Raw genomic sequence first — 72,089 nt, forward strand, 5'->3', positions numbered from 1 at the left:
ATGTTTTATGTGCACAGGTGGGGTACATCGCAGGTGGGTGGGATACATCACAGGTGGGTGGGATACATCACAGGTGGGATACATCACAGGTGGGGTACAGGTGGGTGGGATACATCACAGGTGGGGTACTGGTGGGTGGGATACATCACAGGTGGGATACATCACAGGTGGGGTACAGGTGGGTGGGATACATCACAGGTGGGGTACAGGTGGGTGGGATACATCACAGGTGGGATACATCACAGGTGGGGTAGAGGTGGGTGGGATACATCACAGGTGGGGTACAGGTGGGTGGGATACATCACAGGTGGGGTACAGGTGGGTGGGATACATCACAGGTGGGGTACAGGTGGGTGGGATACATCACAGGTGGGTGGGATACATCACAGGTGGGATACATCACAGGTGGGGTACAGGTGGGTGGGATACATCACAGGTGGGGTACTGGTGGGTGGGATACATCACAGGTGGGATACATCACAGGTGGGGTACAGGTGGGTGTGATACATCACAGGTGGGTGGGATACAGCACAGGTGGGGTACAGGTGGGTGGGATACATCACAGGTGGGATACATCACAGGTGGGGTAGAGGTGGGTGGGATACATCACAGGTGGGGTAGAGGTGGGTGGGATACATCACAGGTGGGGTACTGGTGGGTGGGATACATCACAGGTGGGATACATCACAGGTGGGGTACAGGTGGGTGTGATACATCACAGGTGGGTGGGATACAGCACAGGTGGGGTACAGGTGGGTGGGATACATCACAGGTGGGATACATCACAGGTGGGGTAGAGGTGGGTGGGATACATCACAGGTGGGGTAGAGGTGGGTGGGATACATCACAGGTGGGGTAGAGGTGGGTGGGATACATCACAGGTGGGGTAGAGGTGGGTGGGATACATCACAGGTGGGGTACAGGTGGGTGGGATACATCACAGGTGGGGTACAGGTGGGTGGGATACATCACAGGTGGGGTACAGGTGGGTGGGATACATCACAGGTGGGTGGGATACATCACAGGTGGGATACATCACAGGTGGGGTACAGGTGGGTGGGATACATCACAGGTGGGGTACTGGTGGGTGTTATACATCACAGGTGGGATACATCACAGGTGGGGTACAGGTGGGTGTGATACATCACAGGTGGGTGGGATACAGCACAGGTGGGGTACAGGTGGGTGGGATACATCACAGGTGGGATACATCACAGGTGGGGTACAGGTGGGTGGGATACATCACAGGTGGGGTACAGGTGGGTGGGATACATCACAGGTGGGGTACAGGTGGGTGGGATACATCACAGGTGGGTGGGATACAGCACAGGTGGGGTACATCACAGGTGGGGTACAGGTGGGTGGGATACATCACAGGTGGGGTACAGGTGGGTGGGGAACAGGTGGGTGGGCCACGGGTGGGTGGGCAACACGTGGGTGACACAAATCCATAGCAAAAGTGGAATACATCACAAGCTTAAACCACAAGCCCCCCCCCCAAAAACTTCTAGTCAACATACCCTCTGTGCCTTGCTGTCTCTTGCTCAAGTTCTCAAAGTCCTCCACATACAGCTTGGCAATTTTTTTCCACAGGCCTCTGCATTTTTTGATGTTGCTGTGGTCCGCATCCCCCTTGTCCCACAGGGCTGGTACCTGCTGCACCTGTAGGATGAGGTCTTCTGATGTGTAGGGCCTCACCCCCTCGCTATCAGACAGATCCTGCTCCATATTGCTGCCAAAGAGCTCCAGCATGAAGTCACTGCTGCTCCACTCTGTGAACGCTGGTGCCATGTGGTCCCCATCCAAAATGGCCACCATACCATAGAGTCAGCATAGGAAGTGTGGTACAACATCCGGTTTTTATAGCCAGTGTGTTGTGCGCTCTCCGGTTCTCATTGGTTTCCATTGGCCGGATGCAACATTCCGGCTCCGGTCCGGATACGTCAGCCGGACCAGCCGGACCAAAAAATAGCGCATGTTGGAACGGACGCCGGAGTCCGGATCCGGTCCGGCTCCGGTCCGGACGAAACGGACGCATGTGAACGGTCGCATAGACTTTCATTGCTATGCCGTGCGTCCGTTTCGTCCGGTCCGCATGCGGTCCGGCTCCGGCACGGCTCCGGCACGGCGATTCCGGATAGCAGCCGCTAATGTGAACCGGGCCTCACAGTTGATATCAAATTACCATTTTAATGGACCACTATAGTGAAAAAGTAAGCAGTTAAAATCTTTCAGAACTAACTAGTCGAGTTCCTCAAAGGGTTTTCTTTGTTTTTTAAAATAATTTCCTAAATGGCAGTTGCTAAGTCTAACTGCCAAAATAGCACCAGCCAGCGTCCCTACTCGCTTGCACACTATTTTGGCAGTCAGACTTAATAATGGCCGTTCAGCAAATGCTTTTGAAAACAAAGGGAAACCCTGAGACTCCATCGGGAGGAGATGGACTAGTCCAAAACCTTTTGGTTCTGTCAGCTTTTGAAGCTGACCTAAACTGAGAGCTTCCTCTCAGAGATAAGCAACAGCATCATAACTTAAAAAAAAACATTTCTCTGTTACAACTTACAGAAATCTTACAAAAACCCTGCAGTGTTTACTTTCTGGTGTCCTAGGAACACAAAAGGGTTAACCTCCTGTGTTTACATATTAGCCCAAACTATGACATAGGCCTAGTGCACACCAGAGCGGTTCGGCTGCAGTTTGCGATCCGCTTGCGGGTGCGGATCTGCTAGGGTAATGTATTTCAATGGGCTGGTGCACACCAGAGCGGGAGGCCTCAATGTTAAGTATAGGAAAAACGCAAACCGCTCTGAAAAACGGCACTTCAGAGCGGTTTGCCAGGCGTTTTTGTTACAGTAGCTGTTCAGTAACAGCTTTACTGTGACAATACATGAAATCTACTACACCAAAAACGCTACACAAAACCGCAAAACGCTAGCTGAAACGCTGCAGAAAAATAAGAAAAAGCGTTTCAAAATCTGCTAGCATTTTGCGGATCTGCTAGCGGTTTTTGGTGTGCACTAGGCCATAGAGTGGCACACCTGACAGCCCTAATTTACACTTGCTGTTTACTTGTTGATAAGGCCTAATTAGACAGGCTAATCTCACTAGACCAGGGCTTTGCATCTGTGGTACGCTTGCCACCGGTGGTATTTGGCTGTTGGCCAGGTGGTACACACCAGGTTTGCCTGCCACTTTTTTGTCCCCCTGTCACTTGTCCTGGTCCTGTCCTGCCTCCATAAAGTTTGGCTCCCCCTCCCTCGCTCCTTACTGTGCTTCTCTGCAGCATACTTCAGACCTCAGATCAGTGTGGAGGAGACAGCCAGGCCAAAGGTGCACAGTGATGGCGCAGATACAGAAAGTGACATCACTGCTCATTTGAAGTATGCACGCCGTCACCATGCACTGCTTGCCTGGCTGTCTCTTCTCTGCGGCTGGCTTACCAATGATCTGAGGTGTGAACTATTCTGCAGGGCAGCACAGCAAGGAGTGAGCAAGGGGGGAGGCAAACTTTGTGGTAAGTCACTGCCAGCTCTTAGCTCTAAGGTGGTGGGGCCAGGCTACCTATAATTAAGCGTGTGGCGGGTGGGGGAGGGGAACTTGTATGGGTAGCACGGTGGCGTAGTGGTTAGCGCTCTCGCCTTGCAACGCTGGCTCCCTGGTTCGAATCCCAGCCAAGGCACTATCTGCAAAGAGTTTGTATGTTCTCTCCGTGTCTGCGTGGGTTTCCTCCGGGCACTTCGGTTTCCTCCCACATTCCAAAAACATACGGATACGTTAATTGGCTCCCCCTAAAAAATTGGCCCTAGACTACAGTACTTACACTACATAATATAGACATATGGCAATGGTAGGGATTAGATTGTGAGCTCCTTTGAGGGACAGTTAGTGACAAGATATATATATATATATATACACTGTACAGCGCTGTGTAATATGTCGGCGCTATATAAATACTAAATAATAATAATAATAATGGCTATCTATATTGGCAATCTACCTCTAGATTGCCAATACTGACAATCTGTAGGCTAGCAATCTAACTGTAGTTTTTTTCCCCACCAATGCCTCCTACTTTTCCCCTCCCAAATGCCTTTTTTTCTTAAAGTGTACCTTGTAAGAAACAGTGCCCCGGGGGTACTTACCTCAGGGAAGGGGAGGCCTTTGTATCCTAAAGAGGTTTCCTCTTTCCTCCTCAGTAGATGGGATCCAGTGCTGGGAGCCCCATAGTTCTCCTCATCGGTGTGTGAGCATGCGCAGTAGCTGTTCTCCATTCAGGCTCTAGCAGAAACAGCCAAGCCCGATTGCATACAATCTACTGTGCAGGCACACTGGTGGTACTTGAAAGTTTTCAAGCGAAAAAAGTGGTACAATTAGTGAAAAGGTTGAAAAGCCCTGATCTTTTAGAACTCAGTATTCACTACTGACACATACTGTATAATGCAAAACACTATAAAGTCACTGCTAGTCTAGTTGAGGGGAACGGGAAACCTCCTAATGCCAGCATTCTGCTGGCAGCAAATTGGTTGATTCCACTAATTTAGAAGAAATAGGCAACCAAGGGGGAAACACTAATGCTAAAATTGCACACTAGGGCCGTGCCCCTTTGGGTACACCGCTCACTTCAGCTACCGTTTCGGCTCACAAAACTTTACTAAACCTAATTTGGTTGGTGGGGTGGATAATGTTTCCTTCTGTGTCCCCTATTTCTTTCAAAATAGCAGGAAGAAGCCATAGGTCTACTCAACTAGACGAGTGCTCAAAAATCTTGCACTCTTATATACATATAAATCATTTCGATTTCTTTTGCAGGGTTGCAACATCCGCCAACCGTGTTCAAAGATCAACAAGCTATGGTGCCAATTCTGCTAAGAATATGCTTCTAGAGTGGTGTCGAGCAAAGACACGAGGCTGCGAGGTATAACTGGCAAGAAACTTGTTTTGTATTTCATTGAGAAACATCAAAAGGTGTTGTCTTCATCATCTGTTTTTTTTTTTAAATGTACCCACTGCATTAACATAAATACATATGCTACATTATTTCAAAGTAAGAATCCAACTGACTAGGAGACTCAGCTTCTTCAGAAGCATTTTACCTGCAGAAATTCTTGCTGGTATAATCTGGTAGTTTAGACCCTCACTACCCCACTAATTTAAAGCCCTAGCTCACCCTCCTGGATTTTTAATTGTAAATAAGGCTGAAAGGGGACTATGCCATTATCCACACATATTTAATATTTGATGCTACAAAGCTACTCTTGTCCAGTGGTCCTCAGCTCAGCGAGGGAAGGGGCAGAGTTAAAGGTGGAGAAGCAGGGCCGGCATTCATTTTTATTGTCCCTACTGAGTCTTAGAGGTGGGGCAAGTCAAATTTACTTTGTTACTATAGGCCCTGCGAGCAGCAGAGGGGGGGGGGGGGGGGTGTTATAGGTAGAGGATGGCAGCAACTTAAAATTCATGTTAGGAGGACAGATTGGGTACACGGCTCGAGCGCAGTGGCAGGCAAAGGATGAGTGTCACAGTGTAAACTACAGGCTCCAGCGGTGCCTGTGGCAGCCATTGCGCTCCAGGTGAAGGCCTGTAGTGCCTTTGGCAATAAACTTTTCTGCTTGACACTAAGCCCATGTGGGGATTAGAAGCCTTAGACAAATATTCACATCACAAAGACTATAGGGAGGTCTTCAGGCATATGAATATACTATAGTAAGTTGATGAGTAGTTAAAGCTTAAAGTGTAACTGTCGGGCATAAAATCAAAAATCAATTCTTTATTTTTATCTGGTAAACAAGTAATAAAAATGCTAACCAGGCAATCCAAAAGTTAAAATCACTATTGTTTTTCTTGTTTATAAATGATCATTCCCCAGTTTACCTCACTCTTATTTGGAACGTTGCCGCACAAAGGAAGTTAAAGGGCATGCTGGGTTGTCTTTTGTTGCTTCTTTATTTCCCCTCAGACTTAACTAATGTACAGAAGCAAAAATGGACAACCCAGCATGCCCTGCAACTTCATTTTTGCGGCAACGTACCAAATAAGAGTCAGGTAAACTGAGGAATGATCATTTATAAACAAAAGTAATACAGATTTTAACTTTTGGATTGCCTGATTAGCATCCCTATTACTTGTTTACCAGATAAAAATAAAGAATTGATTTTTGATTTTATGCCCGACAGTTACACTTTAACTCTAGGTATGAACTTTTTTTTAGTCCTGTGTAGAAATTAAGTGTACCAGCGTCTTGATTAGCTAATGCCTAATGTATTAAAGTGCTTGATCACAGGTCCCTTCCTCAGCCCTTACTATGGTCCTAGGCACACATTCAAAATACATGCTTGGATGCTGCCATAGGTGTCCATGATGACAGCCATAACCAGCGGGGCCAGCTGCCATGCCTTCTCCTTTCCTCCAGAACCCTTGTCCAATCCATACACATGGGCCTCTTCCCCAGCTCCGGTGCCCAGGAGGAGGTGGTGGCGTCGATGCGTTATGGTGGAATATGGGGGTCCCCTTGTGATACCCCTTTCCAAGGGGAAATGAGTATAGGGGTAATGATGTATCCCTTACTCCTTTCCACAAAAAATTAAAAAAAAAGAAACGAAAAACCCAAAGACAAATAAAGTCCTTTATTGTTCTAAATTAACTATTAATACTTACCTTTTGATAATCCCACACCAGTAGCCTCAGAAGTGATTGAACACCAGTATCCTCCAGGAAGCCGCACCACCGCCGATACCAAAGAACTCCCGGCGCTGGATACCCATAGACAGGCCATCTGTTTTGCAGAGACTGGGAATGGAATACGAAAACTGGCTTCTCAAATATGCATTTTTGGCAAATAGTGACATCAACAAGATGGCCGCTGGGAAATCCCTGGTCCCTGGAGGCCACACAATAGTGGCAGAATGAACAGTTTTTCACATGCTGGGGCACTTATATTTGGCTAACCTATACTGGGACACCTATACCTAGCTAACCTATACTGGCGCACCTATACCTGGCTACCTATTACTGGGGCGCCTATACCTGGCTAACCTATAGTGGGGCACCTATACCTGGCTAACTATACTGAGGCACCTATACCTAGCTAACCTATACTGGGGCACGTATTCCTAGCTAAGCTATACTGGGGCACCTATACCTGGCTAACCTATACTGGGGAACCTATACCTGGCTGAACTATACTGGAAGACCTATACCAGGCTACCTACAACGGGGGGCTAAGTACCACATCATAATTAACATTCTCACAATTTTTACACCCTCGCCCGGGAACAATTTAGCCTAAAAACTGCTCTGGAAACCAGTCACTCTGAACAAAGCAATTTCCAATTTTTGTGGTTTTATTGGAATGGCAAAATTCCGATGTGGAAATTGGAATACCCTTGAGACACTGGGGTAGGGGTCTTGCTACACTACTTTTTTGCAGCGTGGTTCTCCTTCATCTGCTGCATTTCCCATTATTGAATGTATGCATCTGCACAGCGTGATAAGGCAGGGCTAAGCAGCAGAAATTCTGTCTAAAGAGCCTGTTGTCAATTCATTCAGCAATTTGGCTGCAGGTCATTTTTTAAGCAGTATTTTTAGCTACAGCAGCATAGAGGTAAAATATGGGAATTCTGAATACTAACTTGTAAGCCTGGAGCTGAGCTTTGAAGTGGGCTAAAACTCTACAAAAAAAAAAATGTGTTTTCATACTTTTTATTACCCATAAAGTTATCATATTTGCTTTTGTGCACAAGTAATATTGTCGGTCTACAAATTACAAATTCCCAAAGTACAGTTTATCTGCTCTGAAAGCTGCCATTGCATTTTACTGCATAGCTGTTATATTTATATATTATAATGTATCCAGTGATCCCTTCTCAGCTCTGTCTGGTTCTACAATCTGAGCAGGTCAGTGTCAGCACTCTGCTGGTTGGATACTAATTGTAGAAAACAAACGAATGTAAACAAAACATAATGTTATCACCTCTTCAGATGTGGCCAAAAGCTTAAAGTACCCCTGAGCTGCAAGGGGTGATTTGTAAACATTTTGTTTGCAGTGCTGTAACATATGTCACACCACCATTCTCATGTTCCAGCGCCCCCAGGGGTCTCTGCAGAACTCAGTCGAAGTCTTCCACTGGTACTGAACGTCGAATATGAGCAGGGAGGAAGTGGCAGTTATCCTTTTTCTTCCTGTCAACTCTTCCTTTCCATGGCAGTGTCCACTTGTAAGCCTTGAAATCTTCATAGCGATGGTGCTGACCTGGAAGTATGGACACAGAAGTAGTTCCGGGTAGTGTTGGGCGAACAGTGTTCGCCACTGTTCGGGTTCTGCAGAACATCACCCTGTTCGGGTGATGTTCGGGTTCGGCCGAACACCTGATGGTGTTCGGCCAAACTGTTCGGCCATATGGCCGAACTAAGAGCGCATGGCCGAACGTTACCCGAACGTTCGGCTAGCGCTGTGATTGGCCGAACGGGTCACGTGTAGTGTTGGGCGAACATCTAGATGTTCGGGTTCGGGCCGAACATGGCCGAACTCCGAACATAATGGAAGTCAATGGGGACCCGAACTTTCGTGCTTTGTAAAGCCTCCTTATATGCTACATAACCCAAATTTACAGGGTATGTGCACCTTGGGAGTGGGTAAAAGTGGAAAAAAATTTTTGCAAAAAGAGCTTATAGTTTTTGAGAAAATCGATTTTAAAGTTTCAAAGGGAAAACTGTCTTTTAAATGCGGGAAATGTCTGTTTTCTTTGCACAGGTAACATGCTTTTTGTCGGCATGCAGTCCTAAATGTAATACATATAAGAGGTTCCAGGAAAAGGGACCGGTAACGCTAACCCAGCAGCAGCACACGTGATGGAACAGGAGGAGGGTGGCGCAGGAGGAGAAGGCCACGCTTTGAGACACAACAACCCAGGCCTTGCATGAGGACAAGAAGCGTGCGGATAGCAATTTGCATTTTGTCGCCATGCAGTCATAAATGTAATACAGATGAGAGGTTCAATAAACAGGGACAGGAAACGCTAACCCATCACAAATGTTCATTGTTCATGTTACTTGGTTGGGGTCCGGGAGTGTTGCGTAGTCGTTTCCAATCCAGGATTGATTCATTTTAATTTGAGTCAGACAGTCTGCATTTTCTGTGGAGAGGCGGATACGTCGCCGATCTGTGACGATGCCTCCGGCAGCACTGAAACAGCGTTCCGACATAACGCTGGCTGCCGGGCAAGCCAGCACCTCTATTGCGTACATTGCCAGTTTGCGCCAGGTGTCTAGCTTCGATACCCAATAGTTGAAGGGTGCAGATGGATTGTTCAACACAGCTACGCCATCTGACATGTAGTCCTTGACCATCTTCTCCAGGCGATCGGTGTTGGAGGTGGATCTGCACGCTTGCTGTTCTGTGTGCTGCTGCATGGGTGTCAGAAAATTTTCCCACTCCAAGGACACTGCCGATACCATTCCCTTTTGGGCACTAGCTGCGGCTTGTGTTGTTTGCTGCCCTCCTGGTCGTCCTGGGTTTGCGGAAGTCAGTCTGTCGGCGTACAACTGGCTAGAGGAGGGGGAGGATGTCAATCTCCTCTCTAAAGTCTCCACAAGGGCCTGCTGGTATTCTTCCATTTTGACCTGTCTGGCTCTTTCTTCAAGCAGTTTTGGAACATTGTGTTTGTACCGTGGATCCAGAAGGGTATAAACCCAGTAATTGGTGTTGTCCAGAATGCGCACAATGCGTGGGTCGCGTTCAATGCAGTCCTAGGCCGAAGAGGTCATAGCCTAGGGTCACAAAACCTGTTTATTTGGGCAATTTCAATGGTGGCGAGTCTGACGTACATAAATCGCAGCAATGGCCGTTAGCAACGTCTGAATCTCACGAAATGTCTCATGCAGGTAGAAGACATATTGTTAGACTTGGGCTCCAAAGATGGGCTCCCTACATCTCTGCAAACCAGAGTTACAGGGCTCCAAATTTGGTAAAATCCCCCATAGGCTTTCATTGGGCCTCCTATTTACAGTTCCAAAATCTCACATCTTTTCAAAGGGGAATTACTCAGCAGTGGCAAATTTTCTAGCATTGTAGGGACCCTTAGGGGGAACATGACTGGTGAGTTTCGGGCCCCTAGGCCAAAGAGGTCATAGCCTAGGGTCACAAAAACCTGTTTATTTGGGCTATTTCAATGGTAGTGATGGTGACGTACATAAATCGCAGCAATGGCCGTTAGCAAAGTCTGAATCTCACGAAATGTCTCATGCAGGTAGAAGACATATTGTTAGACTTGGATTCCAAAGATGGGGTCCCTACATCTCTGCAAACCAGAGTTACAGGGGTCCAAAATTGGTAAAATCCCCCATAGGATTTCATTGCCTCCCTATTTCACTTTCCAAAATCTCACATCTTTTCAAAGGGCAATGGCTCAGCAGTACCAAATTTTCTAGCATTGTAGGGACCCTTAGGGGGATCATGACTGGTGAGTTTTGCCACTGCTGAGCCATTGCCCTTTGAAATGGTGTAAGATTTTGGAACGGTAAATAGGAGGCCCAATGAAAGCCTATGGGGGATTTTACCAATTTTGGACCCCTGTAACTCTGGTTTGCAGAGATGTAGGGACCCCATCTTAGGAATCCAAGTCTAACAATATGTCTTCTACCTGCATGAGACATTTCGTGAGATTCAGACGTTGCTAACGGCCATGGCTGAGATTTATGTACGCCACCATCACTACCATTGAAATAGCCCAAATAAACAGGTTTTTGTGACCCTAGGCTATGACCTCTTTGGCCTAGGGGCCAGAAACTCACCAGTCATGTTCCCCCTAAGGGTCCCTACAATGCTAAAAAATTTGGTACTGCTGAGCCATTGCCCTTTGAAAAGATGTGAGATTTTGGAAAGTGAAATAGGGAGGCAATGAAATCCTATGGGGGATTTTACCAATTTTGGACCCTTGTAACTCTGGTTTGCAGAGATGTAGGGACCCCATCTTTGGAATCCAAGTCTAACAATATGTCTTCTACCAGCATGAGACATTTCGTGAGATTCAGACGTTGCTAACGGCCATGGCTGAGATTTATGTACGCCACCATCACTACCATTGAAATAGCCCAAATAAACAGGTTTTTGTGACCCTAGGCTATGACCTCTTCGGCCTAGGGGCCCGAAACTCACCAGTCATGTTCCCCCTAAGGGTCCCTACAATGCTAGAAAATTTGGTACTGCTGAGCCATTGCCCTTTGAAAAGATGTGAGATTTTGGAAAGTGAAATAGGGAGGCAATGAAATCCTATGGGGGATTTTACCAATTTTGGACCCCTGTAACTCTGGTTTGCAGAGATGTAGGGACCCCATCTTTGGAATCCAAGTCTAACAATATGTCTTCTACCTGCATGAGACATTTTGTGAGATTCAAACTTTGCTAACGGCCATTGCTGCGATTTATGTACGTCACCATCACTACCATTGAAATAGCCCAAATAAACAGGTTTTTGTGACCCTAGGCTATGACCTCTTTGGCCTAGGGGCCCGAAACTCACCAGTCATGTTCCCCCTAAGGGTCCCTACAATGCTAGAAAATTTGCCACTGCTGAGTAATTGCAAAAAAGACTTGCAGAGAGTGTCTTCAAAACAGTATCAAAATTTATTGAAAATCTTAAACAACCCCCATAAATGTACCCTTATCCCCCCTTAAAAACACGGCCGTGTTTCTACTGGTCAGCTGACTTCACACACTCACAAACACAGCACTCATCAGATATCACAGAACTGAGCTATTTTTCCCATAACACATAGGACTTCAGATCAGAGTTCTTAAATACTACTAGGTGCTGATCAGTGGCTACAAGGAGCACACTTCTATCACTGTTGGTAAAAAGTCACCCGCTTGTGTAGGAGAGACAGGCAAAAAAGATAAAAAATGGACGAAAAGTTGGAGAACTTGTAGCAGCAGCTTATGAGGTTGGGAGTTGGTTTGATTAATGTTCGTCTCCTGCATATACAAATACAGATAATGCAGCAGTCTTTCACCAGCATCCAGCTAGGAGACTTATTGAGGTTTCAGATTCAACCAATCACATAACTTCAATGATGCCTGCATGTATCTTATGTACTGAGATCCACCATGAAATCAAAGTCCTGGAAGCCAGGCAATAGCACAGCTAATGCAGGTGGTATCAACCACCACAACTTCAAGCCACTATACAGTCCATAGCCACATTATTCATGCCATGCAAAAGCGGACATACAGCGCAGGATATTGCCCAGCGGGCTCTCACCACCGCTTCAGGACAGTCGCCGTCTGCCTCGTTTGTCCTTATGTATTTGCACATCCAATTTCCGCCGTCCCACACTCCTCAAAGCCGGGGCGCCCCACTGCAGTCACTCGAGGTGGTGTGTCGAGATACGCCAATGCCGGCGTTCCGGTCAGCTGATCGTGACGGCCGTGTCACGTGACTAGTTTCGCTTGGCCGTCTCCAAGCTTTTTCAAACGCTGGTCAGGGTTGGTTACTGCTCCATTCAATATATAGTCACGTGCTCTGTGTTAAGCCAATTAGAAAAATAGACCTAATCTACCTGGTAACAACTGATGCCTATCTTGAGCCAACCTATCATTCTTCATTCTGGCTTGTCTGAAGGCAATTTCTCAATGGAGCTACACCATAAAGGGTAGTGATGAATCACCTCACATATCACACAGCCTGCACAACATACAAGGCTCATTTGCTATCACTGGAGTTAAGGACCCAGTGGATGCATGCTACTTAAACCAAAATATCACATTTAATTTTTAAGGGGATTTTCATGCCAGTCCAGGGTAAGGAGCACACACACCGTGAACCTGACTATTAAATCGCCTAAGGCTCACAAGTGTGTATATCCCACCCGTAGCCAGCAATCCCACACTCACCACTTCAAGACTGATTAAATAGCAATCCCATTTATAAAGCAAAGGGGCTCCCACTGCGAACCGGGGTCTGTCAGGCCCTGTTATATCACACCATGGCAGTCCCCAGATCACAGGGCCCCCCCAAAAAAAAACACAACTGCTGAGTAATTGCCCTTTGAAAAGATGTGAGATTTTGGAACTGTAAATAGGAGGCCCAATGAAAGCCTATGGGGGATTTTACCAAATTTGGAGCCCTGTAACTCTGGTTTGCAGAGATGTAGGGAACCCATCTTTGGAATCCAAGTCTAACAATATGTCTTCTACCTGCATGAGACATTTCGTGAGATTCAGACGTTGCTAACGGCCATGGCTGAGATTTATGTACGCCACCATCACTACCATTGAAATTGCCCAAATAAACAGGTTTTTGTGACCCTAGGCTATGACCTCTTCAGCCTAGGGGCCCGAAACTCACCAGTCATGTTCCCCCTAAGGGTCCCTACAATGCTAGAAAATTTGGTACTGCTGAGCCATTGCCCTTTGAAAAGATGTGAGATTTTGGAAAGTGAAATAGGGAGGCAATGAAATCCTATGGGGGATTTTACCAATTTTGGACCCCTGTAACTCTGGTTTGCAGAGATGTAGGGACCCCATCTTTGGAATCCAAGTCTAACAATATGTCTTCTACCTGCATGAGACATTTCGTGAGATTCAGACTTTGCTAACGGCCATTGCTGCGATTTATGTACGTCACCATCACTACCATTGAAATAGCCCAAATAAACAGGTTTTTGTGACCCTAGGCTATGACTTCTTTGGCCTAGGGGCCCGAAACTCACCAGTCATGTTCCCCCTAAGGGTCCCTACAATGCTAGAAAATTTGCCACTGCTGAGTAATTCCCCTTTGAAAAGATGTGAGATTTTGGAACTGTAAATAGGAGGCCCAATGAAAGCCTATGGGGGATTTTACCAAATTTGGAGCCCTGTAACTCTGGTTTGCAGAGATGTAGGGAGCCCATCTTTGGAGCCCAAGTCTAACAATATGTCTTCTACCTGCATGAGACATTTCGTGAGATTCAGACGTTGCTAACGGCCATTGCTGCGATTTATGTACGTCAGACTCGCCACCATTGAAATTGCCCAAATAAACAGGTTTTGTGACCCTAGGCTATGACCTCTTCGGCCTAGGACTGCATTGAACGCGACCCACGCATTGTGCACATTCTGGACAACACCAATTACTGGGTTTATACCCTTCTGGATCCACGGTACAAACACAATGTTCCAAAACTGCTTGAAGAAAGAGCCAGACAGGTCAAAATGGAAGAATACCAGCAGGCCCTTGTGGAGACTTTAGAGAGGAGATTGACATCCTCCCCCTCCTCTAGCCAGTTGTACGCCGACAGACTGACTTCCGCAAACCCAGGACGACCAGGAGGGCAGCAAACAACACAAGCCGCAGCTAGTGCCCAAAAGGGAATGGTATCGGCTGTGTCCTTGGAGTGGGAAAATTTTCTGACAACCACGCAGCAGCACACAGAACAGCAAGCATGCAGATCCACCTCCAACACCGATCGCCTGGAGAAGATGGTCAAGGACTACATGTCAGATGGCGTAGCTGTGTTGAACAATCCATCTGCACCCTTCAACTATTGGGTATCGAAGCTAGACACCTGGCACAAACTGGCAATGTACGCAATAGAGGTGCTGGCTTGCGCTGTTTCAGTGCTGCCGGAGGCATCGTCACAGATCGGCGGCGTATCCGCCTCTCCACAGAAAATGCAGACCGTCTGACTCAAATTAAAATGAATCAATCCTGGATTGGAAACGACTATGCAACACTCCCGGACCCCAACCAAGTAACATGAACAATGAACATCTGTGATGGGTTAGCGTTTCCGGTCCCTGTTTATTGAACCTCTCATCTGTATTACATTTATGACTGCATGGCGACAAAATGCAAATTGCTATCCGCACGCTTCTTGTCCTCATGCAAGGCCTGGGTTGTTGTGTCTCAAAGCGTGGCCTTCTCCTCCTGCGCCACCCTCCTCCTGTTCCATCACGTGTGCTGCTGCTGGGTTAGCGTTACCGGTCCCTTTTCCTGGAACCTCTTATATGTATTACATTTATGACTGCATGCCGACAAAAAGCATGTTACCTGTGCAAAGAAAACAGACATTTCCCGCATTTAAAAGACAGTTTTCCCTTTGAAACTTTAAAATCGATTTTCTCAAAAACTATAAGCTCTTTTTGCTAATTTTTTTTTCCTCTTGTACCCACTCCCAAGGTGCACATACCCTGTAAATTTGGGGTATGTAGCATGTAAGGAGGCTTTACAAAGCACAAAAGTTCGGGTCCCCATTGACTTCCATTATGTTCGGAGTTCGGGTCGAACACCCGAACATCGCGGCCATGTTCGGCCTGTTCGGCCCGAACCCGAACATCTAGATGTTCGCCCAACACTAGTTCCGGGTTAGCGCACTGCTGTGAAAATGCCGGGGCTTATGAGAGGACACTGCGGCGGAACGCTAGAGCTGATAGGACAAAAAAGACAGCGAGTGGAACATGGAGTAGGTGAGGTATGATCCGGGACTTTTTTTTTTTTACACAGGTAGGTTTGGGAGTACTTTGAGGAGCTTTCCATTGAAAAACTAAGTGCTGTGTTGAACTCTTTGAATGCATTTTTGCTACTTTTTTTGTGGTAGTAGTTTTTATGCTGTAAATAATATTTTAGAACAAAGAGGAAATACTGTTTTAGACCACTTTAAAGGCTTTTATTTGTTTAGTTTATTTACAAAATGGATTCATATTATACACGTTTATTAATCTCCTTTCACACAACAAAACAAAAGAGGCACATTTAGCATTGTTTATATTATTTCAGTGCAGTTAGGTTCATTAGTCTCTCACCCTAGCATTCAGTATAGAATATACAGTAGTATATGGCACTGTAAGGCCCGGTTCACACTTGCGGTTTTGCAAAAACCGCACCGGATGTCCGGACCGCACCGGAGCCGGATCGGACCTGAACCGTACGGTTCCTGTCCGGATCCGGTCCGGTTGCATACGGTTTCCGTGCGGTATGAACACGGTTGCGGTCCGGATCCGGATTCTTAAAGAGATAACAACCTGTATAAAAACAAAAAAAAATGTTGGGGTCTGGGAGGTCAGCAGAAGGGGGACCTGTGGAATCAGGCCCTCCGCTGTTTAGCACTCACCTCCACCTCCAACATGCTGCCAACATCTCCAGCTCGTGCTGCTCCACTCCAAAATGGTTGCCCATGTGTCCCCGATACAATATCGCCGCAACAATCCTCATAGGAAGTGGGGTAGAACATCCGGATTTTTTGCCAGTGTGTTGTGCGCTCTCCGGTTCTCATTGGTTTCCATTGGCCGGATGGTGCAGTCCGGCTCCGCCCCGGATACGGCTGCCGGAGGAGCCGGACCAAAAAATAGCGCATGTTGGAACGGACACCGGAGTCCGGATCCGGTCCGGCTCCGGTCCGGACGAAACGGACACATGTGAACCCTGGCATAGACTTACATTGCTATGCCGTGCGTCCGTTTCGTCCGGCCAGCATGCGGTGCGGCTCCGGCACGGCTATTCCGGATAGCCACCGCTAATGTGAACCGGGCCTAAAAGTGGTCTTATATTTGCATGCAGTTTGCTTAAATCCCTGTCAAAGTTAAGAATGCTTTGGATGCAATCGGTGCCAAAGTCCACAAAGCTGTTATAGTAAACTATGGCATTTGGCATTGAATATCTGTCACAAATCACTTGATATATAAATAGTATCTAATCCGTAACTGCACACGAGATTCTTGAATAGCATGTAAGTTAATGTACGATTTTCAGCACTTCAAACTGAACTTTATACTTATGACTCCATTGTAACTTTTTAACATCTCACAATACTGTTTATTTTTTTTTTCGTCAGGGTGTAGATGTCCAGAATTTTTCCAGCAGTTGGAGCAATGGCCTTGCGTTCTGTGCTCTTATAGCTACCTACTTTCCTGATGCATTTGATTACAGCAGTCTTGACCCCAAGAACAGAAGACATAACTTTCAACTGGCGTTCAGCACAGCAGAGTAAGAAACAAACTGAGTAGAATTAAGTACTAACAGTAACCAGGATGGGAACCTAAGGGATAATAAATTAATAATACATTTGCTGAAAAGACAAATTACCTGACATGGATGAAGCAGATCCAAACATTACATAAAATACTTTTTTTTTTATAACATTTTAAAGGACTCAAGGCCAGAAAAAAATGTGTTTTTCTTATTTTGGGTCTTTTTCCAGCCCCTAGAAGACATTTGTCTGTGCAGGTGCAGTACTCTCCCGGTGATATGGGTGCGTACATGCGCAGGCACTAGTCCATCCATGTGCAAAAGGCTGCCAGCGGGACCCCAAAGAAGGCCGGAGCTGCGCCAAGGGACCCAAATTACTTCTAGTGGCTGGAAGAAGCCCCAGGTAAGTAAAACTACATTTCTTTTCTGGCCTCGTAAGTCCTTTAAGCTAACTTATATAATAAAATGACAATATGTGGACATCCTCATACATCTATGGGCAGGGCTGTGGAGTTAGAGTTGAGGAGTCGGATTTGGAGCAATTTTGGGTACCTGGAGTCAGAATTGGAGTCGGAGTCGGTGGTTTCATAAACTGAGGAGTTGGAGACAGATGATTTTTGTACTAAAGCCACTGCCCTGGTAAGTATTAGACTAAGGAGTTGGAGTCGAGGAGTCGGAGCCATTTTGGGTACCTGGAGTCAAAGGTTTCATAAACTGAGGAGTCGGAGTTGGAGTCAGAATTGGAGTCGGTGGTTTCATAAACTGAGGAGTCGGAGTTGGAGTCTGATGATTTTTGTATCGAATCCACAGCCCTGTCTATGGGATCAATATACAAGCACAGTTAGCTTCCAGTAAAGTGAAGGCAATCTCACTAGAAATTCCAGATCAATGGTATTCAAAAAGCAAGTGCTTTACTACGTCTGTTGTTTTAATCTGATGAGTATTTATTTCTTTAGCTTCCTTTTTATTTATTAGACATTCTTCACCCAAAATTATATCACAAAAGTGATGTAAAAGGAAGCATCAGGTTGCTAAAGCCTTCAACAGACCGTGCAAAATTTAAGTAAAAGCACCTAGAGTATGTAATGCCATAACTCCCAACTTTATGAGATAAGAAAGAGGGACACTTTACGACACGCCCCTGCCAAACCCCTAATCATGCCCATGCCACACCCTTAGTCACTGACAATAGAAAAAAATTAGAAGCAAAAAAGCAGTTTTATCATTTAGACCACAGTGGTCCTCTCTATCGTCATTGGTTCTCCTTCATTTTAACATTTGAAAATAAGAAATGTATCAATTTAAATGATTAAAAATAATGTTTATAGTCTATTGAACACAATTTTTAAGTAGAAAGATACATATGTTTACATAGATCTACACATCACATCAGTCCTGAAAGAGGGACACATGAGAAAGAAAGAGGGACAGAGGAATTTAGTTACCAAAGAGGTCCCTCTGAACAAAAAGGACCATTGGGAGGCATATGTAATTCAATTCAAGGTTAAAAGCATGTTCCTCCAAAATCCAAAAGAATGTTTTGATCATACCAAAAAGACAAAAAGAGCCCCAAAGATTAATGGCTAGATCTAAAATCCACTTTACTTGGTTGTTGTTATAATATTCCATATGAATTCCTTGTATTATAACATTCCAAGAGCAATATAGGTGTGATTAGAGAAATAAAATTAAAGCTATACAATAGCATTTCCTAAGATTACAGGTCCTTCTCAAAAAATTAGCATATTGTGATAAAGTTCATTATTTTCTGCAATGTACTGATAAACTTAAGACTTTCATATATTTTAGATTCATTACACACAACTAAAGTAGTTCAAAGCCTTTTATTGTTTTAATATTGATGATTTTGGCATACAGCTCATGAAAACCCAAAATTCATATCTCAAAAAATTAGCATATCATGAAAAGGTTCTCTAAACGAGCTATTAACCTAATCATCTGAATCAACTAATTAACTCTAAACACCTGCAAAAGATTCCTGAGGCTTTTAAAAACTCCCAGCCTGGTTCATTACTCAAAACCGCAATCATGGGTAAGACTGCCGACCTGACTGCTGTCCAGAAGGCCATCATTGACACCATCAAGCAAGAGGGTAAGACACAGAAAGAAATTTCTGAACGAATAGGCTGTTCCCAGAGTGCTGTATCAAGGCACCTCAGTGGGAAGTCTGTGGGAAGGAAAAAGTGTGGCAGAAAATGCTGCACAACGAGAAGAGGTGCCCGGACCCTGAGGAAGATTGTGGAGAAGGACCGATTCCAGACCTTGGGGGACCTGTGGAAGCAGTGGACTGAGTCTGGAGTAGAAACATCCAGAGCCACCGTGTACAGGCGTGTACAGGAAATGGGCTACAGGTGCCGCATTCCCCAGGTCAAGCCACTTTTGAACCAGAAACAGCGGCAGAAGCGCCTGAGCTGTACTTGACACTGGACTTCAGGCATTTTGGCATTTCCCTCTCCCCAGTCTTCCTCCAGACTCTCGCACCTTGATTTCCGAATGATATGCAAAAGTTGCTTTCATCCGAAAAAAGTACTTTGGACCACTGGGCAACAGTCCAGTGCTGCTTCTCTGTAGCCCAAGTCAGGCGCTTCTGCCGCTGTTTCTGGTTCAAAAGTGGCTTGACCTGGGGAATGCGGCACCTGTAGCCCATTTCCTGCACACGCCTGTACACGGTGGCTCTGGATGTTTCTACTCCAGACTCAGTCCACTGCTTCCGCAGGTCCCCCAAGGTCTGGAATTGGTCCTTCTCCACAATCTTCCTCAGGGTCTGGTCACCTCTTATCGTTGTGCAGCGTTTTCTGCCACACTTTTTCCTTCCCACAGACTTCCCACTTAGGTGCCTTGATACAGCACTCTGGGAACAGCCTATTCGTTCAGAAATGTCTTTCTGTGTCTTACCCTCTTGCTTGAGGGTGTCAATGAGGGAGCCAGGCAGCCAATAGGTAGAGCCACGCAGCCTGCTTCTTCACTCTGATTTGACGCGATGGGGTATTGGGTGGGTCTTTCACTGTAACAAAGCAGAGGAAGTTGACAATTCTGAGGGCTTTCCTGCATCCCTTCCCTTTAGATATGTAAATCTGTATTCAATCTTCATACAGAAGAGCTTCCTCTGGTGGCTGAAGCACATCCAAAGGGATGACAGGCTGCATTGCACAGAAAACCTCCAAGGTACAGACAGAGCTCCCTGCCAGCCCGCTGACCTGCTCCACGGTAGTAAGTGACACTTACCAAGCAGGGCTTAGTGAATTGAGGCATGTTTGTTCAGTAAATTACCGAACTTCTGCCTCATGCCGGAAAACTTTAGTGAATTTGGAAAAAAACGTGTAAAATATCGCATGAGGTATTTTACCGACCAAAAAGATTTTACCAAACTGTCAATTGTGAATAGAGTCCTTAGACTCTGTTGTTTGTTTTATGATTCACTGGATCAGTGGGGTCAATTGGATAGTGTACTGGCTGTTACATTTGATGAAGGGTTTGGGCCTTAGACCAGGGTCTGAATCCAAGCTCAAGCCAGTACATAAAACAGTAAGGAGTCTTTGGGCAAGGCTCCCTAATGATCGTGGTCACCTGTGGAGCGCGCCTTAAGTGGCTGCAGACCTGAAGCATTTTCAGTCTGCCAGGAGAAAAGTACGATATTAATGTTATGTGTCTTGCCACCCTCCAAAAATAACACTTTTGGGAAAACTACTCTTCAGAAGGTGTGGTGGTTCTATTGCATAGATCAAGATTTGCGATATATACAGTGGCTTGCAAAAGTATTCGGCCCCCTTGAAGTTTTCCACATTTTGTCACATTACTGTCACAAACATGAATCAATTTTATTGGAATTCCGCGTGAAAGACCAATACAAAGTGGTGTACACGTGCGAAGTGGAACGAAAATCATACATGATTCCAAACATTTTTTACAAATCAATAACTGCAAAGTGGGGTGTGCATAATTATTCGGCCCCCTTTGGTCTGAGTGCAGTCAGTTGCCCATAGACATTACCTGATGAGTGGTAATGACTAAATAGAGTGCACCTGTGTGTAATCTAATGTCAGTACAAATACAGCTGCTCTGTGACGGCCTCAGGGGTTGTCTAAGAGAATCTTGGGAGCAACAACACCATGAAGTCCAAAGAACACACCAGACAGGTCAGGGATAAAGTTATTGAGAAATTTCAAGCAGGCTTAGGCTACAAAAAGATTTCTATAGCCATGAACATCCCACGGAGCACTGTTCAAGCGATCATTCAGAAATGGAAGGAGTATGGCACAACTGTAAACCTACCAAGACAAGGCAGTCCACCTAAACTCACAGGCTGAACAAGGAGAGCGCTGATCAGAAGTGCAGTCAAGAGGCCCATGGTGACTCTGGATGAGCTTCAGAGATCTACAGCTCAGGTGGGGGAATCTGTCCATAGGACAACTATTAGTCATGCACTGCACAAAGTTGGCCTTTATGGAAGAGTGGCAAGAAGAAAGCCATTGTTAACAGAAAAGCATAAGAATTTCCGTTTGCAGTTTGCCACAAGCCATGTGGGTGACACAGCAAACATGTGGCCAAAATGCCAAACGCTATGTGTGGCAGAAAACTAACACTGCACATCACTCTTAACACACCATACCGACTGTCAAATATGGTGGTGGCAGCATCATGCTTTGGGGGTGCTTCTCTTCAGCAGGGACAGGGAAGCTGGTCAGAGTTGATAGTAAGATGGATGGAGGCAAATACAGGGCAATCTTGGAAGAAAACCTCTTGGAGTCTGCAAAAGACTTGAGACTGGGGTGGAGGTTAACCTTCCAGCAGGACAACGACCCTAAACATAAAGCCAGGGCAACAATGGAATGGTTTAAAACAAAACATATCCATGTGTTAGAATGGCCCAGTCAAAGTCCAGATCTGAATCCAATCGAGAATCTGTGTCAAGATCTGAAAACTGCTGATCACAAACGCTGTCCATCTAATCTGACTGAGCTGGAGCTGTTTTGCAAAGAAGAATGGGCAAGGATTTCAGTTTCTAGATGTGCAAGGCTGGTAGAGACATACCCTAAAAGACTGTCAGCTGTAATTGCAGCAAAAGGTGGTTCTACAAAGTATTGACTCAGGGGGCTGAATAATTACGCACACCCCACTTTGCAGTTATTGATTTGTAAAAAATGTTTGGAATAATGTATGATTTTCGTTCCACTTCTCACGTGTACACCACTTTGTATTGGTCTTTCACGTGGAATTCCAATAATATTGATGCAGGTTTGTGGCAGTAATGTGACAAATGTGGAAAACTTCAAGGGGGCCGAATACTTTTGCAAGCCACTGTATATATATATATATATATATATGTATGTATATATATATATATATATATATATATATATATATATATATATATATATATATATGCTGTTTAGACCCTATAATCTATGTCTGTCTCACTCTGGTAAGATCCCTCTGTTTATTCCTGGTGGTGGAATTGGTGAATCAATCTAGAGATTTCGCTGGAGGATATTGATTGTCTGATTTTGTCAGTTTTCAGGCTGGTGCACACCATGAGCACTTCTGAGATCTTTTAAAATCACTAGCACTTCGAAAAGCCAGGTATAGGTGCCTCCAGTGTAGGCAGCCAGGTATAGGTGCCTCCAGTCAGAGCCGGGAGAAGGTCCTCCAGCACCCAATGCTAAGACATCAAAGTGTGCCCCTCCATTTCTCCCACCCCAGCCATCACACACTGATTGCTATTAGATTAAGGGGCAACCCAGGGCCCCCAACACCTTAATCTCTAGTTATCTTGCTTGCAGTCACTGCCATCTGTCCCCTTTTCTTATTTCTCTCTGCTTCAAACACAATAGGGGAATGATAGCTGAGTGAGTTATGCACCCCTTCCTACACTGCACCCTGAGGCTGGAGCCTCTCTTGCCTCGGCCTGGCCCTGCCTCTAGTATAGGTAGCCAAGTAAAGCTGCCCCCAGAATAGGTAACCAGGTATAGGTGTCCCCAATAGAGGTAGCCAGGCAGAGGTGCCCCCAGTATAGGTAGCCAGGTATAGGTAGCCAGGTGGGGGTACATGCAGAGCTGGTAATCATGATACTCATGTTGCCTGGATCCACAAGCTGCATGTACTTACTTCCTGGTCCTGTATTCCATCTGACAGTAACAGCTCCCACTGAGTAAGTACATGCAGTGCGTGGATTCCCGCAACGTATCCTGATTACCCGCTCTGCAGCCCACTCCCCATCCCCACGCAGCTGCACCCCAGGCAATATTCCACCTCGCCCGCCCATAGAAACAGGCCTGCCCTAAGCTATACTAAATCACATGGTCCATGATGTGGGGGAGCCTCTGGAAGAGAGGGACGGCAATACCTTACCTTCTCTCCCAAAGCCCTTTTCTATACCGTGGACAAGGGGCTTTTCCCCTCCTGTTCCCTGTATAAAACAAGTATACAGAACTTGGAACTCGGTATATATTAATGTGTTTCGCAGCAAAATGTAATTTTACTGAGTTTAACCACTTTACCCCCCGTGGTACGGATTTCTCCGTCCCTTTTTTCCCCCCTAAAAAACCAAGGGACGGAGAAATCCGTACCTTCCTCGCTACTGCCGCTCGTGCGCGCGCTCCCGCCGCTCGTGCACGCCGCCGCCCGCTCGCCCGGAGATCAATGAATGGGAAAATCCATTCCCGTTCGTTGATCTAAGCCCCCGCAATGATCTGCTGCTTCTTTGAGAAACAGCGCAATCATTGTGATTTTCCCAGCCTCGTAGTGCTTCCTGTAAGCGTCCTTCCGGACGCTTACAGGTCGCATGTAAACAAACTCACTGTGGCCATCTTGTGGCCAAATAGTAAAACTACACCCTAAAGCATTTTACATATACAAATACATTAGTTTTACACAATAAATTAACTAATTACCTCCCACACTCCCCAATTTTATTTTATTTTTTGTAATTAAAAAAAAAAATACAGTAAAAAAAAACATAAATAGTTACCTTAGGGACTGAACTTTTTAAATATTTATGTCAAGAGGGTATAACACTGTTACTTTATAAACTACGGGCTTGTAATTAGGGATGGATGCGAAACTGAAAAAAATGCACCTTTATTTCCAAATAAAATATTGGCACCAAACATTGTGATAGGGACATAATTTAAAACGGTTTTATAACCGGGACAAATGGGCAAATACATTTCATGGGTTTTAATTACAGTAGCATGCATTATTTAAAAACTATAATGGCCAAAAACTGAAAAATAATATTTTTTTCCCACATTTTTTCCTATTTTCCCATTAAAACACATTTAGAATAAAATAATTCTTGGCATAATGTCCCACCTAAAGAAAGCCTAATTGGTGGCAAAAAAAACAAGATATAGTTCATTTAATTGCGAATTTGCGATAAGTAATAATAAAGTTATAGATGAATGAATGGAAGGAGCGCTGAAAGGTGAAAATTGCTCTGGTGTTCAAGAGGTAAAACCCCTCAGTGGTGAAGTGGTTATAAAAAAAAAAATATTTGCATGTTTTAAAATCAAATCGATTTTTTCAAAAATTACAAGGTCATCTTCAATTTTTTTTAACTTGCTAGCACTATTCCCTCTAACCATTCTGCGCAAATGTTTTTTTTATTTGCAATTTACATGAAAAATAGTTTATGACTGCTGTGTTTATAATTTTGCATAACGTGTGAAATTTACGAACGTATTACTCAAAATCAATTCAATTTGAAATCATAATTACGTATAGTTGTACTTGTGAAATTGTGCAAAAAAATTTGTTAAGTGTTTGCAAACCCTGCCCAGTTTTACCAGAGGTCTACACCTATGCTTCATTTTCAGTCCCTTAGTGCCACTGCCAATGATTGAAGAACTGTTCAAAAGAATAGCTATGGACCTTGTGGGACTGCTACCCAAGTCTGCCTGGGGCCATCAGCATATTCTAGTGATTCTGAATTATGATACCCATTATCCTGAGGCCCTTCCTCTATGCAATACATCTGCTAAACATATGAAATAGCTCCAAGTGTTTAGCAGAGTTGGTATCCCTAAGGAAATTCTTGGAGATCATAGGACACCATTTATGTATCGAGTAACCAGAGAGCAATGTATGGTAAATTATTTTAGATGATTCATCTGCAAATTTCTGTATACCACCCTCAAACCAGTGGCTTAGTGGACCAGTTTAATAAAACCTAAAAAAGGGAATTGATGAGGATGGGAAAAACTGGGAATGTCTACTTCCATACCTGATGTTTTGCATTAGGCAAGCTCCTCAGTCCTCCACAGGTTATTCCCCTTTTGAACTGTTGTATGGGAGACACCTTAGGAGACTACTGGACATAGCAAAAGAGACCTGGGAAGTGGAAAAGACACTTTACAGGAGTGTTATTGAACACATTTCACAAATGCAAGATGGAATCACAACAGTAATGCCACTTGTGAAAAATTATTTAGTGCAGGCCCAGGAAGCCCAAAGTTAGGGGCGTAGCAATAGGGGTTGCAGAGGTTGCGACCGCATCGGGGCCCTTGGGCCAGAGGGACCTCGAAGGGTCCTCCCTCAACTACAGTATTAGCTCTCTATTGGTCCTGTGCTCATAATAATCACTTCTATAGATACTTTGAATAGTGGTAATCATTAACAAACTGTTCCCCATCCCCTTCTTGCACCTCTGACACTGTAGTTGCCATTGGCAGGGTTTGGTGCCCCATATCAATTGTTATGTATAAAGTGCTTGTGGGGTCCCCATTGTAAAACTTGCATTGGGGCCCACAGCTCCTTAGCTACACCACTGCCCAAAACAGAATCTCAACTGAAGTGCTCATATACGCACATCCTCACCTGGCGACAGGGTACTGGTGTTAGTCCCTACTGCAGAGAGCAAGTTCCTTGCTAAGTGGCAGGGGCCCTTTGAAGTACTGTAATTGAAAAAGTTGGGGAGGTAAATTACATAATTTATCAACCTGGGAAGAGAAAATCCCATAGCTAGCTACCAAAGTCTGATCCTCAGTTAAGAAAATGCTTGAGCTAGGAGTAATTAAGGAATCCAGTAGTGACTGGTGCAATCCCATCATGTTAGTTCCAAACCAGAAAACTTAATTCTATAACATAATTTGATACTTATCTCATGGCTTGAGTGGATGAGCTCATTGACAGACTGAGAAAAGCTTGTTATCTGATGCCTCTAGCCTTGGCTAAAAAATATTAGCAGATACAGCTGACCAAAAATGGCACGGAAAAAACAGCTTTGATACTGTAACTCCTTAGGGGTCATTTCAATACAAATACATGCCATTTGGGCTACAAAATGCCCCAGCTTCCTTCCAGAGAGCCATGGACAGAATCTTAAGACCCCACCAACAGTATTCTGCAGCATACTTGGATGATGAAGTCATACATAGCACTGACTGGAAGTTACACCTTCTCCATGTCCAGGCCATACTGATGGCTATCTGTAAAGCAGGCCTCACCGCCAATCCCAAAAAAATGTGCCATTGGGTTAGAGCACAGGTGTCGAACTCCAGTCCTCGAGGACTAATTGATGAGATTTAATCAGGAAAGGTGTGGTCCATCAGGTAGAACACATTTCTTTATTTCTCAGTCCTTCCTAATTAATGGCATGATTTTGGCCCTTGAGGGCTGAGTTCTACACCTGTGGGTTAGAGGAAGCCAAATATCCAAGGTACGCTATTGGCAGTGTGGGATAATAAAACCACACTTTGAGAAAACAGTCGCCATCCAAGAATGGCCATGCCCTACAAACAAAAAACAGGTCAGAGCTCTTCGCAGTTCAAACAGATGCATCTGACGTTGGCCTGGGAGAAGTGTTGTCACAAGTACAGGATAAGATAGGACACTCCGTGTTTACTTAAGTAGAAATTTGAATGAGAGAAAAAAAATGCAGTGATAGAAAAATGTTTAGCTTTAAAGTGGACACTAAAGGCTTTGAGATATTATTTGTTGGGGCGTTATAATGATTAGTAACTAACCATGCTTCTTTTAAAAGTATGGCCCATAAGAAAGAGGACATTTAAGGGTAAATCACTGGATTCTTGCTTCAAAGTACTACAGTTTTACAATAAAACATAGACCAGGAGCAGTGCCCTCAGTGTAGGTAGTATAGTTGCCCCAGTATAGCTAGTATAGTTGTCCCCAGTATAGCTAGTATAGTTGCCCCCAGTAAAGGTAGTATAGTTGCCCCCAGTGTAGCTAGTATAGTTGCCCCAGTATAGATAGTACAGTTGCCCCCAGTGTAGGTAGTACACTTGCCCACAGTGTAGGTAGTACAGTTGCCCCCATTGATGGTAGTATAGTTGCCCCCAGTGATAGTAGTATAGTTGCCCCCAGTGTAGCTAGTATAGTTGTCCCAGGAGGGGGGGAAGCAGCGCAAGAAGGAGGGGCAGCAGGGACAGCGGCAGGGAGGGGGGCCAGAAACCCCTCCCCGCTGCTGGGGGGGGGGGGGTAGCAGGAAGGCTAATGGAGAGCCTGGTAAAGTTCTGCCTGTTGCATGTACTGTATATCACCCAGACTTCTCTCATTTACATTCCAGGTGCTGTGATCAACTCCAGGAATCCACCTGTCTCTGTTGGTAATTGACATCCAGGTGTATTCCTTTAACCACTTCAGCCTTCAGTCGTTTTCACTTTATGCATCCGAGCAATGTTCACCTCCCATTCATTAGCCTATAACTTTATCACTACTTATCACAATGAACTGATCTATATCTTGTTTTTTCCACCACCAATTAGGCTTTCTTTGGGTGGTACATTTTGCTAAGAGCCACTTTGCTGTAAATGCATTTTAACAGGAAGAATAAGAAAAAAATGGAAAAAAATGGTTATTTCTCAGTTTTCAGCCAGTATAGTTTTAAAATAATACATGCCTCCGTAATTAAAACTCACGTATTGTATTTGCCCATATGTCCTGGTTATTACACCATTAAAATGATGCCCCTATCACAATTTATGGCGACAATATTTTATTTGGAAATAAAGGTGAATTTTTTTCATTTTCAATCTATCACTATTTACAAGTTTAAAATAAAAAAAAGTATAGAAATATTTCATCTTTACATTGATATTTAAAACGTTTAGACCCTTAGGTAAATATTTACATTTTTTTTATTGTAATGTTTTTGTGTTTTTTTTATATTAAACATTTTATTTGGGTATTTTTGGGAGGGTGGGATGTAAACAGTAGTTTTATAATGTAAATGTGTGTTGAGTTTTATTTTTTTTTACTTTTAGTTGTAGTTTTACTTTTTGGCCACAAGATGGCGGCCATGAGTTTGTTTGCATGACGTCACTCTAAGCGTAACATACGCTTAGAGAGACGCATGGGGGACGCAACAGCCAGAAAAAGCTAAGCTTCCGAGAGAAGCTGTCGCTTTTTCTGCGGAGGAGAGGAATCAGTGATCGGGCACCATAGCCCGACTCACTGATTGCCTGGCTAACGCGCACATGGCCTCCTGGGCATAGTTAGTACATCCGGGAGGCCGAAGTTGTTAAATAACATTTAGGTCCCCCTCGGGCAAGGCTCCAGGCCCTGATGGCTTTTGCCTAGAATAATATAAGCAGTTTATGGGAATCCTTCACCCTTCCCTATTAAAAGCTCTTAATTCTGTAGCTGTTAAGCTTGGAGGTGTATTCTCCACAGTCAGCATGCAACACATAAGCTGACGTGAAGGAGGTACACACACTAGCACAAGGAATCAGGATATCCCCAGTTTAGTGGAGGAGAGGACTGACTCCAATAGGAGATTGTGGCGCACAGAGCCGGTGCAGATCTGACAGCCACAAACAATGCTTTCGTTATAACGTCTCAGCGCAAAGTAGCGCTGAGCGCATAAACCAGAACTGAGGAGATCAGGACAGGTAGACAGAATGAACGCTTGCTAGCTAGCGGCTACTTAGCGACAGCAAGCGTCCAAAACCAGACAGACTGGAATGAGGCAGCCAATGCGTTGCGGCGATGGCGTGCCTCACAAAGACAGGACAGGATAGTCAGGAAATAGCAGGATCAAGATAGATGAACGTAACACAGATAAATATACAATAAGTATGTTTTCCTAGCGTATTACAATTACAGCTATCAATGAAACTATTTGTAACGTCTGACTAACATATGTATATATCGGCAATGAACCGATATATGACATAAGCAGGAACGCTGACTAGGACTGGAGTAATACAGGGAACAGGACTCAGAAGGATTCGCTATCTCTTCGCAGAGATGAACGCAATCCACAAACGGTAACAGAACAGGATTCAGAAGGATTCGTTATCTCTTCGCAGAGATGAACGCAATCCACAAACAGTAACAGAACAGGATTCAGAAGGATTCGTTATCTCTTCGCAGAGATGAACGCAATCCACAAACAGTAACAGAACAGGATTCAGAAGGATTCGTTATCTCTTCGCAGAGATGAACGCAATCCACAAACAGGACCAGGAACAGGATAACTAGCTCAGCACGGGTGCTAACGGTACGCGCAAACCACCAAAACGTGCTGGAAAACTGACTAACCGAACACAGGAAATAAACAGTTCGTGTACGTATATATCAGCGACACTGATGTATCAACGTAACACGAATACAAGGAAAATAATAAACGTGCAAGTATGCGTATATATTGGCGATGAACCAATATATGACACAAGACAAGCAAAGTAACAACTTCTAGAAACAAGAGCAGAACTAGGAGGACTCGCTGACCCCTTCGCAGGAGTCAGCGCAGTCCACACAGACTAGGAACGAGGTGGGGCACGGGCAGAGTAACAGACAGGATCTGAGACTATGGTAGCCCATGAGACATTGCAGGAAGCAGTTCTTTATACTGAGGTCATCCAATGGGAGCAGACGTGCAGATTCCCACACAAGTGAATGGTAATTAATCACAGGCTGATAGCAGGAAAAGGCAGACAATGATATGCAGCCTGCAGGAAAGGGACTGCCCCTCCACTGCAGCAGACAATGTCTGTTTACACAAAAGCACATTAAACTGTCATTAACCTCAGAGCGACTGCAGATGGAATCAGCAACCAGTTCAAGTGGAAACCAAACTATGCAAGCAAATGCATGTAATGACACTAGAACTGCTTGGTTTGCAATACCACTGCAGTCAGCAGTAAACGCTGCAGAAGCGATCATAACAGTACCCCCTCCCTTAACCACTTCCCGACCGCCCACTACACAGGGGCGGCGGGGAAGTGGAGCCCTGCAGGACGGCCTCACCCACAGAGGCGGCGGTCCATTTAAGGGCATGGGCGGAGCGATCGCGTCATCCGTGACGCGATCCTCCGCCGGCGCCTGTCACCGCTCGCTCGCCGCAACATCCCGCCGGCTATACGGAAGCGCCGGCGGGATGTTAACCCCGCGATCGCCGCATACAAAGTGTATAATACACTTTGTAATGTTTACAAAGTGTATTATACAGGCTGCCTCCTGCCCTGGTGGTCCCAGTGTCCGAGGGACCACCAGGGCAGGCTGCAGCCACCCTAGTCTGCACCCAAGCACACTGATTTCTCCCCCCCCTGCCCCAGATCGCCCACAGCACCCATCAGACCCCCCCCTGCCCACCCCCCAGACCCCTGTTTGCACCCAATCACCCCCCTAATCACCCATCAATCACTCCCTGTCACTATCTGTCAACGCTATTTTTTTTTTTATCCCCCCCCCCTGCTCCCTGCCCCCTCCTGATCACCCCCCACCCCTCAGATTCTCCCCAGACCCCCCCCCAGACCACCCCCCCCTGTTTACTGTATGCATCTATCCCCCTGATCACCTGTCAATCACCTGTCAATCACCTGTCAATCACCCGTCAATCACCCATCAATCACCCGTCAATCACCCCCTGACACTGCCACCCATCAATCAGCCCCTAACCTGCCCCTTGCGGGCAATCTGATCACCCACCCACACCAATAGATCGCCCACAGATCCGACATCAGATCACCTCCCAAATCCATTGTTTACATCTATTCTCTCCTCTAAACACCCACTAATTACCCATCAATCACCCATCAATCACCCCCTATCACCACTTGTCACTTTTACCTATCAGATCAGACCCTAATCTGCCCCTTGCGGGCACCCAATCACCCGCCCACACGCTCAGATTGCCCTCTGACCCCCCCTTATCAATTCACCAGTGCATTAATTACATCTGTTCTTCCCTGTAATAACCCACTGATCACCTGTCAATCACCTGCCAATCACCTATCACCCATCAATCACCCCCTGTCACCCCCTGTCACTGCCACCCATCAATCAGCCCCTAACCTGCCCCTTGCGGGCAATCTGATCACCCACCCACACCATTAGATCGCCCGCAAACCCGCCGTCAGATTACCTCCCAAATGTATCGTTTACATCTGTTATCTTCTCTAAACACCCACTAATTACCCATCAATCACCCCCTATCACCACCTGTCACTGTTACCTATCAGATCAGACCCTAATCTGCCCCTTGCGGGCACCCAATCACCCGCCCACACGCTCAGATTGCCCTCAGACCCCCCCCCCCCCCCCCTTATCAATTCGCCAGTGCATTAATTACATCTGTCCTTCCCTGTAATAACCCACTGATCACCTGTCAATCACCTGCCAATCACCTATCACCCATCAATCACCCCCTGTCACTGCCACCCAACAATCAGCCCCTAACCTGCCCCTTGCGGGCAATCTGATCACCCACACCAATAGATCGCCCGCAGATCCGACATCAGATCACCACCCAAGCGCAGTGTTTCCATCTATTCTCTCCTCTAAACACCCACTAATTACCCATCAATCACCCATCAATCACTCCCTATCACCACCTGTCACTGTTACCTATCAGATCAGACCCTAATCTGCCCCTTGCGGGCACCCAATCGACCGCCTACACGCTCAGATTGCCCTCAGACCCCCCTTATCAATTCGCCAGTGCAATATTTACATCTGTTCTCCCCTGTAATAACCCACTGATTACCTGTCAATCACCTATCAATCACCCATCAATCACCCCCTGTCACTGCCACCCATCAATCACCCCCTGTCACTGCCACCCATCAATCACCCGCTGTCACTGCCACCCATCAATCAGCCCCTAACCTGCCCCTTGCGGGCAAACTGATCACCCACCCACACCAATAGATCGCCCGCAGATCCGACATCAGATCACCACCCAAGCGCAGTGTTTCCATCTATTCTCTACCCTAAACACCCACTAATTACCCATCAATCACCCCCTGTCACTGCTACCTATCAGATTAGACCCCTATCTGCCCCTAGGGCACTCAATCACCCGCCCACACCCTCAGAATGCCCTCAGACCCCAGCCCTGATCACCTCGCCAGTGCATTGCTTGCATCCATTCCCCCCTCTAATCACACCTTGAGACACCCATCAATCACCTCCTGTCACCCCCTAGCACACCTACCCATCAGATCAGGCCCCAATTTGCCCCGTGTGGGCTCCTGATCACTCGGCCAAACCCTCAGACCCCCTTCCGATCACCTCCCCAGTGCATGGATTGCATCTATTTTCCCCTCTAACCACCCCCTGAGACACCCATCAATCACCTCCTGTCACCCCCCTAGCACTCCTATCCATCAGATCAGGCCCAATACAACCTGTCATCTAAAAGGCCACCCTGCTTATGACCGGTTCCACAAAATTCGCCCCCTCATAGACCACCTGTCATCAAAATTTGCAGATGCTTATACCCCTGAACAGTCATTTTGAGACATTTGGTTTCCAGACTACTCACGGTTTTGGGCCTGTAAAATGCCAGGGCGGTATAGGAACCCCACAAGTGACCCCATTTTAGAAAAAAAAGACACCCCAAGGTATTATGTTAGGTGTATGACGAGTTCATAGAAGATTTAATTTTTTGTCAAAAGTTAGCGGAAATTAATTTTTATTGGTTTTTTTTCACAAAGTGTCATTTTTCACTAACTTGTGACAAAAAATAAAATCTTCTATGAACTCGCCATACACCTAACGGAATACCTTGGGGTGTCTTCTTTCTAAAATGGGGTCACTTGTGGGGTTCCTATACTGCCCTGGCATTTTAGGGGCCCTAAACCGCGAGGAGTAGTCTAGAAAACAAATGCTTCAAAATGACCTGTGAATAGGACGTTGGGCCCCTTAGCGCACCTAGGCTGCAAAAAAGTGTCACACATGTGGTACCGCCGTACTCAGGAAAAGTAGTATAATGTGTTTTGGGGTGTATTTTTACACATACCCATGCTGGGTGGGAGAAATTTCTATGTAAATGGACAATTGTGTGTAAAAAAATCAAACAATTGTCATTTACAGAGATATTTCTCCCACTTAGCATGGGTATGTGTAAAAATACACCCCAAAACGCATTATACTACTTCTCCTGAGTACAGCGGTACCACATGTGTGGCACTTTTTTACACCCTAAGTACGCTAAGGGGCCCAAAGTCCAATTTAGGATTTCACAGGTCATTTTGCGACATTTGGTTTCAAGACTACTCCTCACGGTTTAGGGCCCCTAAAATGCCAGGGCAGTATAGGAACCCCACAAATGACCCCATTCTAGAAAGAAGACACCCAAAGGTATTCCGTACGGAGTATGGTGAGTTCATAGAAGATTTTATTTTTTGTCACAAGTTAGCGGAAAATGACACTTTGTGAAAAAAAACTATTAAAATCAATTTCCGCTAACTTGTGACAAAAAAATAAAATCTTCTATGAACTCACCATACTCCTAACGGAATACCTTGGGGTGTCTTCTTTCTAAAATGGGGTCATTAGTGGGGTTCCTATACTGCCCTGGCATTTTAGGGGCCCTAAACCGTGAGGAGTAGTCTTGAAACAAAAATGACCTGTGAAATCCTAAAGGTACTCATTGGACTTTGGGCCCCTTAGTGCAGTTAGGGTGCAAAAAAGTGCCACACATGTGGTATCGCCGTACTCGGGAGAAGTAGTACAATGTGTTTTGGGGTGTATTTTTACACATACCCATGCTGGGTGGGAGAAATACCTCTGTAAATGACAATCTTTTGATTTTTTTACACACAATTGTCCATTTACAGAGGTATTTCTCCCACCCAGCATGGGTATGTGTAAAAATACACCCCAAAACACATTGTACTACTTCTCCCGAGTATGGCGATACCACATGTGTGGCACTTTTTTGCACCCTAACTGCGCTAAAGGGCCCAAAGTCCAATGAGTACCTTTAGGATTTCACAGGTCATTTTGAGAAATTTCGTTTCAAGACTACTCCTCACGGTTTAGGGCCCCTAAAATGCCAGGGCAGTATAGGAACCCCACAAATGACCCCATTTTAGAAAGAAGACACCCCAAGGTATTCCGTTAGGAGTATGGTGAGTTCATAGAAGATTTTATTTTTTGTCAAAAGTTAGCGGAAATTGATTTTAATTGTGTTTTTTCACAAAGTGTCATTTTCCGCTAACTTGTGACAAAAAATAAAATCTTCTATGAACTCGCCATACTACTAACGGAATACCTTGGGGTGTCTTCTTTCTAAAATGGGGTCATTTGTGGGGTTCCTATACTGCCCTGGCATTTTAGGGGCCCTAAACCGTGAGGAGTAGTCTTGAAACGAAATTTCTCAAAATGACCTGTGAAATCCTAAAGGTACTCATTGGACTTTGGGCCCTTTAGCGCAGTTAGGGTGCAAAAAAGTGCCACACATGTGGTATCGCCGTACTCAGGAGAAGTAGTATAATGTGTTTTGTGGTGTATTTTTACACATACCCATGCTGAGTGGGAGAAATATCTCTGTAAATGGACAATTGTGTGTAAAAAAAATTAACAAATTGTCATTTACAGAGATATTTCTCCCACCCAGCATGGGTATGTGTAAAAATACACCCCAAAACACATTATACTACTTCTCCTGAGTACGGCAATACCACATGTGTGGCACTTTTTTGCAGCCTAACTGCGCTAAGGGGTCCAAAGTCCAATGAGCACCTTTAGGCTTTACAGGGGTGCTTACAATTTAGCACCCCCCAAAATGTCAGGACAGTAAACACACCCCACAAATGATCCCATTTTGGAAAGTAGACCCTTCAAGGTATTCAGAGAGGGGCATGGTGAGTCCGTGGCAGATTTCATTTTTTTTTTGTCGCAAGTTAGAAGAAATGGAAACTTTTTTTTTTTTTTTTTTTCTCACAAAGTGTCATTTTCCGCTTACTTGTGACAAAAAATAATATCTTCTATGAACTCACTATGCCTCTCAGTGAATACTTTGGGATGTCTTCTTTCCAAAATGGGGTCATTTGGGGGGTATTTATACTATCCTGGAATTCTAGCCCCTCATGAAACATGACAGGGGGTCAGAAAAGTCAGAGATGCTTGAAAATGGGAAAATTCACTTTTGGCACCATAGTTTGTAAACGCTATAACTTTTACCCAAACCAATAAATATACACTGAATGGGTTTTTTTTTATCAAAAACATGTTTGTCCACATTTTTCGCGCTGCATGTATACAGAAATTTTACTTTATTTGAAAAATGTCAGCACAGAAAGTTAAAAAAATCATTTTTTTGCCAAAATTCATGTCTTTTTTGATGAATATAATAAAAAGTAAAAATCGCAGGAGCAATCAAATAGCATCAAAAGAAAGCTTTATTAGTGACAAGAAAAGGAGCCAAAATTCATTTAGGTGGTAGGTTGTATGAGCGAGCAATAAACCGTGAAAGCTGCAGTGGTCTGAATGGAAAAAAAGTGGCCGGTCCTTAAGGGGTAGAAAGCCCTAGGTCCTCAAGTGGTTAAACGCGGCCTCTGGACGCCTATAAAAACTGACATATTTCTCCTGAACCACCCAAACCAAAAAATCAGAAGTGGGAAATCCAGCAAACTGATCTGACTGAAAATTCATGAAGGTCGGATCAGCCCGACAAAACCAAATTCCCGAATCAGTCTCACCAAAACTAGACCAATTGGAACCAGAACCTACCGAACCATGCCCGTCAGCACTACAAGCCTCAGTGTGACACCCATCAGAACCACGACTTCCAGAAAACAACCCCAAGAAACTCTCTGAGCGATACCCACCGCCTTCCAAGGACCGTCCAAAAACGCCAAAGCCTTTGCAATGCCCACCGGAACTGTCCTTACCAACACAAAACCCACTGTTGAACCAGTCCAAGGTACCAGGACAAGTTTCCTCAGAGATCTCCCAGAACACTTGGAAGCTCCAAAGAGATCCCCACAGGTCAGAACGCCCCTTAGGCTCACATGGAGAACCATCAAGAACCCCTATGGAACCCAGGGCAACTCCAGAGTCAGGGTCACAAGGACAAACATCAAGATCAGGGCTTTTAGGGACCAGAACCATCTCCGGGCATGCAGGCCAACCGGCAACATCAGAACATGTCTCCACTAGGGAAGCACGTGAGCACGCTAACACAGACACATCTGGGCACTCTGGCATACGAAGCACATCTGGGCACACCGGCACAAGAGAAACCTCTGGGCATGTCAAGGAACTGCGAACCTCAAAGTCAGTCAAGACAGGACCGAAACCAGAACTGGGCAAAAAAAATTCATCATGACTAGACTTCACAGTTACTGGATTCTCACTAAAAGCTGCAGGATCAGACTTAGATGTCGCTGATTCCAGCAGGGTTATTAACAAATCATGTTCAGGGGCATTTACAAGACAGGGCAAATCTTCTGATGTATGCACTGAACTAGACAAGGTTCCCATAGCTTCTTCTGGACTAGACAGAGACTCATCAAATACACTGGATTGGAGCTCATGAAGGGCTGCAAAACAAGTCAATATTGCAGCAATCCCCACTGAACTAGGCAAAACTGAGAAACTCACTGGACAGGAAGGGGACTCTGGAACTACTGCCACACCGGGCAGAAAACCAGAATTTTCCAGGATACAGGGCTGGGTTTCAGAAACACTCATTAACCCGGACTGAAATTCTGAGATTTCTATTATTTTTTCCAGCGAGTCAGAATTATCCATGTTACAGGGCAAGACTTCTGAAACATTCAGAGGACAGGGCTGGAGTTCCTCGGCTGTTACAACACTGGAGAGGGGCTCAACAACATTGGTTAAATCAGACTGTGTACAGGGCAAGGTATCTAACACACTTGCTGACGAGGACAATATTTCAATGGCTTCTGCTTTGCTGGGCAGAAATTCATCAAGTTTTATTAGAGCAGACTGTAATTCCAAAACAGCTGCTAGACAAGTGAATATTACTGCAACACCAACTGAGGTAAGCAGTGCCTCAGACTCCTCTGCTAGAGGGTTTGAAGTATCCAAAGTACTGGGTGAAGCATAAGACTCTGCGACCACAGCTTCACTGGACAGGATCACTGAACAGTCCATATTGCAGGGCAAAACCATGGAAGCACCTGCTGGACAGCATAATGATTCTGTGACCTGAGTTTCATTGGGAAGATCTACTGCACAATTCATGGTACAGGGCAAATTTACTAGAACGTTTTCTGAACAAGGTAATAATTCTACAATTTCAGGTTCACATAGCAGATGCTCTGAGCTATTCATGAAACTAGAGCGAGGTGTAGAGACAGGAAGATCAAGACACAAAGTTTGTGCATCTGAAGCACTATTCAATTGGAAAATTGGAAAATTCAGATGCTGGGGTTCTGAGGTTTCTAGACAGGATTGTTGGGACTCAGAAACTAATGTAGTGCATCTACTGGCATCTGCTGGATCAGACAGAAGTTGAACTTTATTAACACAGGTAATTTCTGCAGAAGTGTTTGCAGAGACAGGCAAGATTTTTCTGGTGTCTGTTTCACTGAACAAAGACTCATGAGTACTGGCTAGGCTGGACTCAGAAGTCAGCAGGACCTCTGGATTCTCTGCTGAAAAATTTGTGCAGGGCAAAGTTAAGAAAGTATCAGTGGCTTCTGTTTTACTGGGAAGTAACACTGAGTTATCCATGGTACAGGGTGGAGTTACAGGAACATTCACAAGACATGGCAGGGACTCAGTAACTGGAGAAGTGGGACAGTCTCCAATTGACAGTGTGTCTTCCCTGGTATCAACTGATTGAATCGCATAAAAATCGTCCAAAATCATTTTCCACACATCGATCAATGGAGCCACAAGGTCATACCCACACACACCAGTTTTTATTAGGTTATAGGCAGACTTAATGCATGCATTCAATACTAATTCACTTTTTGCACTGTAAAATTGACAAAATGAACTTGAATCATTCTTCCATTCATTGACCAGAGCTTCCATCTCTCCTTTCTCAAATGGAGGATTCCAAGCATACTTAACAGGCAGATCACAGTTTGCAAATGTGGTTTTGGCAGAAACATACATTGGATTATTTAGCAGGCGATTGGCAGATTTCTTATTCCTAAGGATCTCCAATACCTGTAGCAAGTGTTGAACTGTAGTGTATGCAAATTTCCCTTGCTGCACGAATAAATTGATCTGTTCAATACTCTGTAATATATCTTCATAATCATATTCAGATAATTCATTTAAACAAGAACTTTTATTTTCCCTGGCTAGCAATGAAAGTTCATTAGTAGTTTCATAGGTCCATTTGACTCCCCTGAATGGTGACTGAATTTCATTATCTGCTAATGGCGGAGTCTCATTACAAATCTGATGCGCAGTCGCTAAGGGCAACGACTCCGCTGATTGTAACGCTTTTCTTTTGGAGCGTTTACGTTTGGCTTTAGACCCTGCTGCTTTAGGTGATTTATTCAAAGCAGAAGAAAAGTTATCAGAACAATTATCTGCTTGCTGATTATTTTTGTAGGCAGTAGAAGGAGCAGCTGATTGACAAGCTGCCAGGAGCTTATCAAAACGGCTAGGCAAATCGGTTTTGCGCAGCCAGTTATGGATCACAAACGCTAGAAATTCCAGCGGTCTTTCTTTCAAATTCGTATGATCCAAGACATCGTACGCCCACTGGAACAAATTTCCCTTAACCAAAACATAAATTAACTGGGGGGCCCACGTTGAAACAGGAGTAGCCTGGAGCTCGGGATTGGCCAAAAACCTGGTACATTCAGAAAAAAACTCATTTTCTGTTTCAGAATTTAGTTTCTCAAATTTCTTAAAGGAACAGGAACCATAACAAACAGTGTCATCTTTGCTGGGAACCCCCCCCCCACAATGGGGATTGGTAATGGGGCTACCATAATGTTAAGCTTGGAGGTGTATTCTCCACAGTCAGCATGCAACACATAAGCTGACGTGAAGGAGGTACACACACTAGCACAAGGAATCAGGATATCCCCAGTTTAGTGGAGGAGAGGACTGACTCCAATAGGAGATTGTGGCGCACAGAGCCGGTGCAGATCTGACAGCCACAAACAATGCTTTCGTTATAACGTCTCAGCGCAAAGTAGCGCTGAGCGCATAAACCAGAACTGAGGAGATCAGGACAGGTAGACAGAATGAACGCTTGCTAGCTAGCGGCTACTTAGCGACAGCAAGCGTCCAAAACCAGACAGACTGGAATGAGGCAGCCAATGCGTTGCGGCGATGGCGTGCCTCACAAAGACAGGACAGGATAGTCAGGAAATAGCAGGATCAAGATAGATGAACGTAACACAGATAAATATACAATAAGTATGTTTTCCTAGCGTATTACAATTACAGCTATCAATGAAACTATTTGTAACGTCTGACTAACATATGTATATATCGGCAATGAACCGATATATGACATAAGCAGGAACGCTGACTAGGACTGGAGTAATACAGGGAACAGGACTCAGAAGGATTCGCTATCTCTACGCAGAGATGAACGCAATCCACAAACGGTAACAGAACAGGATTCAGAAGGATTCGTTATCTCTTCGCAGAGATGAACGCAATCCACAAACAGTAACAGAACAGGATTCAGAAGGATTCGTTATCTCTTCGCAGAGATGAACGCAATCCACAAACAGTAACAGAACAGGATTCAGAAGGATTCGTTATCTCTTCGCAGAGATGAACGCAATCCACAAACAGGACCAGGAACAGGATAACTAGCTCAGCACGGGTGCTCACGGTACGCGCAAACCACCAAAACGTGCTGGAAAACTGACTAACCGAACACAGGAAATAAACAGTTCGTGTACGTATATATCAGCGACACTGATGTATCAACGTAACACGAATACAAGGAAAATAATAAACTTGCAAGTATGCGTATATATTGGCGATGAACCAATATATGACTCAAGACAAGCAAAGTAACAACTTCTAGAAACAAGAGCAGAACTAGGAGGACTCGCTGACCCCTTCGCAGGAGTCAGCGCAGTCCACACAGACTAGGAACGAGGTGGGGCACGGGCAGAGTAACAGACAGGATCTGAGACTATGGTAGCCCATGAGACATTGCAGGAAGCAGTTCTTTATACTGAGGTCATCCAATGGGAGCAGACGTGCAGATTCCCACACAAGTGAATGGTAATTAATCACAGGCTGATAGCAGGAAAAGGCAGACAATGATATGCAGCCTGCAGGAAAGGGACTGCCCCTCCACTGCAGCAGACAATGTCTGTTTACACAAAAGCACATTAAACTGTCATTAACCTCAGAGCGACTGCAGATGGAATCAGCAACCAGTTCAAGTGCAAACCAAACTATGCAAGCAAATGCATGTAATGACACTAGAACTGCTTGGTTTGCAATACCACTGCAGTCAGCAGTAAACGCTGCAGAAGCGATCATAACAGTAGCAGACCCAGAATCTCCCACTTCATTTACAAAAGACATGCTTATGTCGCATATCACTGTGTTACATAAACAGGGGAAGGACCCTAATTTATGCCCTAGCTACCGCCCCATTTCCCTACTCAACCTGGATCTAAAATTATTCGCAAAAATCCTGGCCAATAGATTATCCCCCTTAATGTCCCAGATGGTCAACTTTGACCAGGTGGGCTTTATTCCTACAAGGGAGGCTCGAGACAACACAATTAGGACTCTGGCGGTGATCCATCGGGCACGGCCGGAGGCCTTTCCAATGATGCTACTGTCCACGGAAGCGGAGAAGGGCTTCGACCGTGTCCACTGGGAATTCATTAAAAACACTCTAAGTCATGTCGGGTTGTCTCACAATATGCTTTCTCGAATAATGGCGCTGTACTCTATCCCCTCGGGCAGGGTAAAGGTCAATGGAGAGCTTTCGGAACCTTTTGATATCTCAAATGTGACAAGACAGGGGTGTCCCTTTTTCCCCATTCATATTCGCCCTATCATTAGAACCGTTACTCCGTAAGATAAGGGCCAACCCAGATATTAAAGGTATAATGTTCCCATCGTCAGAGCACAAAATAGCTGCCTATGCAGATGACATGCTCTATTATATCTCAAATCCCCATATCTCTGTCCCTAATCTCCTAAAGGAGTTTCAGTTATATGGCCAACTTGCTAATCTAATAATCAATTATGATTAGTGCGAGGCTCTGGATATAGGCCTGAGTCCTAGTGTAAGGTTGACCCTACAAGCCAATTTTGCATTTAAATGGGCACCCAGAGCGATCTCCTATTTGGGAACCAAAATTCCGAGCTCCCTGATTGAGATTTTCAAGCTTAACTACATTCCTCTCCTTGCCACAATCCACGCAGACCTGCTGAGATGGGACATGGCGAAATTCTCATGGTTTGGCCGTGTCAACATAATTAAAATGAATATCCTACCCCGATTTTTGTATATTTTCCAAGCTCTGCCAACATCTGTCCCAACTTCTTTCTTCCGCGAAATTCGCAAATACCTCCAGAGATTTATCTGGAAAGGCAAGCCCCCCAGAACAGTATACACCCTCAATTCAAAGAGTGAAGGGTTGCCGGCACTACAAAGACTGTAGCAGTATCACTGGGTATGAGGATGGAGAGATGTTCTAAAGGCCACCTTTTTATTGCAATAAATACTGCGTGCTCATAACTGATAAATGGAGCATCAAAAAAGAAAACAGTTGAGTCAGGCACTGCAGTGATTACTGTTTTAATGGTGTTCCGAATTGAAGTGAATCACCATAGTTGTATCAAAAATTGTGGCATTCAATAGGTAGGTACAAAACATCATCATCAATGAAAAAATCGTCATGTGCAAACATCTTGTGCATTCAAACAGTTGCAAGAGGAGGATGTCCTACCATATCAAAGGTGGCGGTGGTGGGTGCAGGGCAAAAACGGTAGCCTAACGGCCGTTTCGCACGGCGGTGCTTCTTCCGAGGCTGATCCACGTTTATACACATGAAAACACAGGCTTTTATTTCCTGTGTCATGAACTGGGGGCGGGTACGCTATGACGTACGCATTTCCGGCCGCATGCGTAAAAACGTAAGCGTTAACCAGGCGTTCGTGCGTACAAAAGAAAAACGCGTTACCGTAAGCGTAACAAAATACGGGTCAAATGCGAACCACGCGTATCAGCATGGAACGCATGCAGACGCGTAATTCCATACGCATGCAATCTAGAAAAGGAGGCGTATTCACCTTCTTAAAGAAGCAAATTTCTCCGGATTGCAAAATTAATCGCAGGAAAAAGGAGGGACCGTTTGAGGCTATCTGTAAAGTACAGTGACTCAAACGTGCATGTGGAACGTGAGATTGCTTAAAACACCGAAAATGCGAGGGGGAGAAAAAAGGAGGAAAAGACTACTGGACAGTGGAAGCAATTGTTTACAAAAATCATCCATCCTTGTTGCAAACCTGTTTGCAAGAAGTTGCAATATCTAAAATTACATATCAACAAGTACATATTTGCTTAAAAAATAATCCCAATGCATAAATAGCTGCAGTTATGGATCTAGAAAACATGCCAGGTCATTGTGGTCGTTGAAACCCAATGGGCCTAGGGCTTCACTTTTAATGATCAATAACGACTCCTTTCTTAATAGGAGTCGAGAACGATCTCCTCCCCGTTTGGGAATCATGACCTGTGCCAGGCCACAGAATTTTAGCACGTTTGGGTTGCTTTCATGTATTTCTCTGACATGTTCTATCATTCTCGTGGCACCTTTACTGTTTTCAACGGAACGCCAATGTTCTTGTATTCTCTCTTTTAGGGGGCGAGTGGTTTTACCAATATAGAATCGGCCACAAGGGCACCACAGAGCATAAACCACAAATTTAGTATTACAGGTAATTAAGTCACGCACTGTCCACTGCAAGGCACCTACACGAAAAAACGTGCCGGTACACATAAATTGGCAGTGGGAGCAGAATTGACATCTGTGGTTGCCCTTAGGCCGACATTTCTGTAACCAGTTCTCGGTGGAAGTAGGCGTGCATTCACTTTTAGTGACATAATCCCCAATTGTGGGCGCACGCCTGAACGCTACTAAGGGGGAAGGAGGCAACAGAGATTTCAGAATGAGGTCTTTAACTAAGACAGACCAATTCTTTTTGATAACGTTTCTGACTGTGTTAGCCATTTGTGTATAGTTGAACGTGAAGGCGATTTTGTCATCGCGTTTAGAACCGCGATCTTTGAACAGGAGGTCATCTCGATTTTTGTGTAGAGCTTCACGAAAGGCAGTATCTAGATCATTCTCAGAATACCCTCTACTGCAAAGTCGCGTCTTCAAAGCATTTCCCTGGACTATAAAGTCTTCCAATTCTGTATTATTTCTCCTCAAACGGAGGAATTGGCCGTAAGGCAATGATTTAGTGACATGATCAGGGTGGAAGCTATCCCTTCGCAGGAGCGAATTGGTTGCTGTGGGTTTGCGGTGGCCTCTCGCCACTAGGCGAGAACCGCAAACCCGCAGTTCCAAGTCAAGAAAGGCAATTTTGTCAGGGCCTATTTCAAACGTGAAGGCCATATTGACCTCATTCAGATTGAGATAATCTATAAATTGGGTAAATTCTGAGGGGGACCCAGACCAGAACACCAGGACGTCGTCCACGTACCTGGACCATCTCCTGATACAGCCTCTATAGAGATTACGTCTACTGTAGACGTAATCCTCTTCCCAGGCCGCTAGAAATAAATTAGCGTATGCGCATGCGACCGGTGTTCCCATCGCGGTACCTGACACTTGCATGTACCACACGCCATCAAATTTAAACGCGTTGTGAGTAAGAACAAAACGCAAACAGTCGCATACAAACGTAACATGGTCATGATCGGACCAGACCCGGTTTAAAAACCGTTCGACTGCCTCTATGCCAGCATTATGGGGTATGCGGCTATAGAGGCTTTCAACGTCGATGGACATTAATAAGTCACCCGGTGACCATTCGTAATTTTCGGTTCCTTGAAGGACCTCTAAAGTGTCTGACATATGTGAAGGCACTAACTGTAAAAGAGGCCTCAGAAGAATATGTCCAGCCGAGGGGATCCCATCGATACAGATGAGGAAGCAGAAATCCAGGAGGATATCACTGAGGAAGACGACAACACAGTCGCTTCAGGAAGGACGGATCTGACGAACTTCTTTAAGAATCTGTCAGTAGCATCTAAAACCAACAAAGCGGTGGGTGCACGGGTATTGGAAACCAGACTAGACCGACTATGCGAGAGGGAGGTTGAGCTGTTCTGGACAGTGGAGACTTTGAAGCAGTACAAACATGATCAAATCTCTGCAAGAGGTTTCCGCAAATATGAGGAACCATCCGAGTATCAAGATGACCCCGCCTTCGTGGAAAAATGGCGGAAAGCTTATCTAACTCATGCTGCAGTACTTCAAGGAATTGTTCTAGAAAGAACGCAACAAGAACATGCCCATGTCACTAAACAAATCGATACGATCAAACAGCAATATAAAACACTGGTGAACCCTGAAAAGTTTTCCAGAACCGTTGGGAAAATCGATAAAAAATTAACTTCTCTGCAAAACAACATCAAAGAAAGAAAATTACGAAAATTTCTCAGGGACAAGGAAGACTTTGCTCTGGGTAAATATTTCGCCTGGCAAACTACCTTTAGAAGGAAACCATTTCCTAGAGGGCAAACTCCACCCCGCAAGCCACCATCTGGGTATTGGACTACCGACTCAGACTCGAGTGGCGAAGAAGTTCCAGTTCAGAAAGTCCCTACCACCCCTAAGGGACCACCAAAAGATACACCGGAGGCCCCTTTAGGAGGCGCGTCAGGAGGGGAAGAGGTAAAAAGAAAGCCAAAAAGGAAAAGAGTAACATGGAGAGATCAAAACAGGCGCCGTTATCCAAGACGGTAATCACAGAAATATCACCCAATTTGGAAGTTATTAACCTCTCAGATGTGGAGCTGAAAGACAGATGTATACCTTTACTTCAGAGGGGACTTAACTTTTCACTCGTCCAAGAATTCGACTTTGCGCAATTTAAAGTGGACCTATATAAAAACATACGACAAGTGAATATCAAGCAGATTTTTCAGAAGCAGGGGACTCAGACACCTATCAGCAAGAAAACTCAGAGCCAAGCTGATGAAATTAGCCCTTTGGGGTTCAGTACCCAGTTTACATGGTCAAAAGAAGATCAGGACATTCTAACAATCTTACAGGAAATGGAACTCGACACAAGAATAGAGGAGGAATTTGATAATATGATGTCTGATTGTCTTTCCACCGACCCCATTCCTTCCCCCCTTTCCTTCCCACCATCCCACCCATCCTCTCCCCCTTCCCCCTCCCCATCCATCCCTGGTTCCTTAACCTCCCTTCCCGAACCCTTTTCCCCTTCCAATCAGTCTACCCTCCTACCTAAACTAAAACAACCGTACAGGGCTTGTAAATCCACCAAGCCCTTTACGGTACAAACTGGATCAAGTCTGGATCATTTCCAGACTATAGTGGAGAATGAAATGAAAGCACTTTGCTATCCTAAATTGCCCCCAAATGTTACTGAGCCCGAAATTAGAGCCCTCAAATGGCTAAAAAATCGTCCTGATTTAATAATAAAAAAGTCGGACAAGGGTGGTTCCGTAGTTGTCATGTCAGCCACCCAATATAGGGAGGAGGCGATGCGGCAGCTGCGGGACCCCTGTGTCTATACATCAATCAGCTTTGATCCCACTTTCAAATATCAAGGGGCGTTAAGGTCACTCCTGAGGCAAGGAGTTGAAAGGGGTTTTCTGACCCCAAGTTTAGCAACCAATCTGCTCCCTGAATTTCCACGAAAACCAGTATGGTACTGTCTCCCCAAAATCCACAAGTCGCGGACCAGACCACCAGGACGTCCGATCGTCTCAGGTGTCGTTACCTGGACCATCTTCTGAGGCCTCTTTTACAGTTAGTGCCTTCACATATGTCAGACACTTTAGAGGTCCTTCAAGGAACCGAAAATTACGAATGGTCACCGGGTGACTTATTAATGTCCATCGACGTTGAAAGCCTCTATAGCCGCATACCCCATAATGCTGGCATAGAGGCAGTCGAACGGTTTTTAAACCGGGTCTGGTCCGATCATGACCATGTTACGTTTGTATGCGACTGTTTGCGTTTTGTTCTTACTCACAACGCGTTTAAATTTGATGGCGTGTGGTACATGCAAGTGTCAGGTACCGCGATGGGAACACCGGTCGCATGGGCATACGCTAATTTATTTCTAGCGGCCTGGGAAGAGGATTACGTCTACAGTAGACGTAATCCCTATAGAGGCTGTATCAGGAGATGGTCCAGGTACGTGGACGACGTCCTGGTGTTCTGTCCTGGGTCCCCCTCAGAATTTACCCAATTTATAGATTATCTCAATCTGAATGAGGTCAATATGGCCTTCACGTTTGAAATAGGCCCTGACAAAATTGCCTTTCTTGACTTGGAACTGCGGGTTTGCGGTTCTCGCCTAGTGGCGAGAGGCCACCGCAAACCCACAGCAACCAATTCGCTCCTGCGAAGGGATAGCTTCCACCCTGATCATGTCACTAAATCATTGCCTTACGGCCAATTCCTCCGTTTGAGGAGAAATAATACAGAATTGGAAGACTTTATAGTCCAGGGAAATGCTTTGAAGAAGCGACTTTGCAGTAGAGGGTATTCTGAGAATGATCTAGATACTGCCTTTCGTGAAGCTCTACACAAAAATCGAGATGATCTCCTGTTCAAAGATCGCGGTTCTAAACGCGATGACAAAATCGCCTTCACGTTCAACTATACACAAATGGCTAACACAGTCAGAAACGTTATCAAAAAGAATTGGTCTGTCTTAGTTAAAGACCCCATTCTGAAATCTCTGTTGCCTCCTTCCCCCTTAGTAGCGTTCAGGCGTGCGCCCACAATTGGGGATTATGTCACTAAAAGTGAATGCACGCCTACTTCCACCGAGAACTGGTTACAGAAATGTCGGCCTAAGGGCAACCACAGATGTCAATTCTGCTCCCACTGCCAATTTATGTGTACCGGCACATTTTATCGTGTAGGTGCCTTGCAGTGGACAGTGCGTGACTTAATTACCTGTAATACTAAATTTGTGGTTTATGCTCTGTGGTGCCCTTGTGGCCGATTCTATATTGGTAAAACCACTCGCCCCCTAAAAGAGAGAATACAAGAACATTGGCGTTCCGTTGAAAACGGTAAAGGTGCCACGAGAATGATAGAACATGTCAGAGAAATACATGAAAGCAACCCAAACATGTTAAAATTCTGTGGCCTGGCACAGGTCATGATTCCCAAACGGGGAGGAGATCGTTCTCGACTCCTATTAAGAAAGGAGTCGTTATTGATCATTAAAAGTGAAGCCCTAGGCCCATTGGGTTTCAACGTCCGCATGCGTTCCATGCTGATACGCGTGGTTCGCATTTGACCCGTATTTTGTTACGCTTACGGTAACGCGTTTTTCTTTTGTACGCACGAACGCCTGGTTAACGCTTACGTTTTTACGCATGCGGCCGGAAATGCGTACGTCATAGCGTACCCGCCCCCAGTTCATGACACAGGAAATAAAAGCCTGTGTTTTCATGTGTATAAACGTGGATCAGCCTCGGAAGAAGCACCGCTGTGCGAAACGGCCGTTAGGCTACCGTTTTTGCCCTGCACCCACCACCGCCTCCTTTGATATGGTAGGACATCCTCCTCTTGCAACTGTTTGAATGCACAAGATGTTTGCACATGACGATTTTTTCATTGATGATGATGTTTTGTACCTACCTATTGAATGCCACAATTTTTGATACAACTATGGTGATTCACTTCAATTCGGAACACCATTAAAACAGTAATCACTGCAGTGCCTGACTCAACTGTTTTCTTTTTTGATGCTGACAATATACACCCTAACCATACTCCCTAAAGAACAGGGAGGAATGGCGCTGCCAAATCTGCAGATGTATCATACTGCCACACTGTTGATTTGTATAGTAGATTGGCATCGCCATGACCAATTGAAGCAATGGGTTGGGATGGAGCGGGACCTGGTTCACCCTCTCCTGCCTAGTCTCCCTTGGACAACTAAAAGCACTTCTGCACCCGGCGTGTCTTATCCCCTTGTGGCAGACACTGTAAAATTATTCCTCAAAACCAATAAGTCCTTACAGATTTCACCCTGGCCTTCGCCAATGACTCCTCTTTTAGACAACCCGATGTTCCCTTTAGGTATGAATCGCCTTGCATATACACATTGGAGAGGCACTCGGCCACTAAGGGCTTATCATCTGTCAGATGGGGGTACCTGGTTGAGTATCATCACCCTGAAAGCTAAATTAAAACAATCTTCCTTAGACCCATGGTCCTTATTGCAATTCCAACACTATTTGCTCAGTTTAGGTAATAGACAGGGCTGACTCTGACTCGGGATCTCACGCCATTTGAGATGCTCTGCAACGTAGAAGGTTATGCCACTAAGAGAATCTCACAAATATACGCCATGCTTATTACAAATACTGCAATCCCTAATTTGTTGAGATCCAAGTGGGAAACACCCCTGAACCAGACCTTTGCGGACACTCAGTGGCGAAAGATCCTTATTTTGGCTCACAAATGCTCTACATCAGCTCGCATCCAAGAGTCAGGCTACAAACTCTTAACACAGTGGTACTATACGCCAGAAAGGTTACATCGAATATATCCAAACACTAGCCCTCTCTGTTGGAGATGCATGGCACACACAGGCACTCTTGTACATATATTTTGGAGTTGCCCAGCCATTGCCCCATTTTGGGATTCTGTGAAGACTATCATTACACAGGTTACAAGAGTTGAGGCATCTGAAGATCCCGCTTATTACCTATTACATAACTCCCCGAGAAGACTCGGAAAATACAAAAAATCTCTATCCAAACATCTGATAAATGCAGCTCGCATAATTATAGCAAGGCATTGGAAGTTAACCCAGGCCCCCACGATCTCGGAATGGCTGCTTGAGATGAAATATTTTGAACGTATGGAGGACCTAATGCAGTCCATCCACTTAAAAAATGAGCAATTTCTCAAGACGTGGAGGCCCTGGTTTGAATTCTCTGAATCAGCGGAATATAAACGTCTCATAGAGAATTAATTGCCTACACTTTTCAATACCCTGTCATTGGAGCGTTCTATCTCACTAGAGCTTGGTTAGAGCCTGAGGTACTCAGGAATTTTCATAATATTTATATTAAATAATAATAAATAATAGTATAAGGTGACACTGGTTAGTCTGTTATATATTGTATCTATATAAAGAGCGCGATGTGTAGCGCTATTTGTCTTTTTGTCATTGTTAAAAAAACAATTCTCAAAAACAAAAATTCCTTAAAATCTGGAAAAAAAAAATAACATTTAGGTGACTTGAGTAAGGATAAAGTCAAAACTGCTCCGGTCCATAAGGGGGAAACAAGGTCTGGATGCAGAATGGTTAAGCATGATCGTTTCCAGTGCCGCTCCCTATACTTGCACCTGCTGCATACTGCCATTACACATTGTCACCGATCCTCTATTATCAACGCATTTTATCTTTTAAAACCTTTTTTCTTTTTGTTTAGGAAGCTGGCAGACTGCCCCCCTCTCTTGGATGTGGAAGATATGGTACATATGAAGGTTCCAGATTCAAAATGTGTCTACACATATGTGCAAGAACTGTACCGCAGTTTGATTGCGAAGGGTCTCATAAAAACAAAGAAGGCATGAGCTTTCCATATGTATGATAATAATCATGAAATTATCTCGTATATAATGGAAAATCTGATAAATGTGCATCATTTGCAGAACTACTGCCACTGTCATGAATGCAGTGCCTTTCCACTATAGTAAAAACCTAGCGAACATTAGCATGTAAAGTTCATGTTGCTTAAAGACACTCTGAAGCGAAATAAATTTGCTACATTTACCTTATAATTCGCTTCAGAAGTCTCATCTGCGCTAAACCGCCGCATCCCCGCCGAAAAATGCAGGCTGCAGACCCCCCCAAACCCCCAGGCAAACATCCACGACCAACTTGGTCATGAATTCTGCTGCCCTGGGAAGCAGAGCTATGAGCTGTAGCTCTGCCTCTCCTGCCGTCAATCGACGAGCGGATCTCCGCCTCTCCCCGCCCCTCTCTGTGAAGGAAGAGTGAGAGGGGCGGGGAGAGGCGGCGATGCGCCGTGATTGACATCAGAAAGGGCAGAGCTACAGCAGAGAGCTCTGCCCCTTCCAGGAAGCTCCGGCCAGATTCCCCCCTGGGGATTTGGGGGGTCAGCAGTCCTCTTTTTTTGGCGGGGATGCGGCGGTTTAGCGCAGATGAGACTTCTGCAGCAAATTAGAAGGTAAATGTAGCAAATTTATTTCGCTTCAGAGTCTCTTTAAATATAGCAAAATTAAAGTGTATGTTGCTTCTCCCAGAGGCGTATCTAGGCAAAACGGCGCCTATGGCAAACATTGAAATTTTCCCCCAGGGAGGGAGGTGCCCCTCCAAAAATGTAAACGTGTAGTCTCAGTTGAATTGGTTGTGCCCAAGTTGAAGTGAAGCATGGCCTATAAGAGTATCGCAATAAACAGACAAACAGACAAACACAGAACATTTATATCATGCTTTTCTCCTGGCGGACTCAAAGCGCCAGAGCTGCAGCCACTAGGACGCGCTCTATAGGCAGTAGCAGTGTTAGGGAGACTTGGGTCTCCTACTGAATAGGTGCTGGCTTACTGAACAGGCAGAGCCGAGATTCAAACCCAGGTCTCCTGTGTCAGAGGCAGAGACCTTAACCATTACACTATCCAGTCCCTGGTCAGCTTATATACCCTAAAATAACAGTTATGCAGCTTGTCCCCCAAAAAGATGTAACCAAGTAGCAGATTATCATTTGGATAAAAACTAGAATCTGTATGGAGAATACCTAGAATGATACAGACCAGCGCCCCCAGTAACAGGTGCCCCGGCACCCCTGTAGATACGCCTCTGATTTCTCCTGAAATTTTTTAATGGTTAAGTGCAAAAACAAAAACGCTGCTTGCGGAGTGTGGGCCTAAAACTGCACTACAAACTCAGCACTAGATAACACAGAACAGTGACAGCAAGCTATGTACCGTATCTGGCCCTCAATCAGCAGCACAGCTCTCCCTACACTGACTCCAGACAGACTGTAAAATGGCCGCCAGATTTGTTTCCTTTATGGGTGGGGGGGGGGGCACGTGTGGTAAAAAATGCTTAATTGGTTGTCCTGTTCCATCTGACTAAAAGGTGAAGGGTCAAAAACTGGCTCCATGTTTAAGTATAGGGTGAATGCAAAGTTTGCGTAAATTTGAGCCACGTAGAAAAACAGTAAGATGATCAGCACTACTTGGAGAAATTGCCCTTTAGATAAGGTGGGATTGACTCATGAAACACCTATGTCTCAAATGCGTGCTCAGGATGACATAACGCTGCAGCATGTCTTTGTCACAAAAGAGATCGGAAACATCCGGCACTGCATTGAAAAAGTTACACATTTATTCCAGACTTGTGCTCAAAAAATTGGGATGCAAACAGCAAAACAGTTCAACATTGAGAACAATACAGTCCTACCATAGGTGCGTTGGTGGCAGTGGGTGCTGGGTGTGATACGGGCAGCCTGATGGCCGTTTCGCACGGCGGTGCTTCTTCTAAGGCTCAACCACGCCGGCACTCAGCATCAGCCAGGATTTTATTTCCTGGATGTAATCGGCGGTGGGCAAGCTTAGGTCCGCCTCTCACGTCATCGCTCTCCAGCTGTTAAGGAACTACAAGACCCACAATGCATTGCAGGAGTCTGACAGCCACAGTCATGATTCATAAAGGTAAATGCATTGTGGGACTTGTAGTTCCTTAACAGCTGGAGAGCCAAGTTTGCGTATCAATGGCCTAGTATAACTTTGTCCTGTGTTGGATAACCTTGATACGTCTGTCATCCTTTGTATCATTGTAACGTGATGCAATTTTCTGGCAGATTTACTGTCAGATCAATTATTTCCAATATGTCTCATCTGATTTCTGATCGATTTTCCATTCACTTCTAAGAAAAAATCATTTGAAAAATCGATTGGAAATCAGATGGGACGTGTTGGAAATAATCAATCTGACAGTAAATCTGTCAGAAAATTGGATCGTGTGTACCTAGCATTAGTGCTTTATACATAAAATAAAATAAATAATAATAATCTGTGAAGCAACAGCAACATGAAGGCATTAACCATTTAGTGGCATCCTAACATATTAAAACGTCATGCTTTACCCTATTAACGGCAACATGACTTTTTAATACGTCGCGTGTTACCGCCGCTGCTACCGCCGTGTGCGCGCCGCTATCGCCGCCGTTTCCATCGGGATCCCGTGCTGAGTGATTGGGGAGGAGGACCGAACGGTTGTAATAGCAAACAACAATGTCCAATACTAATACCTCCAGTACTACAGAAAGGATAGGATAATGTGGAGCTGCTATAGGAATGAAAATTAAAAAAATATATATTTAAAGTTATGTAACTAGTAATAAAATACTGGCTTTTAAAAATATTTATGTCACTGTGTGTTCTCTTCCTAAAGTGATTTTTTAGTTCCTTCTAATTTTTCTGCCACATTTTGTTCTTAATCACAAGCTTTGGTATCAAGCAGCTATAACATTGGCGTCAATTCACCAGAAAGGATTTACTAAGAGAAAAAAGGTAGGTAGTTTATCTCATGAGGTATTTTAACACTCTGGAGTCAATTCACCAGTGTGAGAGGACAGGGAGAAAAGTGTTCGATAGCAGGGGATAATGGAGAGATATGCATGAGGAAAGTGTGAGAAAGCAGAGTTAGGTAATCGGTATTAATGATTTACATGGGATACTTTTCCTCTCTGTAAGCTTGAAAGTGAAGCATTGTGGGTAGGAGGCGGAGTTTTACCACTACCTGACCAGAGTATTCCCGCCTTTTACTGCCGGATCATATCATAAATCATATCACGAGTGAGTCTGAACTTCTTCACCACCTCTATCTCAGTAAAATTATCAAGAACTGTTCTCTCACGATAAATACGAGGGGCGATTAAACAGACCCTCCTCCTGCGCCTTCGTCTCCTCATAATAGAAGCAAGCTCTAAGGCCTAGTGCACACCAGAGTGGTTCGGCTGCATTTTGCGATCCGCTTGCGGCTGTGGATACGCTTGGGTAATGTATTTCAATGGGCTGGTGCACACCAGAGTGGGAGGCGTTTTGCAGAAACGCATACTCCCGGGCTGCTGCAGATTTTGGATTGCGGAGGCGTTTCTGCCTCAATGTTAAGTATAGGAAAAACGCAAACCGCTCTGAAAAACGGCACTTCAGAGCGGTTTGCCAGGTGGTTTTTGTTACAGTAGCTATTCAGTAACAGCTTTACTGTAACAATACATGAAATCTACTACACCAAAAACGCTTCACAAAACCGCAAAATGCTAGCTGAAACGCTACAGAAAAATAAGAAAAAGCGTTTCAAAATCTGCTAGCATTTTGCGGATCTGCTAGCGGTTTTTGGTGTGCACCAGGCCTAACAGAGTAAGCTCAAAAGGCTCCATCTTCCACAGCAGCAGCTGCTGTGTGAAAACCACGATATCTCCAGGTTCATTCAGGGGATAAAGAGATGAAAAAATAACGAATGGCCACACCCCCTTTCTTCCCTGGTGAATTGTGATTTGGAGAAAAACTAACTACTAACTATCACTTATTTATCTCATACTTATCTCACATTTATCTCTTGCATTTCTCTCTGTCGATACTTTCCCCTATACTTCTGGAGAATTGCTATTTGGAGATATCACAGGAGGTAAATGACCTCCCAAGAGATAAATAGGTTGGTAACCTCTGGTGAATTGACAATTATAATTACAACAGAGAAAAAGCATGTGTGCATCAACCAAGTGAACCTGACAAATCTGGCTTTGCAAATTTGGCCTATTGGCTAATCACGAGACATTGCTCATGCAAATAAGCATTTGCTTTCGCATGCCTAAATATGCAGGGTCAAAAACCAAAAACCGCAAAACAATCGCCCTGCGGGAATTAGTTCATGCTATACAGCACTATCCAGGGGCGCCACGAGGAGGCTTCCCATTGCCCCCATACAACCGGGGGGCCACGGGGGTCCCAGGCACTCTCACCGCCTGGAACCCGCACAGCGGCACCCCGGAGGTGGAGGCTGGGGGGTGCAGGCGATCTCCCCAGCGTGGCCAGCGCCGGGAAGAGCCGCCCGCACACACCTCCCAAGATTAAAAACAGGCACTTACCTCAACGTCCATTGCGTTCTGCTATATGCGCATGACCTGGGCGCGACACATAAGGGGCGGACAGGCGTAAATAGCCTGCTCCAGGGCTCTCACCTCCTAAAACAAGCCACTCACTACCTGCCCTCAGAAGAAAGAAATGCAATGCTAATTACAACAGAGAAAAAGCATGTGTGCATCAACCAAGTGAACCTGACAAATCTGGCTTTGCAAATTTGGCCTATTGGCTAATCACGAGACATTGCTCATGCAAATAAGCATTTGCTTTCGCATGCCTAAATATGCAGGGTCAAAAACCAAAAACCGCAAAACAATCGCCCTGCGGGAATTAGTTCATGCTATACAGCACTATCCAGGGGCGCCACGAGGAGGACGCCAGGGATTTTATTAATTTCGAAAGCACTTAATGAACAGCATTTTCTCAGTCCAACTGCCAGAATAGCGTGCAAATAGGTAGAGGGGGCGATCTGCATCTTTATATAGGTGCTTTTGTAAATAATACATGAAATACTGAAAATCCCTCATGAATAGATTGACTAGTCAAAAACCTATAGCTAATGAAATGAATGAGGATTGGCTCTTGAGTGCATGAAAAAGACAAACAATACTTTATTAATGAAAAAATATATATATATATATATATACAAAATTATACAAAACTCCAGAGTATAAACCCTAAACCCCCCCTCTAAAACCCATCAAAATACTTCCCAACACCTTTCCAACACCAATAGGGGCTGCAGTCCCCAACATGGCAAATTCCCGGATTCCTGTACTTGGCAAAAGGCAAGATGGTAGTAAAGTTGCTGTAGGATGTGTGAGGCTATAGTATCAATGGCAAACAGATGATAAGGTTCGTGGCAATTGATCAAAAATGGAGTAACATAGGTAGCAAAAATTGATGTTAGTATGCTGATTGTCAGCGGTTAAAGTTCATAGCAGCCATGCAAGGGAGGCGCTCATTTGTGAGAAGCAGCAGCAAGCGATGACAGTCTTCATAGACATATGATGAAGCAAGCCGTAAGAGAGCTTTAAACACAGAAAAGCAGCTGATGGTGTGCACAGCTTAGGCATAAAAGAGTCCCCCAATCGCAGGGTAAACTGTTGGCAGATAGATCACAGGCAGATGGAAAAGTCCAGGACAAAATAACACAGACAGTAGGTCCCCCAATCGCAGGGTGTGTGTGCACTTGCAATGTGCTGGACAGATTTGTCCTATAGTTACCAGTCCTTAGGTCAGAGGATCCGGACAGCAAGGAAGCTGTTGACTTGTGAGTGCCACGAGTGCCAAGGTGCTCCGTATGTCCAGCCCTACATCATCCAAGAGATACAGGAATCCGCTGGTGTGGAAGGGGGAAGCGCTGTCAGAGAGAGCCTGACATGTTTCGCCGCATCTAACGGCTTTTTCAAAGGCAGACAGTGGTAACGTGTGTATGGACGCCATACTGGCGTCCATAAGTACTGAATGCGGCTGCGCAGCCCCGCCCGCCCCCCCTCCATCCCCGTCACCAACACACGCCCACAAACAACGTGCGGGCGTGTGGGCGGCGGACATCCGGAACGCAAATGCGTTCCATCGACAGCCATGATGGAGGTGTCAGATGACCCTACCAGAGGGCGTCAGAGGAGTGGCCGCCCATTGAGGAAGACGAGGAGGGAGGGACCGGGCGAACCCAAACAGCGCAGCCGCAGCCAGATGAGGGATGCGTGAAACCACGCGAAAATAATTATTAAAAGGAAACAGCAAATACAATCAAAAAATATAATATATGTACCAGATGCCCATAAACATCCCTATTTATTCCCGTGCCCACATCCGGCCACCTGCAGGGACGGTTACAAAACAGAGATAGTATCTATAATCGAAAGTGACAGTGGACACTTTGAACTCACAAAAAACGGAAATCCGCGTGAGCAGACAATGGCAACCCAGAAAAACGTACTGGGCACACCATGTCCGCGGACGCGGACATCCGTACATCAAAATAAGTAACAAAATATATAGGAGATGGAGAGAGACCGGCCCATATAAAAAAATTATAGATACTGTGGGGGTATAATCAAAAAGACCCACCATCAGTCGTATAAATTGGCCAGAATGAAAAGCTACAGCCAAAAAAGACCATGGGACGGGAGCGTGGGGCAGGATAGGGTTGGAGGGTCAATGGTATAAAGGCCCCCGCAGGTGATGACATGAGGTGCATACAGGGTAAGGGTGGGGACGGGAGAATTGGGAAAGAAGGGAGGGAGAAGAATGGATGGATGGGTGAGGAAAGGGTGGGGAAAGGAGGATAGGACAATGGGGGAATGGGGACAGGGAGAAGGAGGGGAAAGGGAAAGGGAAGGACAGGGAGGAACGGATGTCCTGGGTGGGAAGGGGGGGGGGAGAGAGAACAGGGGGTCAGAGGACAGCTACAAAAAACCCCTTCCTAGGCTCCAGAATATTATTAGACAACTATGGAAGTTATTTAGGCAAGAACACTCGATAGTTGATACTATCATTCAGGCCTTTTGGTACCGTGGCATTAAGATTGAAAATCCAACGGGATTCCAACTGTAAGAGGGCTCTGTCAATGTCACCACCTCGAGGGTGTGCATGTATCCTGTCCAGACCCACAAACTTAATAAAGCTGGAATCTCCTCTATGTTCCAGATGTACATGTCTGAAGATAGGAGATTTAAAGTTGCAGTTTGCAATGTCACCCACGTGGTTCTTAATCCTTTCCTTGAAAGCTCTTGATGTTTTGCCAATGTAAAAACACCCACACCTACAATACAGTAGATAGATGACCCCCACCGTATTGCAGTTAACAAAGTGTCTTAAGTTCCACTGTCGTCCATTGGGTAACACTACAGACCTGCCAACCTGCAGATACTGACAATAGACAAAACCTCCACAGCTGTACGTGCCCGTGACTGTACAGTGTCTGTGGGGACCAGTTTTGCCCCAAAAATGACTGGACGTCACAGAATCCCGCAGAGTTTTACTGCGTTTATAAGTTACCTGGGGGAGGGTGCCACAAAGTCCCTCACTATTTTGTCATTCGTTAGCACGTGCCAGTGTCGGGCAAGTATCCTGTCAACCTCTCTGTTTTGATCATTAAAACGAGTAATTAAGCGCGTGAAATTGTTACTGGGATTATCTTTGTTCTTTTTGATCAAAAGAGTCGTACGATCCGCTGTTTTCGCCCGTTTATAGGCTTTCTTAAGCCATCGATCCTTGCAACCCCTCTCTCTAAAACGAGAGCGCAGTAATTTAGCTTCCTTCTCAAAAGCGATTTCATCGTTACAGTTACGGCGTGCCCGCAGGTATTGACCTGTAGGGATGCCGCGAATTGTGTGTGTCGGATGTGCGCTGCTGGCGTGTAAATATGCATTGGAAGCAGTAGGTTTGCGATAAAGATTGGTTGACAGGAAACCGTCGACACTGACATCAATTTTAAGATCTAAGAACGCTATGGAATGATTGCTACATTCCATCGTAAATTTTAAATTCCAATTGTTGCAGTTAAGTGTAGTGACAAAGTCCTGCAATAGTTCCCTGCCACCTGTCCAAAACATCAACACATCGTCTATGTACCTGTGCCACGCCACAATGTGGCACAGGTACATGACGAGGGCATCATTGCCGAAAAGGAGGCGTTCCCAATCCCCCAGGTACAGGTTCGCCAGTGAGGGGGCACAAGTGGTCCCCATAGTGGCCCCCTGCACCTGGAGGTAGTATACGCCATCAAAAACAAACACATTATTCTGTAATATGAATGTTAATAGATCAAGAACAAATTGGTTATGGGGCATCTCTCCAATCTCCATCTCTGAAAGAAATTTGCCGACCACCTCTACTCCCTTATCTTGTGGAATACTAGAATAGAGGGCCTCCACATCCAGGGTCACCAACAAAGAATCGGCAGGAAGCTGCAATCCCTCGAGAATTCCCAAAAGATGCAGTGTATCGCGAATGTATGAAGGTAGACGGTGGACATGTGGCTGTAAATGCTTGTCCACATATACACTGATGCGCTCGCTTAATGACCCATTGCCTGAGACAATGGGTCGTTCCGGTGGTCGATTCACATTTTTGTGTACTTTGGGCAGGGCGTAGAATGTGGGTATGGTGGGATTTTCCACTTTAAGAGTCGAACCCACCTCTGCCGTAATAACGCCCTGGCCAATCGCCGTATCGATCAAATCAAACAACATACGCTGATTATTGATGACCCTGGATGCGGGTACCCTCCGATACCAATCCTTGTTATTAAGAATTTTCTGACACATGTAGACATACTGCTCTACCCTCATGACCACCACGTTCCCTCCCTTGTCCGAAGGTTTAACAATAATGTCCCTATTGTTGCGCAATTCCATCAATGCGCAACGTTCATCCTTGGATAGATTAGATTCCTGGTTGTTTGTTATCCATAAAGTACGTATGTCTCTCTCGACCAGCGAGACAAACGTATGGACACTAGGGCACAAGGAGAAGGGAGGGAACGAGGCGGATCTAGGCTTAAATTGTTGATTGATCTGTTCACTGATGGTTCGCCTGGGAGTAGAAAACCCAAAAAGATCTTCCTCAGCGTCCAGATCAGTTTCCTCACTTAACTTTACCAAATCCATTAATGCTCTATAGTCCTGGTTGGACCATTCTTTCCAGTCTACAATGGCTCCCCCAAGCGGGGCATCACTTTTCTTTTTATGTAAAGATCTTAGTGTGAGATTACGGCCGAACAGATGTAGATCCTTCACAAATTCAAACCTGTCTAGATTATTGTTGGGGCAAAAACCAAGGCCCTTGCCTAAGAGGTCAATGGTGCCTTGGGATAAGGTGTAACCAGAAATATTGACAACTTGCAAATTACTAGATGATGAAGATTGGGTCTGAATTGAAGGAACTACTACATCCGTGCAGTCTGCTCCCCATCCTCCCCTAAAAAACCCGTAGAGGAGGATTGAGAGCCGGAGGGTCCACATGCTCCCAGTTCAGATTCACTTTCCTCCCCCTGGGAATCAGTGGCACTTGTCAGATATTTATTAATCGGGCCCACCTGCTTGTTTTTGCCTTGTTTCTCTCTCTTTTTCTTACTATCTTTGTCTTTAAGAGTTTTTGGCAAGTTTTTAGCCCCCACTGATCTTGTTACTGGGCGATGAGGAATATCAGGATGTAAATCAGTGGAGGACACGGAACTCTTGTCCGCTCCCCCCACTGATGAATCAGAATCTTCAACAGCACTAGAGCTAGCTGGAGCCTCAGCAGGTGCCTGTGGTGATGGTTTTTTAGGGGGATGTCTATGTGGAAGCGGTTTTTTACCTTTCGGAGGTAATTTGTCCCATTTGTAGGCGTAGCCAAACTTATACGCGATTTTATCGCGCTCAAATTTATTGTCCTTCCTGGTGACAATCTCTTTATTATATTTTGCGATATAAGTTTGTAGGTTATTATTCCTCGTAATATATAGAGGGTGTTCCCTCACAGCATGGAGAGATTCCAAAACAACAGTAATCTTTTTCTCAATATCAACCAAATCAACCTCCTCAAGCTCCTGCATAAGCTCCAGCATTACCCTAGAGCACTTCTCAAAATTATTTTCCCATCTAGACTTGAAGCCATCAGGCAAATTCTTTTTAAATGGAAAAATCTGGATGCGTAACCAAAGAGGGATCTTTCCTTCGGACAAATAGTTCTTGTTAAACTTGATGTTCCACCATATTCTACTTTTTTGTTCATATAACTTTTCAAGTTTTCTAAAGCCTGAATTGATCAATTGCTCCGCCCCCCTGACCCCCCTCTCCCGTGCACACTCCTCCCCAACCTGTTGCACGATCTCGTCCCACTGTAGCATGGCCAAATGTAAAGGGCAGGTAAATCAGATTCTCTCCACCTCCCAAAAAGGACCCCTTTGATCGCCAACCTAGGGGCTTAACCCCTTATGTAAATTTAATATAAAAATCTCTCAAAATCAAGGGTGGCGTCAAAATAGGGTAATACCTAAACCATGCCTAAGCATACAATTATTATCGATCAAAAAAGAAAAAAGTCTTTCTCATGCACATGCCAACATAAATGAATAGCTAATGAAATGAATGAGGATTGGCTCTTGGGTGCATGAAAAAGACAAACAATACTTTATTAATGAAAAAAAAAATATATATATATACAAAATTATACAAAACTCCAGAGTATAAACCCTAAACCCCCCTCTAAAACCCATAGAAATACTTCCCAACACCTTTCCAACACCAATAGGGGCTGCAGTCCCCAACATGGCAAATTCCCGGATTCCTGTACTTGGCAAAAGGCAAGATGGTAGTAAAGTTGCTGTAGGATGTGTGAGGCTATAGTATCAATGGCAAACAGATGATAAGGTTCGTGGCAATTGATCAAAAATGGAGTAACATAGGTAGCAAAAAATGATGTTAGTATGCTGATTGTCAGCGGTTAAAGTTCATAGCAGCCATGCAAGGGAGGCGCTCATTTGTGAGAAGCAGCAGCAAGCGATGACAGTCTTCATAGACATATGATGAAGCAAGCCGTAAGAGAGCTTTAAACACAGAAAAGCAGCTGATGGTGTGCACAGCTTAGGCATAAAAGAGTCCCCCAATCGCAGGGTAAACTGTTGGCAGATAGATCACAGGCAGATGGAAAAGTCCAGGACAAAATAACACAGACAGTAGGTCCCCCAATCGCAGGGTGTGTGTGCACTTGCAATGTGCTGGACAGATTTGTCCTATAGTTACCAGTCCTTAGGTCAGAGGATCCGGACAGCAAGGAAGCTGTTGACTTGTGAGTGCCACGAGTGCCAAGGTGCTCCGTATGTCCAGCCCTACATCATCCAAGAGATACAGGAATCCGCTGGTGTGGAAGGGGGAAGCGCTGTCAGAGAGAGCCTGACATGTTTCGCCGCATCTAACGGCTTTTTCAAAGGCAGACAGCGGTAACGTGTGTATGGACGCCATATTGGCGTCCATAAGTACTGAATGCGGCTGCGCAGCCCCGCCCGCCCCCCCTCCATCCCCGTCACCAACACACGCCCACAAACAACGTGCGGGCGTGTGGGCGGCGGACATCCGGAACGCAAATGCGTTCCATCGACAGCCATGATGGAGGTGTCAGATGACCCTACCAGAGGGCGTCAGAGGAGTGGCCGCCCATTGAGGAAGACGAGGAGGGAGGGACCGGGCGAACCCAAACAGCGCAGCCGCAGCCAGATGAGGGATGCGTGAAACCACGCGAAAATAATTATTAAAAGGAAACAGCAAATACAATCAAAAAATATAATATATGTACCAGATGCCCATAAACATCCCTATTTATTCCCGTGCCCACATCCGGCCACCTGCAGGGACGGTTACAAAACAGAGATAGTATCTATAATCGAAAGTGACAGTGGACACTTTGAACTCACAAAAAACGGAAATCCGCGTGAGCAGACAATGGCAACCCAGAAAAACGTACTGGGCACACCATGTCCGCGGACGCGGACATCCGTACATCAAAATAAGTAACAAAATATATAGGAGATGGAGAGAGACCGGCCCATATAAAAAAATGATAGATACTGTGGGGGTATAATCAAAAAGACCCACCATCAGTCGTATAAATTGGCCAGAATGAAAAGCTACAGCCAAAAAAGACCATGGGACGGGAGCGTGGGGCAGGATAGGGTTGGAGGGTCAATGGTATAAAGGCCCCCGCAGGTGATGACATGAGGTGCATACAGGGTAAGGGTGGGGACGGGAGAATTGGGAAAGAAGGGAGGGAGAAGAATGGATGGGTGAGGAAAGGGTGGGGAAAGGAGGATAGGACAATGGGGGAATGGGGACAGGGAAAAGGAGGGGAAAGGGAAAGGGAAGGACAGGGAGGAACGGATGTCCTGGGTGGGAAGGGGGGGGGGAGAGAGAACAGGGGGTCAGAGGACAGCTACAAAAAACCCCTTCCTAGGCTCCAGAATATTATTAGACAGCTATGGAAGTTATTTAGGCAAGAACACTCGATAGTTGATACTATCATTCAGGCCTTTTGGTACCGTGGCATTAAGATTGAAAATCCAACGGGATTCCAACTGTAAGAGGGCTCTGTCAATGTCACCACCTCGAGAGTGTGCATGTATCCTGTCCAGACCCACAAACTTAATAAAGCTCCTCTATGTTCCAGATGTACATGTCTGGAGATAGGAGATTTAAAGTTGCAGTTTGCAATGTCACCCACGTGGTTCTTAATCCTTTCCTTGAAAGCTCTTGATGTTTTGCCAATGTAAAAACACCCACACCTACAATACAGTAGATAGATGACCCCCACCGTATTGCAGTTAACAAAGTGTCTTAAGTTCCACTGTTGTCCATTGGGTAACACTACAGACCTGCCAACCTGCAGATACTGACAATAGACACAACCTCCACAGCTGTACGTGCCCGTGACTGTACAGTGTCTCTGGGGACCAGTTTAGCTAGTCAAAAACCTTGGTGTAGTTTGGTGTAGTTGTCTTCAAAGTCTTACTTACAATTGCCTGGAGTTCCTGCTTGGTTTATTTAAAGGACCACTATTGCAACAATTTGTAAAATGTAAAATACTGTATTTTTTGGACCGTAAGACTCACTTTTTCTCCCCCAAAAGTGGGTAAAAAAGTCACTACGTCTTATAGTCCAAATGCAGGGAGTTCTTGACTTGTGAACACCTGCCAATACGAACCTCCAATGTCAGGGACTCCCTGCACTGTGCCCATGCAGAGGAGGACACGGGGACAAACGGAGGACACAGGGGGACCCAAAGGGGCATAGAGGAGGACACAAGGAGGACGGAGGCAGACACAAGGAGGACAGAGGTGGACACATGAGGGACATGGAAGACACAAGCAGGACAGAGCAGGAGACAGGGAGACGCAAGAGATGCAAGAGGGCATGAGGTACAAAGGGGGCATAATCCACAAGATGTCCCTTCACCATGGATGCACCAGGTTTAGTATATATTTTTCCCCTGGTTTTTGTCCTCTAAACCTAGGTGCGTCTTATGGTCAGGAGCATCTTATTCTTATAGTCTGAAAAAATACAGTACATGTAAACACATACTAATAGGAAGTATAAGCCATAAATTACTTTTCTCCTATGTTGCTGTCACTTACGGTAGTTAGTAGAAATCTGATGGAATCTATAGGTTTTTGACTAGTCAATCTATTCATGAGGGATTTTCAGTATTTCATGTATTATTTACAAAAGCACCTATATAAAGATGCAGATCGCCCCCTCTACCTATTTGCACGCTATTCTGGCAGTTGGACTGAGAAAATGCTGTTCATTAAGTGCTTTCGAAATTAATAAAATCCCTGAGAATCCCCCATGAGGGGATGGGCTAGGCCAAAACCTGACAGTCCTGGCAGATTTCTACTATGTACTGTAAGTGACAGCAACACAGGAGAAATTCATTTATAGCACATTTTACTCTGGGAGAATTTTTTTTCATGTGTTTTAAATTGTAAATTTTTTGACGATGGTGGTGGTTCTTTAAAACACAAACTAGGTTTCACTTTGTAAAATTACTGACCTTGTGGTCAATGATATCAATTAGTGATGGCTCCCAGGCAAGACTATAAAGGAAAAAATGGGACCACGACTCGTGCTGCGGAAGCTTATAGTCAAGAACAGGGTATACAACAAATGAAAAAAGGAACAGAAGAAGAAACCATGCTTTGAAAAAGTCGATATCAAGGGACATAAATAAACTGTAGTTTAAAAGTAAGTGTATGTTCTGAAAGTATTACGTAGCTTTTTAAGTTGCTCAGCTGACTAAACAGTTTGGTACTTGTAATGGCCTTAAAGCAGCATTAGTATACTGTAGTTTTAATGTGTAAACAGCAATTCTCCAACAGAGGTATTACATAACGTTAGGGCTGATAGAATACTTACTCAATCTATAATGTTCAGTCAGGATACGTTTGTCTGAGGAAATAAAATAATCGTACTGTATTTTTACACTTCTCGCTGAAACACTACAAATCTTAAGGTATTAGACAAATGACGCAATATTTACTCTTGGCAGGCTAAAGGTGTACAGTTCCTAAGCCAAGTTGTTTCTAATGGTGAATTGGCTCATTAAGGTTATTTTTTTCTTTCACTAATAAGGATCTCTTCAGATTCCTGCAGCTTCGTCTTTCCTTCAAGTCCCAGTTTCTTGACACTCCTGTCATTATAGTGGATTTCCAACTAATTAGGCTTAATACAAATATGCAGAGCTCCAAATATCATGTTGAAAGCATATCACTTACTGCAAACAATAAAGGCTAGTTTGGTGGTTTTAAATATTTTTCTGCAAGTGGAAAGATGATATTCTAACTTTGGACCAAATTGATTTATTATTATTACTTTTATTATTATTATTATGTATTTATAAAGCACCAACATATTCCGTGGCGATGTACAAAGTAAGAAACAAAAATGGGGTACATAATAATACAGACAATGGTATACACCAATATACAAAATAAAGAATTGGTAACAAAATACAGAATCAATACAGAATTGGTAATTGCAGAGACAAAAGTAACACGATGAATAAAATGTATAACAAATTCCAAGACACAAAAGGGTGAGAGAGACCTGCCCTTGTGAGCTTACAATCTAAAGGAATAGAGGGTAAACAAGAGGTGGGGTAGTATACAATAAACATATAGAGGAAGTGTGTTTTCAGGATACTGTATCTAATAGGACCTTAGGTTGAAGGGGGAATGGCCCAAGGTAGAGTGTATGCTAGTCGGACAAAGTGAGTTTTGAGGGAGTGTTGAGGGACTGATAAGGAAGCCTAGAGGTATCAAAATGAGTATCACTCAATTGAAATTCAAATGCATTATAGGCATAAGGTGAACTCACTCCAAAAAGATCAACTAATTTGACGATCAGTTCTCAGTTGCCCAATGTGTCTAGAACTCTACCTGTATTGCTTTTACTGAGGTTTAGCCCAAAAGTTTCAACACTTTGAAAACAGATCGCTACATTTTATATAGGTTGTCTAATCCCTCTAGGTTCTAGAATATGCATGTTAAATTACTGCTGCCTTTTAACTGATTAAATTGCTCTTGCATGAATTCTTCAGAGCCAGAAAATCTGTAACTACAAAATAGTTATCACCTGACTCACCTAGTATTGGGTTCAAGATCAGTAAAATCTTACACTAATTGGACACAAAACTAGTATTTGCACATAGAATTTGTAACTTGGTGTAGGAACTACGTATCACGCTGGTGCATGATGAGATAGCGTTTAGGTAGCGTACAGGTAAATACAACACGACGTAGATAAAATCTGGCTCAGGTCGAGTACAGGTTATCTAGGTACAAAGTCGTTAAGCTAAATCGTAGTCCAATGTTTGAGCAGGGTCATACACACGAATCAGATGTCAGTCGTACTGCAAGGATCAGGCAGAAACAGAGTCAGGGACAGAGCCGAGTCAGTAACGTAAATCAGATGGCAGCAGTACAGAGGGACTAGACAAGAGTGAGGTCAGGAGGCAAGCGAGAAGTTGGTAAACAGAAAATATACAATATGATGTTACAATAATATTACGAGAATAAATACGAAAATAACAAAGACTGACTAACTGGAGTACATATATATTGTGCGTCTACACAATATATCAATGTAGCTCAAAGTAGCTAGCTAGACCTAGAACCAGCAAACTGATTAGTATCAAGGCCAGCTAGAACTGAATGCTCTGGCCTGGCATCACCTGCTGTATCCTAAATCCTCCTCCTGAGCCTATAAGGCTCACTCAAACTCGCACGTGACCCAAAGGTCACATCACGCACGTGCGCGAGTCAGAAGACACTGCCGGAGGGACGCCGGGGATCCTGCCAGAAGACTCCAGCGCAGAAGCCCCGGAGATGCCGCGGTACCTGCCGCTGGAAGGTAAGCGTGTTTGGTCTCCAAACACTCTCCAGGTTTATCAGGAAATTCCAGATGAAAATCCTGAATTAACTGATCAGCATGGATCTGACGGGCTGGAACTTAACACCTTTCCTCCGACCCATACCCTTTCCAATCCACCAAGTACTGTACAGAACCACGAACTTTCCTGGAGTCTAAAATTTTCTCAATTTCATATTCGGGTTTACCCTCCACCTCTATTGGCGGAGGAGGGGACGAGCATGTAATCGCTCTGGGCGACCTGAAAACTGGGAGAGTACAGCTCCTACTCCTAAGTCAGAAGCATCCACCTCCACTATGAAAGGTAGATTTACATTGGCATGGGTGAGGATAGGAGATGAACAGAATGCATTCTTAAGACCCGAAATGCTTTATAGGCCTGAGGTGACCAATTGACTGGGTCTGCATCCTTTTTGGTTAAATCGGTCAACGGTGCAACCAAAGAGGAACATTTTTTAATGAACCTGCGATAGTAATAAGCAAATCCTATGAATCGTTGGATGGCCTTGAGGCCCTTGGGAGGTGGCCAATCCTGAACTGCTGATACTTTTTTCTCATCCATGGACAGACCGGTATCGGAAATGACATAGCCAAGGAAAGGAACCTGTGTAACTTCAAATAGACATTTCTCAAATTTAGCAAATAATGAATTTTCTCTTTTTGTAACACAAATCTCACATGTCCCCGATGTTCAAATAAAGAATCAGAATATATTAGAATGTCGTCCAAATAAACGACTTTCTCCAAAGAGACCGGCACCACTCAAGCAGGGTAGTCTTTAAGCTCTTTTATTGCATAGAAAGTGGCAATACAATGACAGTCGCTGTTTCGGGCCTAGCCCTTTATCAAATTGCAGTAGCCACAGTTCTAGTTGGCTACTGCAATTTGATAAAGGGCTAGGCCCGAAACAGCGACTGTCATTGTATTGCCACTTTCTATGCAATAAAAGAGCTTAAAGACTACCCTGCTTGAGTGGTGCCGGTCTCTTTGGAGAAAGTTGGTGTTGGTGCGCCCCAAGGGACACTGGGACGAAGACCGTGGCACACTGACTGTTGTCCAGCTTTGTAGTGCTCCTCCTATGCTACTAGTCCAAATAAACGACCACAAATCTTCCTAATACATCCCTAAAGACATAATTTACAAAGTCCTGAAAGACAGCTGGTGCATTACATAACCCGAAAGGCATCACGAGATATTTGTAATGCCCGTCTTGTGTATTGAAGGCTGTCTTCCACTCGTCTCCCTGACGAATTCTAATCAGGTTATATGCCTCTCGCAAATCTAACTTAGAGAAGATCTTAGCTCCTGAAACTTGTACAAATAGATCGTCAATCAAAGATAAAGGGTACCTATTTTTGATGGTAATCTTATTCAGTCGCCTATAATCGATACAGGGGCGTAACCGTCCATCTTTTTTCTCTACAAAGAAAAAGCCGGCGCCGGCGCCGGCTGGTGAAGTGGATGGTCTAATAAACCTCTTCTCTAAGTTTTCCTTAATGTATTCTTTCATAGAAATTTTCTCAGGCCCTATGAGGTTGTAGAGCTGACCCCGTGGAGGCATAGTACCGGGCAACATATCAATGGGACAATCATACGATCTGTGTGGTGCGAGTTTATCGGCTGATTGAGAAGAGAACACGTCAGAAAAATCCTCATAATGTGGTGGTAATGTTACTGGTTTGACCCCTAGACTGCGAAGAGGGATACCCCGTATACCTGTACATGCATCCTGACAATGCTGTAAGCCTGTAAGTTGTCCCAAACACCAATCAATGTGGGGATTATGTCTCTGCAACCAAGGTAATCCCAACACGAGTGAACTAGAAGGCATTCAGAATACATACAGCTGAATCTTCTCATAATGTAGAGCCCCAAAGTGCAATGAAATCTCTGGTGTGATAGATATGGTCTGTTTGGGCTGCAAAGGGGTATCATCTATGGCCGTAACATAGAGTTTGTTCTGCAAAGTGAGAGCAGGAATACCCAGGTTGGCTACAAAATCTATGCTAAGAGTCTATGAAATTTCCTGCCGCCCCCGAATCAATAAAGGCTTCAGTTTGAAATGCAACATTAACCCCAGTGTATAGTGACTGGCAAAATACATTTCTTAATTTTTAGGGGAACATTTGGCCCGCCCAGGTGAGGTTCCCCAACTTCACCAAGGCGCTGGAGTTTTCCGGAGCCTTCCTCTTTGCAGAACAATTCTGAGCAACGTGACCTTTTTCAATACAATACATAAAAAGATCAGTCTGCTTTCTTCTGAGCTTCTCTGCGGGTGAAAGTCGCGAGAAGCCCAATTGCATTGGCTCTTCACTGGAGGATGTGCTACCCGGTCTAAGGTTCCCTAAGACAGAACAGACTTTGTTTTGACGTCTGTGTCTGATCCGTCTGTCAACCCTTATGGCCAAGGAAATCGCATCCTCCAGAGTTCTAGGCTCAGGATGACTGACAAGCATGTCATTTACAGAGTCTGCTAGGCCAAAGAGAAATTGGTCGAGAAGTGCTGCCTCACCCCACTTGACAGATACCGACCATTTTCTAAACTCGTCCACATACTCTTCAACTGTATGCCTTTCCTGATGTAAATCTCGCAACTTGCGGGTAGCCGTAGCTGTAATGTCTGGATCAGCATATATTACATCCATAGCATCAAAAAACTTTTCTACAGATGAATGGGCTACATCTTCAGGATTTAACCCATATGTCCAAGTTTTTGAGTCTCCCTGTAATAAAGTTTTGACCAAAGTAATTTTCTGGGATTCAGTACCAGAGGATCTAGACCTGACCTCAAAGTAAGACATACATCGGTTGCGGAAGTTACTAAAGTCAGAGCGAGAACCTGAAAATTTCTCAGGTAATGGCATTTTTGGCTCAATTATAGTGGGAACAAGAGCCGGTGGAGGAGATTGCTGAACATTAACATTCGCTGGTATATTGATCTGAGCGAGTGCGTTGGAAAACTGTGTTATCTGTGGTTGCTGAGTGGCTATTTGCTCAGTGAGGTGCCCAACCGCACTGGCAATTGTCCGAATCTGCTCTCGCAATTCCTCCATGATACCTTTTATGGACCTTGATAATACCACGCTGGTGCGTGATGAGATAGCGTTTAGGTAGCGTACAGGTAAATACAACACAACGTAGTCAAAATCTGGCTTAGGTCAAGTACAGGTCAGAGATATCAAGGTACAAAGTCGTTAAGCTAAATCATAGTCCAATGTTTGAGCAGGGTCATACACACGAATTAGATGTCAGTTGTACTGCAAGGATCAGGCAGAAACAGAGTCAGGGACAGAGCCGAGTCGGTAACGTAAATCAGATGGCAGCAGTACAGAAGGACTAGACAAGAGTGAGGTCAGGAGGCAAGCGAGAAGTCGGTACACAGAAAATATACAATATGATGTTACAATAATATAGCTAGCTAGCTAGACCTAGAACCAGCGAACTGATTAGTATCAAGGTCAGTGAGAACTGAATGCTCTGGCCTTAAATACCAGAAGCATTCAACCAGTAGCCACTCCCATCTGGTGATGTCACCTAGTGACATCACCTGCTGTATCGTAAAACCTCCTCCTGAGCCTATAAGGCTCATTCGAACTTGCGCGCGACCCAAAAGTCGCAACACGCACGCGCGACTCAGAAGACACCGCCGGAGGAAGACTCCAGCGCAGAGGCCCCGCTGCTCGCCCGGACCATGCCGGAGACGCCGCAGGACCTCCTGCTGGAAGGTAAGCGCATTACACTATGGTTAAATATACCAGATATTTCATTTTGAGAACTGAACAGTGTTAAACTACAGTGTATATCCGATCCCATATTCCAAGGCTTTTGCCCTCCAGCATCCTGAATGTCCTCTTAGCTGATAATTGAGACATGCTCTATTTAAAGGACAACCGAAGTGACATGTGACATTTTGAGATAGACATGAATATTTATGGTGCCAAGAACACAAATAACTAGGCTGTGTTTCTTTTTTTTTTCTCTCTCTGCCTGAAAGAGTTAAACATCAGGTATGCAAGTGACAGTTTGTGTCTGGGTCGGGTCCGGGTCGGACTGGGTGAGACTATAGCATAACCCTCACTGCTAAGTAATTACAGCAATAAAATACTTTCCTGTCAGTAAATGGCTTCTGAGAGCAGGAAAGAGATAAAAAGGAGCAATAGTTCATAGAGTTGAGCTCTAGCATACTTCAGTGAAGATGTCATTGAGCAGAGACAATGAAACAGTAAAAACTTAAAAACTGAATTCAAATTTAAAATAAAACTGTGGGATATCTAAAAAAGTATTTTTAGGAGGAGGAGGAGGATAGATACAATTACACCTTAAAAAGTCAAAAGGCCCATACCCACTTAGTGATTTTCGTGAACGATTTTGCGCGATTAATGATTTTTCAATCGTTTAACTAAAATGTGTTCAATGATCTTTAATGACGCGTGCCACCAGCAGCGATCATTAGTTTTTGAGCGACCGACATGTCCGATTAAAACTCTGAGGATCGTTCCATTCCTCCTTGACTTGCGCGGGTTTTACTGTGACCATGTAAATGATAGTTTGTTTACTAAGCTGCAAATGACGCATGGTGATTCAACCAGATGGATCAGGGAAACAATCGTTCATTGGCGGAGATCACGATCCACCTGCCCGCGTCTGCCGGTTGGTACGTAGCTTTATCGTCTTAGTACCTAATGCTCTTATAGTGCAATATGCCCGAGCAGCTGGCAGTAATATTGGGGTTTGCTTGCTGGTTTGTTTTGCTTCTCTTTTCCCTTTCTTTTGTTCCCCTTGGTTAAATGTGCTTACCTTTTCTTTCCTTTTTTATTAGAAGTTGCTACTTATCATGTGTTAATTGTTGTTGCTGTGGTATACAAATGACATTTACAGGGTGCATGTTATGTCGGCGCAGCTCAGTTCGGCGCAGGGAGAGCCAAATGACGGCTTTCCCCACTGCTGCTAAACTCCGAGGCTGCATTAAATGCTATTCTCCCTCCGAGTTGTCGCAATTCGGAGGGAGATGTAATTCGGGGTCTTGCAGCCGCCAGAGCCCCGAATTACCGCTACGCGGGATGCGCATCATAGCATTGCTGCTATGACGGCGCCCAGTTTCGGTGCTCAGCTCTCAAAGCCGCACGCCGAAATGAACTGATCCGATATTTACAAATGACAAATCTCTTTTTCATTTTCCTGTCCTTGTTTGTTTCCTGAAATATACTTTATGTATATACTAATGCTATGCATGTGTACAAATTTTGGTGTTTTCAATAAACTCCTTTAACGAAATACAAGCCATTGGGTGTGTGCGTGTTAAAAAATAAACAAGCATAAATTACCAAAGCCCACATTATTGTTGAAAGCACAACGAATTGCAATTCTCTTGTACTTCTTGATTAGCTTTTCAGTCATGTGCCAAGGGTGCAACATAGACAATAGTGGGGACCATAAATACATACACCACAAAGAAGATTGTTCCAATGCTCAAACTGCCACCAACAATGATCACAATCATATCTGCTGTGGCCGTGATGTTCTCAGAGGGATGACTGAGTGACAGAACTGCACGGAGAACATGTCAGGAGTTGTCAGAGATGACCCATTGTCCTCTTGTGTGTCAATAAATACCCGCGAGTGAGCTTTTCTGGATGTTGGGGGGACCTCTGCTCCTTTTACTGGTCTAATTGGCTATCATCGTGATCATCTGCAGCATGAACAGTAAAATACCCGGCTTCCCAGCATTAAGGATTAATCATTCTATA

The 72,089-nt window shown here is 44.8% G+C and overlaps 1 protein-coding gene across 1 annotated transcript; it reads left to right on the top strand.

The window, feature by feature from the left end:
* The first annotated feature begins 4,807 nt into the window (after nucleotides 1–4,807).
* SMTNL1 (smoothelin like 1) lies at nucleotides 4,808–50,091 on the top strand. Its single transcript, XM_068258202.1, has 3 exons — nucleotides 4,808–4,915; nucleotides 16,801–16,952; nucleotides 49,750–50,091. Exons 1-3 carry the CDS (start codon nucleotides 4,874–4,876, stop codon nucleotides 49,892–49,894), a joined length of 339 nt encoding a protein of 112 aa, XP_068114303.1. The 5' UTR covers nucleotides 4,808–4,873; the 3' UTR covers nucleotides 49,895–50,091.
* The last annotated feature ends 21,998 nt before the right edge of the window (nucleotides 50,092–72,089 follow it).

The sequence above is a fragment of the Hyperolius riggenbachi genome, chromosome 10 (genome assembly GCF_040937935.1).
Source record: "Hyperolius riggenbachi isolate aHypRig1 chromosome 10, aHypRig1.pri, whole genome shotgun sequence".
NCBI lineage: Eukaryota > Metazoa > Chordata > Amphibia > Anura > Hyperoliidae > Hyperolius > Hyperolius riggenbachi.

Bases quoted from the DNA above. Each gene is read 5' to 3' on its own strand.
- SMTNL1 (XM_068258202.1), top strand. From the start codon at position 4,874: ATGCTTCTAGAGTGGTGTCGAGCAAAGACACGAGGCTGCGAG. The intron at 4,916-16,800 runs GTATAACTGGCA...TTTTTTCGTCAG, and splicing joins CAAAGACACGAGGCTGCGAG to GGTGTAGATGTCCAGAATTT. The intron at 16,953-49,749 runs GTAAGAAACAAA...CTTTTTGTTTAG, and splicing joins CTGGCGTTCAGCACAGCAGA to GAAGCTGGCAGACTGCCCCC.